The sequence below is a fragment of the Cyrtonyx montezumae genome, unplaced genomic scaffold (genome assembly GCF_038088225.1).
Source record: "Cyrtonyx montezumae isolate F1298 unplaced genomic scaffold, pur_monq_1.0 scaffold_2, whole genome shotgun sequence".
Lineage (NCBI taxonomy): Eukaryota > Metazoa > Chordata > Aves > Galliformes > Odontophoridae > Cyrtonyx > Cyrtonyx montezumae.
The window spans coordinates 6,611,140-6,683,228 of NW_027071936.1; the positions used below are offsets into that span (position 1 = coordinate 6,611,140).

The 72,089-nt window shown below is 36.8% G+C and overlaps 1 long non-coding RNA gene across 1 annotated transcript; it reads right to left on the reverse strand.

The window, feature by feature from the left end:
• Positions 1-24,990: 24,990 nt before the first annotated feature.
• Positions 24,991-31,543, reverse strand: LOC136048555 (uncharacterized). Its single transcript, XR_010622189.1, has 3 exons — positions 31,488-31,543; positions 28,508-28,609; positions 24,991-25,037 (listed from the first exon to the last, which is right to left on the reverse strand). It is a non-coding gene; the product is annotated as an uncharacterized LOC136048555 (long non-coding RNA).
• Positions 31,544-72,089: the final 40,546 nt, after the last annotated feature.

Here is a 72,089-nt window from a genome sequence, read left to right on the forward strand (position 1 = left end):
ATTATTCTGAAGGATCAAAGTTTTTGTTTGGTTCCCAAATTGCAATAACTTCTTCACACAGCTAGAATATTCTGTTTCCAAACAGCAAGCATTTTCCAACGGAAATCCTTTATTCTCTGAATACATATTTTTATTCAAATCAATAAAAACTTTGCATTCTGAGATTTCTTTGGCTCTATTTGCATAGCGTTCACATTGCTGTCTCTTTTGCAATCAGACACAATCTTCATTTTCATGCTAATTGCATCAAGTAATAATTTTGAATGACATCTCCTGTTTTTGTTGTTGCTGTTGTGACAAAATTTCCCTCTAAAATGCCTCTGCTCAGAGACCTGGTTTCAGCTGCATGTGAACTCAGGAAAGGCAGTTCTTCCTTATTGTGACCTCCTTGATTGCATATCGTAGGAGATAGTGATGAGTCAATAACCATCTATCAATTATTCTGTTCAACTTTTAAGGTCTGATTTCACGGTGGACAAGACACTAGTTCAAAGAGTTCACTTTTACTTCCAGATCAATGACGCTTAAGCATATTAAATATTTTTAGAAGCACACAGCAGTCTGACATCCCATCAAACTGGCCATGAAAAATATTATTTTGTTACCCTTTGTATGTAATACGTCTGTAGAACAACTGACAGAATACATTTGGCTTGATATATGACCCTCAGCAAGCCCAGCTCATTAATAAAAGAAGATCAATAATGTTCTTACTGTTTGGGGGTCACATTTGGATAAAGTTTCTGATAACATAAGAAAAAGAAAATAGATGAGCTGCAGGTTGTTCCACGGGATACATGGCTCTATGTCAACTAGCATTTTGACCAAAATCCAAGCACTGGCAGAACATATTTCATCTGTTCCTACTCTCCTAACAGTTATTACAATCTATTTTCTTGCATATTTATTAGGCTGAGTTTTCTCAAGAACAGTCTGTAGTAAAGCAGAATATTCACCAAGTATACTTCGTTTTAAAATGCCTCCTACATGGAGACTCACACACCAGAAGACAGAAAACTGTTGAAAATGACCTTACACAAATCAGTAGCAGCTATAGCTAAGTGTTCTGGAGCAGCAATGCCTTTCCATTATCCTCCTTAAATTCAATCTGGCTCAGTTTTCATATTTTCTAAAGCCAATAGTAACTTATCTTGTTCTATGAGTAAGTACATTCAAAGTATGCATGTAAAAAGCCAACTCAGTGAGACTTTCTTTTCATGTATGAGGGCTGCTCCAAAAGCAATGCCTCCTGTTTTATGATGCCGGCCCATGACATCAAGGGAGATGCTGGTGGTATGACAATAGAGGTTGAACTTTCTGTTATTATGCTCTTTATATTTATTGTAGTTTCCTTGGAAATAAAGAGGAGGAATGTATTTCAGAGCAACCTATGCATTTTCAACAAGATTCTAAACCTTCACATTTCCTTGATCTGACAGGTTGGGAACATGAAGAATATTTTGGTCTATACTGCCTTCTTTATTAGTAAAAGTAGAAGAAACAAATATTCTAACCTTTTCATTAGCTTTTATTTAAATTTCTTTACTTTTTCTACTCCTTTCTGGGCAAGGCACTATTAATTAAATGATACAGATATGTGTTAGCATTAAGCAAATGTCCAAAGTCAGAATTTATGCTTGATATTTTCCAATGGATAATACCAAGAATTATTTAATGCCTACCACAGACTGTAGCATAAGCTGACAACTATGACAGCAGTAGCCCAACTCTGATTGTGTAGCTTCGACACGCACAAGCTGCACTGAAGGTTCAATGAATGCAATGAAATCCAAAACACTGAAAATTTTGTGAAAGTTCCCTGTACAAGTTACATTCAAAGTCACCTTAAGGCCATGATTATTTCAGCATCCATTTTGAAGCATAAAAACTCATCAATTTTGCCAGAACTTCAGGCCTGATATCCCATTTGTTATTAGTGAAGGTTGGCTTAAGTGTTTCCAAAAAGACACGTACCATAAGACAGCATGTCAGATTTTAATGATTTCACTGCAGCTTGTGCACAATAAATTCACAAATTTAATGGTAAAGAAATAATTACTTGAAAAGCTAAATTAATGACTAAGGTAGACCTGAGCTCTCTGATAACTCTAGTTCTTTGAAATAGTGTGCTTACTTTCTGGGGTAAGGGTTTGCCCATAAAAGGAGATTTTGTCTGTTTAGATAAATTTCATTCACACATGAGGTCTTTATTACTATGTATGTTTTTAAGGTACACCTTTTCAATGATATCAACATTATAAGCTGTTCAAATTAAGAAAAAAACAGAGTAATGAAATGCTGCAAATCCTGAATTACTAGTTTCTTTGTTTTTTTTAAATAGCATTCCTTTCCAGCAAAATCTTAGCATTTAAAGGACTCTCACTTGCTCTTACTGCTTTTGATGGTTCAGAGGTACAAAGAGAAATTTTAATGCAAAAAAAAAAAAAAGTAGAAAAATACAATATGAAGCTTTTCCTACTAACTTTCTTCATGTTAGCCTTGGTTTTTTTTTTTTTTTCAAGACTAGAGTTATTATTTAATCCTAAATCTGTCAGTAGATTTCAACATATCAAATAGTATCACTTCAGAAATTCTTTTAGATGAACAATGTAAATAACAGCTTAATAACATCAGAGTAAAAAAAACATAGATGATGCATAACCATATCAAGTCCAAGCCTATGTGAGAAGATGATCAAAATGTACCAGCTGTGATGAGATTCAAAACAGAGAAATGAGCTGTGTACTTCTCATAAGCAAAACTCAAAAAATAATTCTAACCTTGCAGAGCCAATATTAATTTGTCAAATACGGGGTTGGATAACTCCAGATTAATAAGCTGTAATTCTTTACCTTATATACCTTCATGTATAACTATGAATAATATCCAATTTTTTGATACTTTTAAAGGAAAATATATATGTATATTGGTAGTAATAAGAAAAGGGCTTTCTTCTGGGATGTAACCTTTGTCCATCTTGCTGATTCTACCTGGATATTTCATTTCAATTGCTTCATTTGGGAAACCAGAAAAATAAATGTACTTTTGATCTCCGATTAGCAGAAGTTAGCTCAACGCATATGGGTTTATTTATATTTTATATGATACCTTTTCAGTCTTTCAAGGAAATAAGTCCAATAATTTCCAGTCTTTCTATAAAAATACGACACTGAAAATACCCAGACAGTTTTTATTGATTTATATCTAACATACAATTATAGATAGCAACAGGGGTTGTATATAAAGAAGATATGAAGATACAGCACTGTGTAGAAAAAGGAAAAAAAATCTTGTGTCTACATAGGCACTGGAGTGGAGACTCCTTTATGAGCACCTCTGGTCAAGCACTATTGTACAGGAAACCTCCATCAGTGGCACTATTAGTGTCTTATTGCACTAAAGAGGAGAAGGTAATGGCAGGTGTTGATAGCTTCTATTGTATATCTGCCTATTGTACATAGTAATTATGGTTTGCTTTGGTTGGACTTCAAAACAGACTTCCTTATATATTGCTTTATTACAGTGTATTAATACAGTGTATTACTACAAAGGTGCTACTTCAGTGGTATGACTCAGAGTGCCTAAGTGAATGATAATTTCTTTGTGACAGAACCTCATCTCCCACAGTCTAGAGGTCAGCTTTGCAAACCATAGCATGCAAAATGCTGTCATTAGCTCTAATAAGTACAAGCTGCAGATCACGCTGCACTCTGAAAGGAACTGCAAACACATTTATAGTCAGTTCTGTTTCAGTCAGAGGAATAGAAATGGTAACTATGTGATGAAAACACATGCAAGAGCCATGTCACTCTGCATGTCACAAGGTTCAAATCATGCGGAATGTTAAATTAGAATTGCTAAATAGCTTAAAATTCTGCCCGGTGCAAAATGATTTGCAGCAGGCTTATCTGCATAAGAAGTGGATGCTCCTTGAGTTGCGTGGACCCAGAAACCACCTTCAAACATTCAACTTCGGCATATGTATAGAGGTTTGTATCTCAGGCCCAAAATAGAAATGCTGACAAGCCTTAACATAATAATAGCAATAATAATAATAATGTAATGTTTACCTTTCCTTATAAAGTCTGTTAAGGCACGTATTTATTCTTTTTGAATAATTTAGGAGACTGAATCACCAGGAGGAAGAAACACTTTTACAGCCAGAAAAAATCTCCTTGGGACAAGAACAGATGGGGACTATTGACCATAAGAGGAATGCCTCTAGCTTTTACTGCAGTGAAATTCCTAGACAGGACTGAATAATGTTCAGAGGATCTTTGATCTGTTTATTAAGAGAACAAGGTAATATTGTTGTCTGAGATAGTATAATAGAGAGCATGATGACCCACTGCTGTTCTGTACAGCTGCGTTAAAATAAACCAAAGATATTATACAGATTACTCTTTTAGAAGTACCACAAACAGAATATCATGGAAAGTAAATTTTTAATCAGTTTACACAATAAAATATTGTGCAGAGGTGTAGTTTAAGTACCACATAAATCAAGATAAGCTGGCACTTTCATTATTGAAGCCTCTGCACTCAGCTGTACAATGAAAGCCAGCAGCACATTTTGTATCAGATATATAAAATTCTTCTTTTACTCCACTCTGAAGCACTGGGCCTAGCTCTTTCTGGGATATTCAGGTATAGTACATTCTGCAGTTTGGTACGGTTTAGTTTATATAACTTTGCCAGTGTTTATGCTGTTCATGAAAACGTACCTGTGTGTGATAGGAAAGCCTGAATTCGAAGGCCCAACAGCTAGTGAGAGTGATTGATGTGGCTGCTTTGTAGATGCTTCTATTTATACTGGTTAAACAGTTTCACTGGTAAGCAATAGTTGCAAGTAGCAGGTTCCTTGGAAACTAGTTGGAACTGAAAGAAATGTTAATGTATTTAGCTGGGTCTTTTCACAGTACATTACTCACAAGTGTTGCAGAGGATGTGATGCTTAAAACATAAGTATCTGTATATCAAGTGCTGACTAATCTGTAACACTTTTTCAGCCCAAGGTATATAACAACAGTTAACTGGAATTGCAGTGATGTGCCCAAACACATCTTCGTAAGTACATTTGTCAGCAGACCCCAAGGAACCAATATAGTAGCTAAAAGCATTCAGATTCCCTTTCATTGGAAATGCTGTCTTCCATCGAAGACAAGTGCTATGCACTTCCTTCTTTTCATTCCCAAATTCCAGAAGAAAAATAATAAAAAATAAAAAGGCAAATCCTAGACTTTTGGGCTGTGTACATCTTTCACACTCCTGTACTTGTATGGAGCCACTTCAGTTCTCAAGTGGATGCTAAATATCTACCTGCATACAGAAAGATATCTTCACGTTAAATGAAAGGTTTCTTAAGATCAGCAATAACAGAAATTCAGAATATTTAACTAAGACTTTTCTGGACAGCTAAAAATGGTGAGCAGTGTCACAGCACTAGTCACCAATGCCTGAAAACTGCTTTTCCTATTTCAGACAACTCACAGCTTCTTGTGAATGAAAATCTCTGGCTTGCTGAAAAGTGGTCTTATTTTTAGACTTTTTTTTTTTTTTTAATTTTACTCACAATATTTGCATTCTTCTTTGGAAAAAAGAAATGAAATCCTCTTGATTGAGTTTTCTCATATTTCTGCCCCCCAGCTTCCATTTTCTCATGTTTTGAAACAAACACATAGTGAAGAAAAGGTTCACTAAACCATTTCCTTGGTAACATAAGTCCTAATGAATCCTTTCATATAATCATGCTTATCTCTATAAATATATTCTGAGCAATAAACTATGATTGAAATTAAGTAGAATACACTCTTAAGGTTGATTTAATCTCTTTTTACCGAATAACTATTAAAATGAAAATTCCCTCACAGGATGCTCAAGTCAAAATGAGGAACCTGATAATAAACATTGGGTAATAAAAATAAATTAAAAATCAAATCTTTATGATATATTTTCCTATGAAAATGAAAGTAGCAAATTGAAAACAATGATGACACTCATCCACAGTTACAGTTCCAACAAAGCATCTCAGAATTTGATTTATAATTTGTGGCATCTTGAAAATGAGCCATCATTTTGCATTTAAAACTGCTACCTCTCAATCCATCAAGTATTAAAATCTTGATGCTGATTAATGACTTTCTGTCATGCTGTTCCTATCAATGATGCTTCATAGCTACCAAAGCTGTGTTACTCAGTATGCAACTAGCACATTATTAGGTTGTATGTACTACTACATGCATGACTAGTTCAGATGTTAACACTGCGTTCGTATGCAGAGGGTATGTTGTGGACTGACAGAGCTAGATCCTATTTGAGGATAGGATATACACATCACTGGCTTCCAGTGCTTTATCAGCCAGGTTCCAAGCACCTGGAGAATGTGTGCTGAATGCAAAATCCAACTGTAAGGAGCAGTTTTCCGGGGGGGGGGGGGGGGGGGGGAGGCTTCAGTGACTGAGATGTACTGTTATAATAAATAAATAAATAAATAAAGCTCGGGAATTATTAAAATCCACTGAGAAACAGGAGGGCAGAAGGCTCAGTAGTATGCAGGCTGGCCTAAGCAACTTCCCTATGAGCATTTCAGTTTTATTTTTGCTGCTAAGAATTTGTGTCAGGTTCTGAGCTATGAGGTTCCCCTATTCTAATTCTGATGGCAAAATATTTCTTAATTTGCACTGATGTTCATTCTCACCTGCTGTTAGCATCCCATTTCACGGACAAAGGAATGGAAGAAGGAAATCTACTTGTGCTTCAGTTTTCACTTTATCTTTTGCAGAGTCTTTATCTGGATTTGGAGAACAGACAGAAAAAAAAAAGAAAAAACAGAGTGGAGAGACTATGGAAGAACACGGAAACTGTTTTTGTTAAACGAGAAAATATGTGATAGTAAAGACATTTTATTACTGTTATTTATTTAAAATTTGAAAGTCTAAGAACATTTTCAAGTTCTCCATTTCAAAGAAAATCCATTATATATAATAAACTTCTGATTTGCATGATGACTGGGGTGAAAAACTTCCTTCTGTTGAAATCTTCAGGAATCTTTACTTCATCTGAGCAACTAGGTACTGACAGTCCAATTTAAATACTAAAACAAAAATAACGAAGAAAGAATTTATAGATGCCATAGTTGCAGACTAGTTCATACATTTACACCTTGATGCACAACAGCCAGTGTAAGTCTCTCCTTAGAAATATGCATAGTTATTTAAATTGGATAAAATGGAGTTTTAGGCAATGTTACCTACAAAAATATTGAAATTGAATGTTTAATATATTTTAATACAATAATGATGTAGTATTTTAACGTATCCTTACATGTGAATATTTGATGTGACTTTCCTAGACCATGAAAAAATAGTTAAAGTGTAAAATCAAATGAGGAAATCTTATCCAATGTCTTACATAATCTGTAGCAAAACAATTTTGTATGGATCAATTAATACAACATTTTACAAAAAAGAAGGGTCAATTAATGGCTAATTTTACTTATTTATTTGAATCTACTCCTAATCCTCAAAGAATTTGGATATTGACTTCAAGTGACGGGGAATGAGATATTTACTGCTTTGAAAGTGGCTCTTGTAAAAACATTTTCACAAGAATGATCCAGTTTTTAAAAGAGCTATGACTAAACAAGCAAAACAAATAAAAATCTTCAGAGTTTAAATCAGCTACACCCTATTGTTTGAAGTGACAAGGCCTATCATTAAGCAGAAGAAATGTGCTTCTCCAGCATAAGACACACCAACAATGCATTCTTACATTTTCTTACTGTTATTACTTTTTCACACATAATTGGTTTCACATATATTTGAGGAGCCTAAGCTGAAAGCCATTTGTTTTCTCCTTAACACACCCAGCCCTGCACCACTGCAAAAACTATTAGGAAAGTTCCTTATCTTATGAATATATTCTACATTCCCAGCTACTGCCATGTGACTGGAGGATGTCCAGAGCATGGTAACAAAGCTGGTGAGGGGTCTGGAGCACAAGTCTTATGAGGAGCATTAGAGGGAAATGAGATTGCATAGCCTGGAGAAAGTTCAGGGTCATCACTCTCAATATTAACCTGAAAAGAGGTTGTGGGGAAGTGAGGGTCCATCTCTTCTCCTGTGTAACTAGAGATAGGACAAGGCCTCAAGTTGTGCCAGAGGAAGTTCAGATTGGATATTATGAAACATTTATTTTCCAAAAGAGTGGTGAGGCATTGGAAAAGGCTGCCCAGGGTGGTAGTCGAGTCACTACACCTGGTGTTTAAGGAAAGGGTGGATGTTGTACTTAGGGATACGGTTTAGTGGGCAGTACTGATGATTGGACTGGATGATTGTAGAGGTTTCTTCCAGACTTAATTAGGTTGCTCCGAAAGTAATGCCTCCTATATTTCCATGAAAGCTACAGCAGCTACAAAGAGTACAATAACACTATTTAATAGAGTAAATTCTCAGATACAAAACACTATTCTTCAGTATAGTCACACCATAAACTACGCTTTTCTGCCAGCAATGAACAAGAACTAGCATGCCATGCTTGTCAATATCTGCACCAGCAAAAGTGACTCACTGCCACCACTGCTGAAACACACCATCCACCCCTTCACTGTGTTCACATCAACTGGTTGCTCTCCATAAATGTTCAGCAAGCATGAGTGAATGTCAATGCATGGCATCTTTTTCCACACAGAGGAATTCACTGACAAATCTTTACTGCATACACACTTTGATGTCAGATGCTATCTGTCACACAGCAACAGAATGTAATAGAGTATTGCTGGAAAAGTTAGGCTCTACTGACACACCACCAACATCCACTTCTGGCATCATGAAACAATAAAGTAAAATAGGAGCACTACTTTCATGGCAGCCCTCATAGATAAGATTTTAGAGAAAACAAAGGAAACTAAAGTCTGCCAAACAGAACAAATATGTAATTAGAGCTGCACATTAGAAGAGATTGTTCTTCCTGATGAACACCTGAAAGACCACAGCAGTGTTTTTGAGGATGGTATGTAGCACTAAGATGGAACCAAGAGGAAACACTAGCATTCAGATCCCACTATAACAACAGATAAGATCTAGTCAATCTTAACAATTTTGCTTCCTAATACCTTAATAATATTCAATAAGAAATAACTAAGATGTCTTGAATTTTTAGACTTTGATAATAAACCCATACCACACATAGCTAATTACATTATGTATCACTCGATTTGCATTTTAGTGTCTGATTTTAAGCAAAAATAACTTTTTGGACCATATGGGGAAGATTTCGTGGGCATCCTCTGTATGAAAATAGGCAAATAAATATAAAAGCGAACTCAGCTGAAGTGTGGGGGAAGCAGCTGTGGTCCTCTCCTGGAATGCAATTTCCCAAGAAACCACCCTTGCACAGCGTTGGAAAATTCTCTGGCAGTAGGAAGCAGATGTGTCACCTCAGATGTGTCCCCCATCTTCCAGACAGCACTGGAGTCTGAGGGAGAAGATGCACTGAAGAACTCCTCAGTTAACCCTGAACAATGGACCTTTGAAATGTGGAAGGAAAATAAAAAAAGAGAACACTTTCTATGTCCCTTATGCCAACATTTGAAAGGACAAACATTGTTGGACAGTCTCACTAAATGACAAAAATCAGGACACAAGGAAGAAGGGGAGGTAGGTTTGAATTCCCTGCATGTAAAAGATGTAAATCTTGTGATTTCCACTTGCCAATGAATATTCCATTATATAAAAATACTTATAAGTATCCCAGAAGTCCAAATAGATAACACAAATGATTCTTTCAGGAACAGCATCCTATTCCTGTACTACTGTTGTTCTGAAAATCCCAAAGAAAGGTACACTTGTCTGTAATCATTTCTGTAGAGATGATCTGACATTATATGGCAAACAGAGCAATTGTCTTCACAGATCACTATTAAAAAAATACAAAAAAAAAAAAACAAAACAACCCAAGCAAAAAAAACCCATACAGACAATAAAGCTTATGAAAAAAATAATAACATTGATGTGAAACATGACATTTTAACTTTAAAACTAGCACTCCTTCCTCCACCAACACATCTCTACTAGTCAAAAACATATTCTCTAAATTGTATATTAAAGACATCAGGAACCAAAGTCACCTAATTAACCTTATGTTTTCCTATATTCATATAGGAAAAGTTCCTATGTGGTTTATATAGGCATAAACTTAGGATATCCATTAAAAGCCTTATTAAAATAAAAAAATAAAAAATAAATTAAATGCCATTCTGTAATCAAGAAATTCACATTTTTTTTAACCCATTTGTCAATGTGCACTTTCATTTCAGTAACTTTTTCTTTTCCTGTGTAGCATTTGTTTTGTTTTCCTCTTGCTAGCTGTTTAATTTCGCTGAAAATAATTATTCCCTTCTAAAATAAAAATAAAAATAAAAATAAAAATAAAACGGCAAACAACTATTCCCCACTCATTACATTACCTTAAACCTCATCATTCTTTTCCTTGTGTCAATCATTTGGCATCTGAATTACTTCCTCTTATACTCTTCCTTTAGAAGTAGTATTCCAAATCTGATGATCTTTCGGAAAACATTACCTCTCATAATGGCATGTATGAATTCATTACTTTTCCTCTCCCAGCTATATTATCCCATCACAAGAAATACAGTGACTTTTGAACTTAAAAACTTTTTAAACTCTGTAGGAGATGATGAGTGGAGGATTTTTGCTTCGTCTTTCTCTGTACTGAATCAGAACAGATTTAGTATCAGCTTGACCTGAAGACTGAATTGAATCATTAGGTAGAATTGAACACTTGTAGAAAATATGTAAAATGGTGTAGTGATATATAATGTAATGGACTCCTTCAATAGCTCTTCTGCACAACTCTGAAGTTGCTAAGGAGGTTATTTATTTTGCCTCAGACTTTCATTCTGTTTGTTCCTTATGAAAGCTTCCAGACAAAAATAAATGTATTCTAGGGAGACCTTTTTTAAATAGAATTCTTTGTAGCACTGTCAATAGTAGTTTTGCATATTTAGGAAACAAAAAGGCTCATTTTAATTCTTTCTGGAATCCTTTGATTTCCAAGTGTTATTCTTTACCTCAATTAATATTTATAAAAGTATGCCATCACCACAAATATATGTGCTTTCATAGGTTTCTGAAATAGAGCTTTAAAATATTACTACAAAAAATGAATATGTTGCACTCCTTAGGAAACCAATTTACCTATCTGACCTTTGATTAATCATTTTAGCTTAAGGAGTTAAAAAAGAAAGTTGAAACATTTCCTAATGACCCGGCTTTGTGACAAATCTTCCACAAGTCACCTGACAGAAAATGCAGTTCTTTGATTATTCAGTGATGGGATGTGAGTTATTTACTACAGATTTGTTGTTTTGTTTTACTGTGTTTTTTTTTTTTAATATTGTTAATTTGTGCTTGCAATCATGTTGCAAAGTGATATATTTTTCACAGATTTCCAATGAATATGAGTTTGGAGAAGGAGGGAAAAGGGATACCTTATGCAACTGCTTTTTTCACCAAAGTCACAAGCTCCAGTTTTGAATGACTTCAATGATTCAGTAGCTCTGAGAGAGAGGGAACTACAACACATTTTGCACTGTGTTCTATCTTTCCTCATTTTTTTCCTTCAAGGGAACATTTGGAATTCTTCAGGCAGTATTTTCTTCAGTCTAGGCTCTAAACCATAACCATGCAAAATGTCTCGGCGTATTTTAAGACTGCATTAAATCTGTTCAATGCTTTTGCCACAGATTTGAGCTTATTTTTAAGAACGTTCTTTTCAATCAGAAAATTTCATTCTTATTTCTTTATTACAGCACCTTCTACTGTCCTGAGTTGGGTTTCTGATGCCTTCTTCGGAAAGAAGCTTTTTTGACAAAAGTTTTATTTCTAGAAATATTTCCCTTCTTTTCCTTTGCCATATTACCTTTCTGAGCGCTGCTTTGATGGAGAGTCAGCCTACTTACAACAAGTTATGTACAGCTTTTTACAAGAGTGTGCCATTTTCTGCCTGTTGCAACATCTGTCTTTTACTCTGGGAAGGCTAACCTCCAAATTTAGGCAAAGCATGGTAGTCTGAAGTAACAGAGGATGAAGAGAGACCATAATATTAACTTCCAAACTCCAAAGAACACACTTCGTAGGAAGATAGTTTACTAAGATGTCAGCAGTTGTTCTAAATATTATTTTTACCCATGATTTTCTTTCCTTCTTCAGTGCAGGTTGGGAAGGCGGGCACTAAGATGTTCTTCTACTGAAGTGGCTCATAGGTTGCTAAAGTATGAGACAGTTACATTAGTTAGTAAAAGAGGTCATTATCTTTCCATCCCCTGATATCACTCAGAACAAACTGTGTAATTAATTCATTTTTTCAAGCTTTTGAGAAGTTAACTAGGAAGACGACTGAATGTTGTCTTAATGTGGTTGCATCCTGTTTCTCGTCTCCTCCCCTCAGTGAGGAGATGGACTTTTCACCTTCAGTATAAATAAGGTTCTCTTTTCCAAGACAATTTCTTTTTCTCCATATCTCACATGAAAAGTTATACATATATACCAATACAAGCAAAAACTATCTGAAAGAAACTTCAAAAAGAATGCAAGACATAAATTTGGTATAACAAAGCAAGCCATACAAATACTTAACAGATGCTAAGTAACTGGAATTACCTTCAAAAGAGGCATTTTACAAGTCACGCTTTTATGTACCCTCTAAGAAGTTTCTTAATGGATGTTGTAATTTTTTTACAGTTTTCTGGGTCATATTTTTGTTAGCAAACACTTTTTTATTCCATGATTATTTGCATGTTCTAAATCAAACCAACAGCTGAAGTTTGTTCAAGAGGCCTTTTTCCAACTATTTGCTATTGATTTCCAGTCTTGATTTCCAGTCTTGATTTCCAGCTGAGCTAAAATCTATGCTATATCAACAACCTGCTTTTTAAAAGTTATTTTAAAATATAATTTGAGCTGTTAACTTCAGATTGCCCTTATATCCTTTCTCCGTGCCCTCTTCTTTCTTTAAGTCTGCCACATACACCATCTTAAAAACTGAAAATTAGTGAGACCTTGTTGCTTATGCATTGACAATAATGGTGTTTAGATCTAGACATATTACCTTTCATGGTCAAACAGGATTGGCATTCCTTCCTTGCAAATGCTTGCTCTCTCTTTGAAAAATTGTACTTCCAACTGTGAAATAACAAATAACCAATCTTCACGCTTTTTCTGTCTCCTGAATTACCACAGCTTTCCAAAATGGGAATTAAATACCTTAAGCACATCTGCAAGGTCTCATTTGAAGAAGTTACATATATCTATCCCCACAAAGTGAGTTACAGAACCAAAAAATGCATCAGTTGAATATACACTTTTCATCCACTTTGCAATTTCAGTTTCTACATACACTCTTTAATAAGACCACACAAGCACTTAACATGAAAAATCACTTCATTCTGATGTGAAAATCAGAGTGAGAGACTTTATCTAAAGCCGAAGTCATACACCTATCTACTTCAGAAAGTATATCTTCTAGTACCATCTTAGAAATGTGATAGGTTCATAGGTTCATAAGGTTGGAAAGGACCTACAAGATCATCTAGTCCAACCATCCTCCTATCACCATCCCTACCCAACTACTAAATCAAATCCCTTAGCACCTCAGCTAAACGTTTCTTGAACAGATAGGAATTGCTATACTTTAGTTTTAAAATACCCAGTTACTTTTTTTTCTGTTTTTCAGGAGTAATGACAGCTAACTAGTACACTAATTACTTGAGAAAACTGCCTTCATAAGATACTCAAATAATGAAAATCTTTAGCTAAAGGCTTGTCCTCACCATGCATTTATGAAAGATGCCTACATATTATTTTTTAGGATTTTGCCACTACACATTTCTTCAGCAAGTAAAACTGCCTACAATGAAAGATTCCTGTACATTTCCTTTTGCCTAATTTTAACTGTTCCTTCAAGAGGAACCAGTCGATTGCAAAAACAAGCTTCAATTTTACTTCCATGGTTTGAAAAGGAGAACAAAACCTATTTCTTTCAAATGAGTGATCTTTTTTCTGTGCTAGAGATGTGACCTCTGGCTGAGTCATCACAATGTGTCCTGTGATTTCCAAAAAGGAGTTAATCAGCTTTCGGCAGTGCTAAGAGCATCATGTTGCAGCACTGACACTATCAGCCAGTGACAGCGTGGTCTGATGACGTAATCCTTCTGACTTTGTCTTACAGCGCTGCTCCCAAGCATCTCACCTGTATGGGTACTGTAGAAGTGAACCAAATGTATTTCCAACTCTGTCATCACTTGCTGGTACGTAAATGCCTGGCAGCCACCGTAGCTCCAATGCAACGTAGTTTTGTAACTTTAATTATAAGTTAAATTAAAATAATAATTTAAGTATACTGGGAGGAAAAGAATTGAATTCATTAGGTATTAGCATAAGTTAATTTCCACCTGAAATCAGTATACTTTCATATTTATGAACATTAAGCTATGTTATTTGATCATATTTTTAATGATGGTTTGGAGAAAACTGTGTCATTTCTCCTTATCATTTTATTTATTTTGCATCTTTTTCACTCACAAAATTAGATTTTCAATAAAGTCTCAAGAAACATTTTTGCTTCCTGACTAATAAGAGAAGAACAAGCATGCAAAAGAAAAAAAGAAAAAGGTTATGGGGTTATGGAAAATCAAAACTATGGAATTGTGATTTAAGCAGCTCTTGGAAGGGAAGATGCTGTTATTTTGATAACGACAGGATGCCCATAATACTCTTAACAAGAATAATAAGGATTACAACAGTTCTCACTTTTTCTTCACACCACTTCAAAAATCTACAAATAAAAATGAGGATGTTTGTTCTTAGGAAGCTGAAATTCAAGTAGACCAGAGGAAGCATTGGTGAAATGTTATTTTCATCGTTACTTGTACAGCAGCTACAATCTTGTTTTTTTGTTTTGTTTTGTTTTTCAACATGAGAGATGCCTCCAGGCAGATATTACAAAGAATTCTGAAACCAAAAGTACAATTAGGCCCAAGGCCAACAGCCTGAAGCGTGACTCAGTCAAGGGACATCAGATCACAGATCAATATCTCTAGTAAAGAGAACAAAAGCAGAACTAAGCAGGCTGCATTCAGGCAAAAAAGTAATGAGTAGCAATATCTTCCTAGCTGGAGTCTGAAGAGCACAGTAAATTGAAAAGCATGATTTGACAGTCATATGTTGATGTTATTGCCATATTCTTCCGGGAAAAAAATCCTTTTAAAAAAATGCTACAGCCATACTGTTTAATGCCTCTATTAACTGCAAACCTTAGTGATTTAATATCATTTTATCTTCAGACCCTGTAACTACAGAACCATATTCGTAACTTTCCCCATGTGAATCATCTCAAAGATTTAAACAGGATTATATACAGAATGAATGCATGGCCAAAATTGATCTGAAAAGAAGATATAAACTAACATGAATAAATAATGCATAATGAAATGCTGCTTTTGAGGCAACTATTTTTTCTAAAGTTACAGAAACCAGGTAAGACAACCATGTTCAAATGCTTGCAGCCACGGCCAGCTGGGATCTTTCCTTTTGCCACCACTACCCTAAGTGCCACCTCTGCAGGCAGGAGCTGGCTGTCCCCTGTTGGTCAAAGCCATTGTGCACCGAGAGCTGCCAGCTGTACTGACATCATGCCTCACCTTGTGCACATCCCTTCATCAGCTCAGTAACTGCAAGGGACGTGAGCATGACAAGGAGACAAACTTCACACAGAATATTGTGCTTAGAAATCTCCTTTGTTTCTGAATTTCCCTTCAACAGCATTTAGAGTCTCTCTCTATATGTATATATATATATTTTTTGACAATTTTCTGTACTCCTCTTCACATGGTTGAAATCAAATTCCCTTCTCAGGATTCACTCTAATCCTGATGGGAAAGCAAATATCTTTGCACAATGTTTTTTCCTTGTGTGTTCCCCCAGTTGCTTTTGCAACACAAGCAGCTTTACTCAGCAGCAAAGCCTATTCAAGCTGTTCTTGTGATTGCCTGCACTAACACGAGACACCCATTTAAGAAGATTACAAAATAATGATGAAATTGCAGTATTACAGCATTGTAAATCTCATTCGTGAGTACAGAGAGGAGCTCTCAGGGTAGCAGATCGGTATTGCAAGTTTCTCTCTTTTCATAATTTGACTTCTCTGAATACAAAGAAACTTAAAAATGTAGTATTTTAAACTTAATTAAATATTTCACGAGGTAGCTGTATGTAATGCTTATATGGTAGTTTAGAAGTTTAATTTTACTGCAGAGTTATCAAATGAATAGCAAGTGATTAAAATGCTATTTATTGTACCAGTAACTTCTTTTATAATCATATATAGAGCACAATTAAATTACCTTGAGAAAGTTTGGTTGCACAAGCTAGGGTATTGGTCATTTTTGTTCTGCACCAGGTGCTTGGATTGGAAGTAATTAAAATTATTAAGTGTCGTGACCTGTTGAAAGGCCCAGCAAGACAGCTAGTACTTTAAAAACATATATTGTTATCAAATACTCAAAAAAAAAAAAACCCAAAAAAGTTGTGAGCTTGGATCAACTACTATAATCAGACTGTGTAAGCTCTACAACCATGGGATTTACATGTGGGATTCCTCTTGCTTTAAACTGCTCAGCTGGGAGGCTCAGGTCTGCAGCCAAGAACGTGCTTCTCATAACACCTGAAGTTCATTGGGGCTGCAGCTTTCCTTCTTCCTTCAAACACAAAAATAAAGACTGCTGAAGTTACCTCAAATTCCAACCTTATCAGAAGAGCAAACCTGCTGTTCTTACTGCAGGACACCTTGCTCCCTGCAGTTATTCCCAGCAGAAGATGTCCCTTTTCTTCCCCACTCTTCCATACACCTTAGGGGTTTGTGCCTCACTCCAAAAGAAAACCGTTGTGCACTCTGCTCCGAGAATGTGCAAGCTTGCTGCCCACATTATAGTGTAGTAGATGAATAAAAAGAAGAGTTCTCAGCTCAGATGTACTATTTATGTTTCATCTTAATCACACTGTGAGTTACTGAGAAGATTCAGTCCTTTCACTTGCCCCAGACACCTTTTCTGAAGCAGTTTATATCACCAGATGAGCAATTTATGCCCATATTCACAAATGGTGCATCCATCCAGGCTCTCACTCAAAGTATTACAGAACACATTACCATATATATACGGTTTTATGTACAGATATTATGTATGCTTTCATACATAGAGATGTTTTAGTTGAACATAATCTCTGAAAAGAACAAATCTGAGCAGGTGAAATCCTTCTCTTACTGAACTTAACAGTATATAGGCTGGGATGGGCTGAGAAAGATTTGTGAACCTTAACAACTAAGTGAAGGTGAGAAGCTCTTGGAGCTGATGTTTCTCCCAAAACTAATGGAAAGAAAATGACCGTAAGTGAGAGAAGGCAATACTCTGCTTACCCTACCTCTGTGTTGCCCTAGAAGCAAGGAATGTACCTAAGGAGACAGATGTCTTCTGCAGTAAAATTGTATATATGATATACAGCAAGGGGAAAAAAATAAAGGAAAAACATAGCTATCCTTTCTCATTTAACAAGAATACTTTAGCCATAGATAAAGCTCCATCTGAGTTATCCATTTAGATAAATTATCATGGAAGGATCTTTATGCTGCATAATTAGCTGAGAGCTAGCTTGCATCCCTCTTGTGAGCACAGCCAGCAGCAGTGCACTATCTCTGCACTGCTGGGAGAATGCTGCCCCAAAGCCCTCTGCTATGGGCCTGCCAAATATGCAGTCATTATTAACAGAGCATTGACTCACTTTGTCAAACATTTCAGGAGGGTATAGCAGAGTGAGAATAGCTGTGAAGCTCATTTAGAAGTTTACCTTATTTCCATCAAAAAGGTGAGTGGCTTTCGACATGTCTAGGTCCTTGCAGGGATCAGTTGGAGAAGAAATTAACATAATCACTTATTTTTACTGTAAGGCACAAATACTACTATAATTCTTGGTCTGTTGCTCCTATTCTACTCAGTTGCTTTCGAGTAATTTGAGAAAACACATCCTTATAGTGTAAAAATAGGCCTTTATAGCCAAATTTAAAAACAGCTGAACTTCTTTGGAGAAGCTTTATGATCTGCAGTTCAGTATACTTTAGTTACACGGAACATTTCATCCTCAGTGTAAGTGTTTTACATCTGAAAATCAAAGTTAAGCAAAACATAATTCTGCCTTCAGATTTCAAATGAGCTTTGTCAGACAACATATGTTCTTCAGAAGCACACTTTGGGGACTCAGGCCCTGACAGACGGGAAGCACTAACAGGATGAACAACCAAGTGATGTGTTCCACCTCTGTTTTCAGTCGTGCTATTATCTGCAACATTTGTAACAGCAACAACAAAAAATGATTACTCACAAAGCAACGGCAGTCCTTCTTCTAACTGCTGTTAAACCTTTCCTCTGTCATGATGTTTACAATACATTTCACACAGGTTAGGTAGATGATACTCTGAAATCACCACTTATTCCAAAGATGAGCACCATTTCATTCCAGACTTGTATTTCTTTTTACTGAATTTGCCTTTGTGAGCTGGGATTATGTTTTGCTATACGTTCTGAATAATTAGGTAATAATGATAGAGATTCTAGGTATTAGAAATATCATTAAAATGTGTGAAATATGTTTAGTGTTAGACTGAAGGGCAAGTTCTCAGTTATGAAGACCTGAGCAAATGATTCTAGCATTTCTACTAGGTGATAATTTACACCTATAAATTAGAAAATTCCATCTAATTGTCTCTCTTAGGTAACTGTACTATGCTGAATAATAGGGTGTGTAAGACCAGCTTTAAGTGTCAAGTTGAAAGAATTCCAATGAACAGATCTGTCTAAGTATCCTAGGAATGCATGCTAACTTTCGGCTGCAGCTGAATTAAGAAAATCAAGCATTTCCACCATAACCCTAGCAGCCATTTTTAGGATAGATCGCAAAACAATTTTGAGCAAATAAAAAATTCTTTAGGTACTTTACTCAGTTCAACAGTATCAAAGAAGCTAGGCGTCACCAGCCACCTTAAAACTCCTTAGCTATTGCTATTTCTACCACCAGCCATATAAAAAACCCACTTGATTTCGAGAGTAGTATGTTCACACCTTCAGGCACAGAGGCAGCAAGATTCATCACCTTGTCTCCACCTAGTAGGTCTATCTGATAGGTGTTCTGAAAATTTCTTATCATGCCAGATTTCTTAACACAAACTGTGAGGAAATGCCAGGGGTGAAAAAAAGCTGTCCTAAGATGCCAGGGGTTCAAAAACTTTTCTGAGTACTGGAGAATCAGGTTTGAAGCTTTGTTGAAATTTGAAACTTCTCTCTCTCTGGGAAGGGGATTGTTAACTCTGAAGAGAAATAGCCCAATTCTTAGGCCAGGGGCATTCTCCAGTGGAACTCAGTTTCTCTAATTCTGAATGTTAGGGGGACAAGGAAGGAGAAAAAATGCAAATATGTCCTCCATCCATCTAAATACAACACAATGATCAGGTTTTTTATTCATATCAGTGAAATGCTAAAAAGCTACATGGAATATTCTAAAGATAAAAATCTCTGAATACGTATATAAGAGTTTGAATGACTTTTTTAAAATTCTACAATTTCAGTAGTAACCCATGAAATGCTGAACTGAAGTTGTTCAAATGGGAACTAATATTCAAATAACCCATCAAAACAGGATCTGCAACAGTGAGCATCATGAAAAGAATTTGGATAAAGGGGAACAGATGAAGAGAAACCATAAAGAGAACTCAGAGGAGCTGTCAAGGTCCCCCAGGACAGTTTTAGACAGAACTAGGACACCATTCACAGGGAAAGTTGTTGTTTATGGACACTGAATGCTCAGCCCCAGCTCCCTTCGAAGGAAGAAGCCAGAGAGGAACACGTCTGTTCAGCTGTGATTGGAATTGAATTTACATTTAATTTTCTTATAATCTGATGTTTCTCTGTTTAAAAGTAAAGGTCCAGATTCAGCCCATCCTTGACTCTTGGATACAAACCCAGGAGGAAGTGAATAATCTTGGGTAGTATTTTCATAAGTTCATAAGTTCATAAGGTTGGAAAGGACCTATAAGATCATCTAGTCCAACCATCCTCCTATCACTATCTCTACCCAACTACTAAATTAAGTCCTTTAGCACCTCATCTAAACGCTTCTTGAACAGCGCTAGGGATGGTGCCTCAACCACCTCCCTAGGCAGGCCATTCCAGTGCCTGACCACTCTTTCAGAAAAGAAATGCTTCCTGAGGTCTAATCTAAATCTTCCCTGGCGCAACTTGTGGCCATTCCCTCTCGTCCTGTCATTACTTATCAGGGAGAAGAGGCCTACCCCCTCCTCACCACAACCCCCCTTCAGGAAGTGGTAGAGTGCAATAAGGTCTCCTCTGAGCCTCCTCTTCCCCAGACTAAACAATCCCAGCTCCCTCAGCCGCTCCTCATAAGACTTGTGCTCCAGGCCCCTCACCAGTTTTGTTGCCCTTCTCTGAACACGCTCCAGGGCCTCAATGTCCTTCTTGTAGTGAGGGGCCCAAAACTGAACACAGTACTCAAGGTGCGGCCGTACCAGAGCTGAGTACAGGGGGATGATCACCTCCCTGCTCCTGCTGGCTACACTATTTCTAATACAGGCCAGGATGCTGTTGGCCTTCTTAGCCACCTGGGCACACTGCCGGCTCATGTTGAGCCGAGCATCAACCAACACCCCCAGGTCCTTTTCCTCTCTACATTCTTCAAGCCATTCTGCCCCAAGCCTATAGCATTGCATGGGGTTATTGTGGCCAAAGTGCAGGACCCGGCACTTGGTCTTATTGAACCTCATCCCATTTTGCTCAGCCCAGCTGTTCAGCCTATCCAAATCCCTCTGAAGGGCCTCCCTACCCTCAGGCAGTTTGACACATCCTCCCAGCTTTGTGTCATCTGCAAACTTACTGAGGGTACACTCAATTCCCTCGTCTAGGTCATCAATAAAGATATTAAACAAGATGGGCCCCAAAACTGACCCTTGGGGGACACCACTCGTAACAGGACGCCAGCTGGACTTAACTCCATTAACCACTACCCTCTGGGCACGGCCCTCCAGCCAGTTCTCCACCCAGAGAAGAGTGAACCTGTCCACACCACGGGCTGCCAGTTTCCTTAGGAGAATACTGTGGGAGACCGTGTCAAAGGCCTTGCTGAAGTCCAGGTAGACTACATCAACAGCCTTTCCCTCATCTACCTGTCTGGTCACCCAAAAAATCTACTTTTCTCAAGTAGATCCCAACAAGAGGGAGAGGGAGGCATTTACAGGACATCCCAATATATAGTTCAGAGACAAAAGCATTTAAGAATTACACTCTAAAGATAAATATGGACAAACAATAAGGAGTAAATGCCATGATAAGTAGAAAGATGCCATCTGTGAGATGCTTTGGTACAGTACATTCTTTCTGTGAAGAAACAAAGGCATACAGCAGCTTCTCAGAGTATTGTGTTTCAGAACTTTTCTCAGATGCCTGCTGCTGAACCTCAACCATAAATTGCAGCACTGACCCGATTCACTTGTGTCTTGGGTGACAGCTCTCTTTCCCTCTTCTATCCTCTATAGCTTTCAAAGCCCAAAGATTGGTTTAAGTAATTTCATCCTAGCTTAGAAAGTGACTTTAGAAGAAGTAATCAAGATTGTAATGATGGAATGGGGTTGTTCTATCTAGAGAAGGGAGGACTGTGAGGAGACCTTATAGTACCTTCCAGCATCTCATGAAGGCTGACAAAGCTGGAGATGGACTCCTTATTGGGCAGTGATGTGACAGGACAAGGAGTCGTGGCTTTAAACTAAAAGAGAGGAGATTTAGATTAGACATTAATAAGAAATTTTTCAGTGAGGGAGGAGTGAGGCACTGGCACATGTTGCCTAGAGAAACTATACAAGCCCCACCACTGGAGATATTCAAGGTCAGATAGGATGGGGGTTTTCAGCAACGTGGTCTAGATGAATGAGTCCCTGGCCCATGGCAGGTGGGTTGGAACTAGATGGTCTTTCAGGTCCCTTATAACCCAAATCATTCTATGATTCTGTCTTTCTATGATAATACAGTGAAGCAAAAAACTTTCAAATTCTGCAACAAATAAGACTGAACTTTTAATAAATTCCAGTGATACATTAGACCATGACTGCATGTGATTCTTTCAGTGTCTGAAAGGAAAATAATCTAGCATGAAGTCCAAAAGACAATTTAATGTTGATAAACTCCAGTGGAGGTGGGTGCAGAGAAGCTGGACTATGAGTTCTTACATCAGATTTTCTTAATGGTTCTCATGTCTTTAGACAGCTTCCCACCTAGCCTGTCAGCACCTCTGTGTCACACTCTTAGGCACCTTCCAGTGCATGATGTGAGGTTATGTAGCAACTTGGGTGTCCAAATTTCAAAAAGTAATACAGCATCCCAGAGTTATGGGATGTAGCAGCCACTGTAGCTCTAGCTCTTTGCCAGTATTTAGTTACAGGTCTCTCCTATAGTGACAAAAATTTTGAACCATCTACAGAGAGAGCACTATTGCCTAAACAGTCAGTTTATCAAATGAAACTACACATTTCAGCTCTGTGTAGTCAATATACTGTGGCTTTCTGACAGAGAGTGGGAGTACGAGGAGGAAATATTCCCCTCAATACTTACTAAGACTGTGGAGACCTCATTATAAATACACATGGAAATATGGAACACCAGAACCAGCAACCAATTAAAGCCCTTATATCTCTCTGTTTCTTATCTCTGTCTCAAGTCTTATCTTATAAAACCTTTTTAGAAAGGAAAGAGCATTTTAAAGGCAGTAAGTGGAGTTCAAGTTAGATAGCTGATTATCAAGTCTCCAAAGGCACCTGAGGCTCTCAGAAGTAAGGATATAATTTAGAAGTTGATAATCTACCTGTGAGTGCTTCAGCCACAAAACTCCCCATGCTGCTCTAGGTGATCTAGTGATATGGGAAGCAAGATAGTCACCTCAGTTCAGATCATCACAAAATTACCTTTTTCCTTCCGGAGAAGGAAATCTGGCAGTATCAACATACTGCATAATATAGAGCTGTGCATATTTTGCATTTCACTAGTAGCCAAGAAGCAATGCAGGTCAGTCTAGAGTTTTCAAGTGAATTTGATAAAAGGAAGTGATAGTGCAATTCCTACTTTCACCAAAAGAAAAGAAATGCAGTGATTTACACTTTGCTTAGCATACTAACGTTTAACAGGCTCACTGGCTATCAGCCAGGTAGATACTTATAGCAATCACAGGCACAAAACATATCTGCATCTTATTTTAACATGTCTCTAAAATCACAGTGCAATAAAACAAGGCAGGATAATACGTGATAGTATGTCAATAATTTCCATAAAACCAGAGCCAACAACATACTGTACATTACTAGCTTGCATAAACAACTCTTTTCAGGTGATTTAATGCCCTGCTCAACAAGTTCATTTCAGGCCATTATGGATTTGTGTGCATTTCAGTCAGTGGCTGTTAGGAAGCCCTACAGGTATACATGTAAATCACACAGCTGCAGCGTTCCTGGGAGAAACTACACAAGTCACTCCTTGTATTAAAAGAAAGGAAAGATAAAGAAAGGCTAGGAACAACACTTTGGTAAAATAATCTTGTAGACTTAGTGCATTATCTTTAAGTAAAGTTAGAAGATCAGTTTCATTTAAAGAAAATGACTGGGAAAAGTGGTGCTTCCATTTATTCTTTTTTCAATATGTGGCCTCAGGACAGGGTAAAGCTGCTTTAATCTAAACTATACTTTAATTAAGATCTTACAAAATGGAAGAGTTTTATGCATAAATATCAACGTTAAAAATAGCAACGCACCTGTCTGGTACAAATTCCAATTAGAATGGGCTAAGTTTGAATATGAGAGCAGAATTTGGGTTAAAGCACAAGGGTTTAAAAAAATCCTTCAAACTAATGCAAATTTAGTCACTTCAAGAAACAAATTTTACCTGTTCTCACAAGCCTTCTGGCTTTCTGGATGAGAATTCAAACTTCACCACTCTGAAAAGAAATGTGTTATGGAATCACGATGAAAATGTTAATGCTAAGTCCAGACATTAAAAAGCTTAAAAACGGAAATGTTATTTGAAACTGGGCACAAAATTCTGGCAGCTTTAGACTAGCTGTTAAGTCACAGGAATAAAAAATACATATACAAGGTTCCCAAAATCTATTAAGAAAGCAAAAGAGCCACCATGCTCTTTTAAAAGTAGGGCTTGTGTTTTAGGGAATTTATGTATGAAAAAAATCTTCTGAACTGGCATTTATAAACCTCAAAAGGATTTTCCTGAAACAAATTTTCATAAAGTAATGAAAAATCTCTACTGTACTGTTACCCCTCTCCCTGTAATACTACTTTGTTCTGAGCCCAACACCTAGAACTCGTCTTAGTTCAGTTTTAACAAGCATTAAAATAAACCAGTCCTTCTGTGTAGAGCCAAAACAAAGTTTCACATATTGAAAGTGGCTCTCACTGAAACTGCTGAATTCAGCTGCATTCATCTGTCTTTAATTAAGATTGCTGCAAGCACAGGTATTCTCAAACTATCAAAATACGATCTGCTGAGGAAATCAAGTAAACACGGTTGGAGACTCTAATTGGAAATTAGGTTGTGCGTTAGGAAGGTAGTCAAGAATGCACACATGGACAAGAGGTCAGATGAAAGGCCAAAGCAGACAGATGGAAAAAAGCAGTACTCAAGTGGGGGCAGCGACAGTGCCTTAATTTCCTCTGGTGCACATGGAGATGCTGCTTTTCTCACTTTTGAGAATGAATAGGAGAGGGTCCAAAAGTAACTTGCTGTCATGACACAAGACACAGTGCCTTGCCTGGTGTCCACTCCTGTGGCTCAGGGTGCTAACTGGGTACAGGCTGTCTGAAGTCTGGGCACTTAAGGCATTCATATCCACCTTAAGCATTTAAGAGTACTGAAAAAAATGCAAACACAATTTTAGTCATCTTCACACAGTATATAAAAATATATGTGCACAGCACAACATCTCTTTGGAAGCCATAAAATTATATAAAGCATTAACTCCACTCCAGAGCTTTCTACAGCAGCATACAAAATTATACATGTGCACTCAGAGAGAATCACGGACCAAAAGAGAGGGTGCTGGCATGACGACGATCAATTTACAGCACAAAGCCAGTCCTGCCAGGGGCAGGAGGGCAAAAAAATAAAGTGTTTGCTCTATTTAACCAAAATACAGGATTGAAAGAGGCCGAGGAAACTGAAGCCTCACAAGTACTGAAGGAAAGGAAACAGGTGTTGTCTCCCACAACTTCTAATCTATAAAATGGAAACTTTTGATTGACATCAGACTGTGCATCTCTGGAATGAAATACAGATCTATAGCTTTTATGTAAGTAAAGTATTTCAAAGAGGGCATGGAGGGGAAAAGAAAAGACATTTTAAATATAATCTCTCTTTCTGGAGGAATTTCTCAGTGTCATTTCGTGACATTGCTGCAGCCTTTGATGCTACTTTGACAAATATTTTCTCTAAGGTGAACTACAAGTTGATTTCATTTAACTACTTTTTTTCCACTTTTAGTTTATGTAGGAACTGCACCCTCCCTCTAATCATTCAAGGATCAGATAATATAGGCAGCTTAATTTTATTAAACTGATACCTCTTCTTACTAAGGTTATCTAGATCATTAACTCATGACAGAGTACTTGTTCAAAGTAATTTTAATTTTGACATGCAACGAAGAGCAGAATTGAATAAAATGTGCCACAAAGGTTAATTCATGTTGTATACATTTCCTTAAAAAAATAAAGCAATTATTTGTTATTTTGACAAAATAATCAAAAATACCCAGATTCTCCTTCTCTCTTCCAAATTTGGAGTGGTGTATAATTTTCAAGATGTTGTTTTAAAATTTTGCCTCAGTATCTTGGCTTACAATTGAATGTGAAAAGCAAGCCATTTATCCCTTCCTCATTGCTGTGCATTCTTGAAATAGTCATCTAATGTGAAAATAATCAGAGCTGTAATAAGAAAAGCTGCCAAGATAACTGCAAGAATACCCACCCTTTAGTTTTACTTCAGTATTAGGATGTATAGAACACCATTTTTAAATGTTTTGTTTTACACCAGATACTTAAAAGTCTGGATAGAGAAAAGTATAAAACAGGTGATAGGAGCTATGCTGCCTGAAAAGCCTCATGGCCCTCAGCCACAGTTACTTCTTTTTTGTCATTTAATGGATTAGTTTAAGAGGATAAATTATTTCCCTGTTCAGCCAACTCAGTCACTCAGTTTTCACTTCATGCACAATTTTTATGGTCTGCCATCTCTATCTCCCCCAGTTTTCTCCTTCCATTCAACTCCTGTCATTTCTTGAAGCATAATGTAATGTGTAATGGCAACGTACACAGTGGTATCAGAGAACACAGAATATTTCTTGTATTTTTCTAGGCCTAACTTGGGACTTTATTGTAAAAGGATTGCAACTGTTCAAGGTTCCATTTGTGATATAAAATTTTCTCTAAAAATTGCCCGAAAAACCTCGTACTTTTCAAGACATGGAAACATATGCTTTCAGTTTAATGGAAAACTTAAGCTTTTTTTTTTTCCTAATGATATAAAACTAAAATTTCTGGTTCTTGCATTGCAAGATTTCATAGTGATGTTCTATCTTCAGGAAAAGCTGCCAGTAGTCAAGGCCAAAATTTACTCATTTAGACCTCAAGTATTTTTTGATGTGTAAATTTACAGCCATAGTACACTGGAGGGCACCAGTGGAAATACCTCCCAGTTCCAGGTTCAATACATTTTTTGCATTCTTAGATAATAGGTGCAAGCGAAGCAGAAAAAAAAAAATATATATATATATTTTTCAAAAGACATTTCTCAAAACGTACCTATCAAACATATATTGATTTATCACAATCTGGTATGAGTGAAGATAATTATCTTTTCTCTTTATGTCCAGTAAGGAAGGTAAAAGTATATAAGCTAAGGAAAAAAGGTCAAAAAGTAAAAGCAAACTATGCAAGAAAGTATTTGAGCCAGAAAAGCACCACTTCACAGGAAATCTTTTCTAACTAATTTGTGCCAAATCTCTGTTCTTAGCACACAGCACTGCAGGGAGATATTTTCAGTTCTAGACTTGCTTTCTCAGACTTGCATCTTTCATATTCAAGGTATGGGCCAAGAATTCAGCACCCACCAATTCTCCAGCGCTGCAAAGAAAAGTAAAATGTAATGATATTAACAGAAAAGGCTAAGGCAAACTTTTCTTCTGTTCTGCCCATTATAACATCCCAAAAGAAGAGCTATTAAAGATACAAAACCAGTTTCTCAAAGTTATTTTTTTCAGTAGTGATGTTTCAACCCGTTCATCAAAGACCATTGTCTTGCTTTGCATTTCACACACAGGCAGAAAATTCGATTGCACAGATGTCAGTGTGTATCAGACAAGGTGTTATTAACAAGACAGTAACTGATGATAACCAATGTTAGGATACTTAAATAACAAGAATCAATTAAGCAGCCATAATGATTAAGGATGATGAGGATGAAATTGGTATTCCAGATCACTTGCATTTATCAGTGATAGAGCTTAATATGAGTGGTCATATTCTAGTTTTAGACTTCTTACACAGTTACAAATATCAGACTTTCTTAAGTAGTCTTTAGAGTAATGAGTATTTTGATGCAATTATCAAATTGTCTTCTCTGTATAAAAGCTCATTACCTACTTCTCTTGGGTAAAGAAATGGAGAGGTATAAGGATCAACAGTGAAATTGGTAAATCTCAGATTTCTTTGGCAAAACACCTATTCATCAAAAAACTCCTCAAATGAGAGAATAATAAACTGAATTCAGTGCTATTAGCAGTGGAAGAGTGGCAGGGAAGAGAAAGGAAGCTTACAAGTTATGAAGAGTATTTACAAAATAAAACCCTTGTATATGTTTCATATAAGAAAGGACTTCTTAACTAGCGTTAAGATGAAAGATGGGCAAAATTACACAGGAGTAGGTCTGTGGGTCACCAATTGGAACACATTTTTTTCTTATCTCTCTTCCCTAAAATCAAGAAATATACTGTGCTTGGAAAGTAATGGTTATTCTTCATGTGTCTGTTGAAGAGAACAGCATTGTATTCATACAATAAGAGTCTTTTCCCTCAACAGTTCAGCTAGGAGATGCATTTCCTAGCAGAACTTGTTTGGACTGTGTTTCCACAAACTTAAACAAGAGGTTCCTGGTGGTACATTTAAATATCCAAGTATATTTAAAGGAAGGAAGAAGCAGCACTTACCAGAAGAGGTTATGTTACAGTATTAAATTATACCATAATTCCAATATCTGGAAATGCTCAGGGACCCCTTGATTATTTGCCATACACACTGTTAAGCATAGACTGGAATTTAAATAGCACACCTGAGATGAGTGCTGCTGTCATAACAGTATTGAGCATATCCAAGGCTTTACAAGTTCCATTGGGTGAATGCAGGGTATATAATTGCCACCAAGGTACAAAATCTAAACAAAATGCGTAAGGTCTGTATAAGAATCCCAGAAGGACTGGTATAACACTGTGATTAATGGAGCAGGGTCAAACTAGAAAGGACTAACTCAGTGCCAAGTGCAAGGAAATACCTTCAGAAAAACATAGGTCAGTGCCCAGCTTCCAACAGCAAACAACCAGCTGTAATTTTCAGATTCCAGGAAAATCCTGCTGTGGTGGCAGCTCCAGTTCTATACCCTCCTCACACATCTCAGTTTAATAAATAGTGTTGTATAGCATGCTATAGATTTTCATTTCTATTAGCATAGAGTAAGTTGTATGAAGATGACTGGTGATTCAGATTTTAGGAGGTATCTAGAGATGTTAGATGGCTAGAGTTCCTCTTTTATAGTTCTGTAAAATACTGACTGACTTTAGTGAATATTAAAATGGTCATTTTTGTTTATTGCTAAATTTATTACTTCTTATTCACAATATTTAATACCTTTCTTATTCTCTGTCCCCATTTTACACTGAAGACTTGGCTTTAAAAAGAAATCTCTAGGCTTTTCTCGCTGCTATTGGACTCAGACTTCTGGTTTGGGCCAGCAAAAGCCATCTATGCACTAGTTCTGTTTGCTATACAAGTACAATAAAAAAATAAATGTAAAAATAAAAAGTTAAATTTTAAGTGTACAGAGGCTGCTATATGAGCATCATTTATGCCAAAAAGAACTTTTATCATATGTTACTGAATTAAATAAGTCTCTCTTTTGAGAACTCTTACTCATCCCTTCTCTAATTACTCATCCTTTTTCTAATTCTGAATGCCTTTTGAAAATTCCTGACCTCAAGTTACTGTCTGTGTTCATCTTGTTTCATAAACTTTAAGAATTACATTCCCCAAACCTTGCCCTTTCTTGCCCTTTCTGAGAAATTTTTTGTCACTGTATTTCTTTAAAGTCAAATCCACAACACTTAACGAAATAAGAAAGGTATTGAAAATATATTGAAATGAGTATTTTTGAACTAAACAATGACAGTTTTCAGTACTTTGACTCGAGGGTACATGCTTACTCCATATGCTGCTTAAAAGTAATTTTTCTGGGGGCATAAGCATGCACGTCAAACTGTTTACCCACAGTCTTGATACAGCCCATCACAAATTAATATATACTTTGTTTTTTTCGTTTTTGTTTTGTTTGTTTGTTTTTAATGAGTAGGATTTGAAAGGCAGAACCTTAAATCTGTTTTGAAAAAATTATACTGATGTTAATGCTGTCATAACTGGTAATCAAAACACATCACAGAACACTGAAGAAGTATTTTTCCATTGTAATGGATTGCTAGAGAATTTTTCTTTAAAAAACTCAAAGCCTTAGATGAAAGGTCATGAAGTTTTCACCTCAAGATTAGTTAATGGCACATCAAGCCTCTATATACTGTGGAAGATAATAATTGCTACCAGAGAACAACTGCTGTTACCCATTAGTATAAAAAGAAATGCTTGCCTGTCATCCTTGGAAACTGAAACTATCAGCTTATCCACCAGAAACTCAGAAGAGGGACAGGAGCAATGTAAAAATTCATATCTCCTCACAATCATTATGACTAATTCTGAAGAAGAAGGATTATCATGTGCTTGCATTCTAGAAGTCTGTGATATGCAGATTTTCACAGAAATATAAAATACAAAATATTTCACTCCCAGCTGTTCATGTTAAATATGTCTAACAATCAATTTGTTTCAGAATACGAACACCATATAGATATGCCCAGCTCCATGCACATAACAACACATAGTGACTAATGCCAGCTTCATTTGTCCTTTGAACAAACCATTGAACCTTTATGCATGAATTTCTTCATTTAGAATTGCATGTTTTTGCAGTTATTGGCATACAGAAAATTCTTTTCCTCTTTCAAGTGCATGAGCTCTTAAAGAATTTGACAGCATACAATATAGCCATTTGGGAGGTGTTGGTTAGAAGAAAAGTAAAGAGTGTTATGATGGCCCTCTTCCCTGAGGACTTTTCTAATTTTAATTTTTTATTATGCATTTTTTTTTTCTGTGCAACTTGAAGTTTTTAGCAATTTTATTTTAATTTAAACCATATTAAATTTAATAAGAATTCACTAATGTTATAATTTAAATTTTAAATGACATTTTTGATAAGAAGGGCAAGACAGTAAAAAGGGGCACTTTAACGTCAGTATGCAGCTTCCTCTCTCCTCCTAGACTCAAGATTGAAAGTAGCTATACTTTAATGAGAGGAGGAATACACTCAGAGTTACCCAGGAAGACTCTGGAAATAAACAGTTGATCAAGAGCCTTCTGTCAAGGTACCAGCCCAGTCAGAGCCAAGTCCTCATCTTTCCAGTCATGTACAAATGGCCTCTGGGCAGCAGCCCGGGGAGCTACAAAGGAGATGCCCATATCACTGCTTGAAATATTTGTCTGAACATCAGTACTTTGATAGCCATTGCTGATGAAACAGGAAACCACTAGCAGCTGGCTCTGTTGCTGAAGCAGGCCCAGCATTGCAGCCAAACAGCCAATACTCTCCAGATTCAAAATGAGCACATTAACTTGGTTCATTAGCTTAGCTTCTTGAGCTGCTTTCCCTAGCCTGAATAAAGTCTGGTTTGGGTACAGTAGATCACCTCTGAAAAATCTCTTTTTGGATGAATTGTAAGGAGCCTAAGCTATTAAAAACACCCTTTTAAAGGTTGCAGTGACCCTTTAATACTGAAGTTTCACTGCATACAAATGTATGCTTTTCCTATCCTCTTCTACCTGCCATCTTATTTCACCCCTTTCTCTAATGAAATCTCTTTTTTATCTCTTCTCAGTTCATAGGGAGTTGACATCATAAAAGATAGATGTAGAAACAGGCAGATGAACACACTAACCTTTCATGCTGCTATAGGAGACCTTCTTCAAGGTTTTTTTGCAGCCTATAGTCTCCACCATCATAGATAGCACAAATCTGTAAAGACAGAAAATGAATTCCAAGCATCCAAACATGTACAGTGAACAAATCTTGTTTTGTGCCTGAAAGTGACACTAAGGGACTTCCTCTAACTCCCCTGTACAGATCCTCCACCTGAAGAAGTGACAAGATAATGTAGAAACCAAGCTGTATTGCAGAGACAAGCTTTTTAATTTTATTGGGGCAGTGTCAAAGGCAAACTGGAAGTTCTTTAAAACGCAGACTCCCCTTCTGACACTCCAAGTATTTTCAAAGAAAATCCTGTCTCAAACATGATTTAATGCATTTTGCTTTACTTTCAATGTCTTAGTGTCAAGTACTTGGGTCATTAAACTACTTCTGATTTCTTTTCTGTTCTTCACTTTGTAGCATTTCCTCAGCCATGCAAACTTGTGTGGCTTTTAACTCAAACATTTTTTAAGCTGGTCAGTAGGACTTCATTTCAAAATCAGCAAAGATGCAGCAGGGTTTATTGTCTTTGTTTTACTCCTCTGTGTATGCATATCTTCATCATGTGCCACTGGATCAGATTTCATTGTGGTCCTAAGCGCTACCCTCCAAAAAAGTTAATATGATAGTTTATGAAAGCAGTAAATGGTACAGTTTCATAAGTCTCAGATCTCAATTGGGGAGAAAATCATATAGAATTACAACTTGCAAGGTAACTGATGTGTTTCAGTTCCATTTCTGCAAAACCCAAAAAGGAGCAAAACCCAATTGTGAAGTTCAAAGGACTGGCAATGGAGACAGAAACTGTTGAAAAGTTCACCACAATTGCTTTCAAATCTACAAGGAGAGAGAATTTCTTTAGGAAAAAAAAAATATATATATAATATATATATATATGTGTGTGCACAGTTGAAGGGGAAAAATTTTAGAAATCTACATCTGTCATTAAGAGAACTCTGCATTTCCTGTGGTTCATATGGCAGAAGAAAAACAAAGACAGAAGCATCCCTGTCATCCAGTGTTATAAAACTCCATTTGTGCATGAAAGATAACAGCTTAGATAGGTTTCATAAGTAGGGTCCCTTGTTTTTATACTAAGTATTTTTGTGCTATTAATTTTGCATAGGAATATAATAATTTCTCCCCATTCCTCCCTAACTTTAAAAGTCTTTGCTTATAGCTATGAGTTTACCATGTTTTTAATGAAATCATCTAGGCTGGATTTGATATTGTGAAGAACTTTCAGGCTTATTTCAAACAGAAGCCAATCAGGCAAAGAAGCGAACATTTATGAAACCAAGGCTGTGCCAGAGAAATGTATTCCATTAAATGAGATTGTTCACTATTTTTTATCATAGTTTTGCTTAATATAAGATGTGAACCATAAAGCTGAGCTTCACCTCTGTGCTGAAACTCCCTCAGACTGAGGTGAGAAACAGAAGTAGCAGCACATACAAACATGCAAATATGCAAACATACATCTTTGAACCTCTGCTTCCTTCCTTCAGTTCAGCTACCCAGGTTATAGTAGAATATTTTTGTACAAATAGTGCACTATTGAAAAGTTTCACTCTATTATTTAAACTTTTTGGCCATACATTTTCTTTTCCCCCTGTTTCTTTTTCTTTCTTTTTTTCTTTTTTTTTTTTTTTTCATTATCATATAGTCCTGGGCTTCTCAACAGTAAGTAAACCAACCAACCAACCAAACAAAAACCTAATATTATCTCTGCTGGGAGACCAAGGATATAGAAGGAACAGATGCAGCACCAAAATGTAGAATAGTTGCTTTAGGGTAATATCTTTCTGTCTTTGCTATGAAAAGAGCTCATACAAATAAAGTGATTAGCTCACACTACACATCTTTCAAAAGAAACAAACGACAAAACAGAGCTCCTCTCGCAGAAGCTCACTTGAGAAGGGACTGCTTTTAGAGGCTCATTCATGCATCAATCTTCTCTAAGTAGGAAAAGCAAAAAGCAACTGCTTTTTGTCCTTTCTCAGATTCACACAAAAAAACTGAACCAACTGGTTGCATTAAGATCTAAGCAAGTCAGCTACAGAACACCCACAGCTGCAGCAACAACACAGAAATGTGTTGCAAGTTGGTAACAACTGTGGGAAAATCCGTCTGGTAGAGGCTGAAATTTCAATCTCACATAGCAAAGCACGAAAAAATCTAGTCAAATGTCACTTTGAAGTAAATCTACAAGAAACTATATTCCCTTACAAAATGCACATTTGGAACAGATGTTGTTCAATCCAAAGCTCATATATCAGCATGGTAACAGGTCATTTTTATACTTAATTTTAAAGCATTTAGGATTTACTTCAGTGTAGTAGTGGTGAGAGATGCAGTACCATCAGCTATAGAGAAGAAAAAGTCAAAATACTTCTTTTAAAAATGACAAAAATGTGGAAAATGTCTAAATTTTGTTTGGTCTCCTTTCCCACAACAGAACTATATGTTATTTGCAGGACTAATCACTATGTGAAAACAAATGTTCTTTTTTGGCTTTGGTATTCTTTAGGACTTGAAACTCATAACCCGTTTCAACATAGCTAAATAGTTACCTCCTCAAATTACAGTTTGCACGTTCTGAAAATCAAGTGTTTGGATGCTCCACTATTTTTTATTTTTTCATAAAAGAAGTTCTACACTGCTTTTTAATATAGAAAGGGCCAGTATTGTGCCAGATCTCTCTAGGACTATCATCAGTGCATTTATTGGAAGGATCGATCTGTTAAAGGTATTCTCTGACACTGGATTAATGTAGGGTTATATTTCCTATGAATATCACTTGCATCAGAGGGAAGTGACAACATTACATCCAAGACTCCTATATTCCACTGTGCATAAAGTACACAAAGCCTGAAAAAAAACATGTATGTCAACATATAGTTGCAGTGCAAAATCTAATGTAATCTAAATTAAATATGGTTAAATAAATTAAATAACTTTCAGAGCTGGTTTGTCAAGAGCTTCTCCTTTGTGTGATGGCTCAGGAGCTCTGAAACATAAGTGAACTCTGTGAATCCATGAGAAACAATTTTCCAACCCCACCGCCAGCTCTCAGCAGAAGAGCAGGAACAAAAGAGACACAGCCAACTGGAGGAAACCTCTAAGTAGAGCCACTTCCTTTGCTGTGGCTTAGTGGTCATTTTCTATGCTTAAGAGACACATGAAGGTATCTAACAGAACACAAGGTGCTTAAGAAGTAAATTTGCCATACTTTGCACTAACTACAGTCCTCATACTGTGACTAGTACTCTATAACCACGCTGTAATGAAATATTTTAAAGGATATGTTGCAAAACCTTAGAATGCATTTTAATATGGGTTTTGACAATTTACAGAAATGTAAACTACTCTGAATACATAGAATGAGTTAAAGAAACTTGTTTTCATTTTAAATTCTGTTTCCTGATACAACAATATGTATCCTCATAATAGAAGCACTTAATGGCACTATTAATTCAACCACCTAAAACCAGAATCTATATTAATTACATTCATTATACTTAATTGAACATAATCATCTAACCTAACAATTAATTGTACAATAATTAATAAAACAGCATGTCTTCTGGATCAGAAATGCATTAACTTATTTCTTTTGAAGGTAAGATATTTAGGGGACAAATAAAATACTTGGAGAGATCCAATGTCTTTTAATCACAATGACTTTTCATGCCAATGGATCTCTTTCTTAAGTGAAGTTGAAATCTCATGCAAATTTTGCATATCTGCTGTATTGTTTTTTTCTCCCTTGTGACATTTGAAGAAAAAGATATGAATCAGAAATAACATTAAAAAAAAATACAAAAAAATCACAAAAGAAGTAAAAAAAAAAAAACAAACCTGCCATCTGCATGATGAACAATTTTCAGTAATTCTACATTATATGCTTGAAAGCCACTATGTAAAATGTCATCTCCCTAAGCACGTGAAGAATAAAGCACTTATATGGCAGGTCAGCAGCTGGGAGAGATTCAATGTAGATAGATAGATAAATAGATATATATATATAGATATATATATTCAATAGATATATATATATTCAATAGATAGATAGATAAATAGATTAATAGATAGACAAAATTAAAAATAAAAGCATAAACTACTTTTTCCTCTAGCAGTGAACCTACGATATTTTATGAACTGATTACTTGGGCTGAATCTCCAGAGTAGTCACTAATTCCCAGTCACAAAATGTCCACAAGAAAGCTAAAAACTCCTATAATGCTTAAATTTATGTGTACACTGAATAAAGCAATCAATTATTGCTTTGCACCTGAAAATCCCCACTTGACTACTGCTTACTTTGAAAGAAGTCCTAGCTATCAGTCCTTGATAGCAAATTATCTTAGGTACCTGTAGGGTTTCCACTGGTAATTTTCTAGGGGGGTTGTTTTCTTTTTTGTTGTTGTTTGCTTGGCTTTGTTTTTTGTTTGCTTTTGTTTTTACTTTTTACATATGCTTCCTCCTTACAGATCTGTGCTGTCATCTGTTGCTCTCCTTGGCATGAACCAAGCCTAATTTCTCTACTTCATTCTTGAGAAACATAATTTGATAGATATTTCGCCCACGGTTTTCTTTGAGCAAGGACACAGCTGAACACACCTGAGAACTGCTTTCCTCCTGACACTGCAGAACCATGATTATCCTCTGGTAGAGGAGGCTGAAATAAAGATGACCCTCAGACTTGGAAGCCAACCTGAAAACTGACCAATGGATTTGACCTCTTATTAAAACTATTACCATGTCTAATAATTATTGACGAAGCAATGGGCTAGAGGCAGAAAGCTGTAGTCACTTTGTCATTTAGTAGCTATGCAGGTTTGCATTTAAATAAAACATTCCATTTCATATTGAATAATTTCAATAATACTAATAAGCAATCTTTGAAGGAGGAAATGGAGGGTACTATACTTAATAAATAGAACACTTCCCTGGGAAGGGAGAGTAATATGCATTTGGCCCAATTAATCTTTGATGCTGTTCCACTGTTCAGAACAAAATTATATTTGAAAATACCACACACTACCTCAGCAAAATAGTTTAGAGCACTCCTCTTAAGACAGCAAGAACAAAAACAAAAAAGTAAACGCCCCTAGTGAAGAAATTTGCAACCTGACTTCACTCCTTACATAAGTGTACTCACCAGTGAGATGTCTGGTGAGCTATGCAGGGGGAAGGGTGAGTGAATCTCTCAATCCCGTGAAGAAATAGAAACAAGTCTGGTTTGTTTTGCACAACGTGAAAGTGCATCCTCCATAAGGACATAAGGAAAGTGCATCTAAATTTTAATTTTACCCACGTTTCAAGATTCATTCCCACCCTCAGCATCTCTCTTGGGGAAGTTCAGCGGTATGCTGCCTGTACAATGCACACCAACACAGTATTGCAACCAGATCCATCCAACTTCTCACATATAGCAGGTAAGAAATCTAGATGCTCAACAGTTTCAAATCTTACCTTGGAAACTGACTGCCTAAACTGGTAGCTGTACAAAGCATATCAGAAAACCTTTCCAGGACTACTACTGCTCTGTGAAATTATTCAACATACTTGCTGAAATAAAACTGGTTTAAGAGACTATTTCTGCCTGTGATGATCAAGTGCACCTTTCTTTGTGTAAGTATGCTCAGTATGACTCAAGTTCTCTTGATGCAAAGTTAAGCAAGCTACCCATGAAACAGTATAAAAACTGTATTAGTGCAAAGTGGGTCTGGTCATGATAGAAGCAAGAACAAATTCCAGTGTTTCTGCTTCCCAGCTGTGAATTAATTTAGCCAAATGATGCATCCTTTGAAGATTTTTTTTTTCTTTCTTTGGTAATATTACTGAGCAAAAGTTCTGTTTTATTCACATCCGGGTAATTAAAATATTTGATATTTGCATAATTAGAAAGAAAATATTCAAGTGTTCCAGCTTCCTTTATGCTTCAATATCTCGTTTTAACTGAACAAATAATGGACTTTTTAGTTCATCCAATAGATTAATAGGCCACATCCTTCTTGAAAAATAATGTTCTCTTGAGGCTTCCTCCATCCTTCTGCCCCCTTTTCTCCCCCAAGCTGTTTCTTTAGCAGATTTCTCCACCCTTTTATTGTCCTCTTCAAACAAATAATTGGTGGGAATCACTTCACCCAACTTCATCCACACTGTCCATGAGTCTTTGAATTGTGTACTATATGCCTGCTCTTACATACAGTAGAAATGGATAAAGCAAGCCCTGATTCCTTTACCTACATGTACAGAGAGCAAGTGCCTGAACGGATAAACAGCAAAATTTACCACTTGTGAATGAAATCTACATAAACAAGATTTCAATGCAAGCACATGATACTCTTTTCCCTCCCACTCTTTCTCAACACAGTCTGAGTTTCTGACCAAGATAAAACTCAAATGTCTTACTGCTTGAGCCAAAAAAATGCAGAGACTACATGTCAATTTTCAGCGTATATATAATCCAAATTATAGCCTATTCTGAACTGATCCTTATTCTAGATCTTAATATCATTTTCTTAGCATGTAATTAGCAGTATTATTTCTAATATAGTATTAACATCTAATTCTACAAACTAAGCTGCTGTAGTTTCAATTAAATTATCTTACTGACCCAGTAAATCAAGCAGTGTAGAACACAAACATTTCCTAGCTACAGAAAAGTATGCCATTGAATGCAATTGTTAATTTCACAGCCAAACGGATCAAGTTTGACCACTTGGTTATTAAATAAGTGATTAAAGTTATTAATGCATTATTTTTTTTTTAAAGGAAAACAAGCATGCATAAGTAACAAACATGAATCACTGATTCAGGAGCTCCTACTCTTTCCCAGGATGCTTTCCAAGTCCCACCCCGTGCTGTGTCTGTTCTGTCTTGCCTCTGCAGCACAAGTCTCTGTGGGCAGACTCCTATCTTTTTAACATTAGTGACTGTATAATATTGCATGATCTTCAGCCTTTCACAATGAATGTTAAGAATCTCTTCCTGCAAGTAGTTTTGATGTTATTAAAAACATTAAGGCCTGTTAACAAACTTCACTCGAGACTCCAGCTGTCAGTAATGCAACAGAATTTCTTTAGAAGGACTGGGTAGGAATTCAAAGCTGGAGATACAGTCCTGTCCTAAGAAGAAACAAAAAAGTATATTTATGTGTTTGCCACATGTCACCAGGCATCGTTACCCAACTCTGGTTTTGTCATTAGCTTATTTTCTAACAAGATGTTGTCTCCCTTAGAGTTGTTAAAGGAGAGAAATATAGATATATTTATAGCTACTTATAATTTTTAGTTTTAGTTCTTTAGAAACGTTTGTGAAAATCAAAGTTACCAGGTAGGCTTGTGGATTGCATGGGCTGTATCTGCTGTGGAGAGGAAAAAAAACATGGGATCTGCTGAAACTTGTTTAGCTAGTTATTAATGCAAATAATAAGACATGGCTGTAGTATGTACTCAGAGACCAAGGGAAAAGTTTAATTTGGAGCTGAGTGGAAAAACTAGTTTCCCAGCATTGCTTCTCAGAGGAAAATTTAGAAGTATAACCCAAAACTATTTTGCTTCCTGCCTCTTTTAAACAAACAAAATACTCTCAAGGCCAACTCGTCTCTTAAAGAATGTTTTCAAATTAGGCATTTGCTATTAGTGTGTGGCATCATTAATTTTTCTGTAGTGCGTTGTCAGCATGTGAGCAAGTATAAATGTGGAACTCGTGCTCGTGTGTAACATGGAATTGAGTTTGCCTTTAGCATTTCTCATTTCTGACAAGCAGAAAAGTAATTATCAAACCAGTTGATGTAGATGCTTGAGGCTATAGTAACTAGTTAACCCAATTTAAATTTTGCTATTTTTTCACCGGTATGTAGTTGGTTTATTTTTTATGATTAAACTGCTTGCATTCAAAGCTGACTGTCAGCCTGGAACTGAATTCTTTTTGTGCAACATAATGTCACCAAACAGAAAAAATCATTAGGAGTTCCCATTTTTCTTCTCTGGAAGAATCACTACAAGCAGAGAAAGTATTCTCCAATGGAGTTCAATTATGAAAAATAACTGGATAAAAAACACTTGCCCTGAAAACATCATTATCAATTGTATTCTTTAGCTCTTCATATTTCACATAGGGAGAAGAGTCAGGATATGCAAACAGACAGCAAAAGAAAAAGGAGTTCCTACCCCAGCAGGTGCTTTTTTCCTCTAAGTCACCCCCTTTTCCCTGCTGTTTTACAGTCTTCCCTCTCTTTATTTGGAAGGCTTGTATCACATTACCCCACCTGTCATCTCTATTGAGCTGGGGAACTCTGCTGTAGTTTTACAGCTTGTTGTCCTCCTCTGAGCCTATTTCAGGGGTGCTACTGTTTCCTGAAAGGACAGAAACTAGCATTGCATACGAGATTCAACAAGATGCAGGCAAAGCATGGATGAATGCATGATGTCCCATTTTGGTCACTGTTCCTTTCCTAACAATCCTTAACAGTTCACCTTCTATTGGGATTACTACTGAGCTCTGATTTTCACGGAAAAAAAATATCATAAATTCTGAAATTTACTTTTTGTTATAATGATACTTCAACATCCAAAATGAAATAAGCATGCACAGCAAGGAGTGCAGCAGGGCAGCAGAAGAGAAATCTTTAAAGACTTATTTTGTGAGCTATACCCCAGGGCTGGCTTCTCAGTTTATGAAACTATACATTAAGAATTTGAAATTTATTTTCATTCTCTGAGCCGAAGCAGGACTTAAACTGTCAGCAAAAAGGAAGAGTAATGAAGCAAGTCAAGAAAGAAAAATGAGAATACAACATCAAGAGTGACTAATGCAGTGCAGAATAGTTCAGAAACCGCTGAAACCTACAGGTTCCTATGTCAGCCACATCCCAGGTGAGAGCCGCTCCCTCAGCCCTGCAAATTGCATCCGCTACAGAAAGTACCACACCTCTGTATTGCCTTGTGGGCTAACCCACCCTCTTCTCTGCCCATGTGCTGGGCTGGGTTCGAGCTAGCAGGGCTCCCAAAATTTGGCTAGCAATACTGAATTACTTCACTTGAGCTTTCAAGGCTTCCTCTCAGCAGCATTTATGATGTCAGCACAACACCACGCTAACTGCAGTGACATGGATGCCTATTCATAGCTCCCCAGAGGGCAAGAAACATGCTGAGGTCTGCTGGCTGCAAAGAAAGACCACGAGGACACAGGTCTTTTTTAAATGAGAACAACTGTTGGTGGACAGAACAACTCCAGATGCTAGCCCCTGCTTGCTCCCTGCCTACGGGCAAGCCAGATAGCATCTTTCCCATATGAAATTGACTGCAAGCCAAAGGAGGAAATAAAAAGGAGCAACACCTCTAAATGCAGGTTAGCTACCAAAACACGGTCAGTGCTACAGCCTTACTGATGCTAGAAGCACACTAGAGTAGCAGTACACAGACCAGACCAAGATACTATTTGTAAGATATTTCTGGGATCTTCTGCCCTTGAAAATCACAGAAAAAATGTACACCTAGCTTAAAGAAATTGTTTACATTTCACAGAGCCACTCATCTTGAAGTCACTGTTGAACTGACAAATAAAATCAGAGTGAACACCACAGGTTCCACATTTGACATGCTTTCTGTCCAAAAGGCAAATAATTTTCCACCAGTCCTTTCTGGGGGCACTGAGTGAATAAACAGGATTACTTCCAAAGTCATGTACCTCAGAGTGTAAGGGGTGACACCACTCATTCATTTGCTGTCCGAGCAAAATGCCATAGAATGTGGAAGTGAGACTTTTCAGAGCTATGCTCCTTCTGGAGCAGTAGACACTGCCAAGTCTGGGGGATATATAAAGAAAGACTTACTAAATCTTCTGAGCAACAAAAGGAATAAATAAAACTACAGGGGGGATGGCACATTGGAAGACTATTAGAACTTTTACTACAAATAGGGGCAGGATATGATTTATGATCAGATTGACTACATGTGTCTAAATCTTATGGATTCTCAGCTGACCAGAGTGAAAAAATGCCCTCTTCCAGTCTTATCTTATCATTAGTTTTGTCACCTTGTAAAGTTCTGTAGCAATTGAAGTTGGTTTGTAAATGCTTGCCAATTAATAAAGAACATTCTTTAACTTCTAGGTTTGCTTCAGCTGCGGGTTTCTTCCAAACCACTAAAGCACTTCAACATTTCAAGTGTGCATCAATACAGGACTTCCCAAATTACCAGCTTAATTTAATTCACAATATGAGATAAGATAGTCATCAGGTATTTAGAAGAAAAGCTAACAGCAACAAATGGGGGTGGGGTCAAGAAGATTTTAACATGTTCAACCAATGAATCCTTCCTCAGCTGAATATTCAATCAAAAACCTGCCTGTGCCAGAAAATAGCATGGGTGTTTCCAGACTCTGACAAAAACAATCATGTAAGACATAAGCATTATCTAGTGCATTCATTTTTCTTGTATTTTCAATAGAAGATGACAGACAAGATTGTTTCCTTTCCAGGTTGTCAGACTTCAAGATGAACAATGCAGAAAGCTAAAAGCCACTAAAACTCATATTGATAACAGAATACACTACTGGAACACACTTGGTCTTCACAAGCACTTAGCAAGGCAAAAATCTATACCCAATTAATGGAACTACCAAGATCTACTTGTTAGGAAAGTGCAAAACATGAGGCAGTAGCGTGCTTCCCCACAAAAGGTAATTTAGCCCACATACTTTGTTATTGCATTGTCACCAAACAGGCACCAAAACTTGTTATCTCCACTGTGACAAATGATTGAGCATAGATACTAATTCAGTTCCACATCACACTTGATAGGGCTGACAGTATCAGGAGGAGCAAATCTGTAACTGCTTATTTGGCCAGATTGTTATGAAATGATTTGGGCATTTGCTGCGCAGTAGGGGATAGCTTTTATCGGAAGGGAGCTCAGCAGACAGGAAAACTCTGTTTTGAAACTGCAGATCTTGAGTTTCAATTCTGTTTTCTACTACAGGTCATATTGAGACAGACCTCTCTTTGTAACTTGTTCCACACGGTTGGAACTGCTACTGCAAGTGTATTTGCTCACATACATTATTAATATCAGCCTCATGTGTCATCCCCTTTCTAACCTTCAGTCCAGATATTTGAATTTCATTAGGCTATAGCTAGAGTCAGTTGAAACTCAGACCTGCAGACAGATAAATTGCAAGAACTCTCCTACCCCGTTATTAAAGATTTATTTTACAGTGTAAGTCATAAAGTTTACAAACTTTGGGTTTTTAAATGGGGGAAAGCAAATAAGGGTACAACAAAATGTTCCTCAAATACTATTTTCTTCTTATATCCCAAAAGAACGCCTTTTAAAAAGATAGTCCTTCAGAAAATTGCAGTTACAGAGAAATGTTTTCCCTAAAGCAGAGGTATTCCTTTGGGAAACACTCCAGCAGTCACAACAGCAAGAATTTGCAATGAAAGGGTTTTCACTCTTGTGAAACAAAGGGAACAAGGGGCATATAAAATGTGCAGCCTGAGTGATAGCCTCTTGCACTTTCCCTCTTCTAAGAAACTTTGAGAGACACAAGATGAGTGATTCAACCATGTACAATAGCACATTTTTTTTAATGTAGAATAATGACTCAGCCACAGCTACTAAAAAAAAAAAAAAAGAAAGAAAGTCTCCTAAAATTAGGTTCAGCTTAAGGTTAGCATTCCAGGAATATATTCCCTCCTCCCCGCCCCCCAGCAAACAAGAGCTCATCTCAGTCTTTTGAGTACAGGCACAGGTGAATACCATACTCACAGCCAAATCCATATTCATGCAAGATCTTTATTTCATTTGTAAACGTGTTCTGTTGTTTTTATACTTTCACCCTTTAAAAGGTCCTTATTTGACAGTAGTAAATCACATCAGTTTTCATAAACATCCCTGGATATTAGGAAAAAAAGCAAGTGGTTAGTCCTTCTGTTTATCATAAGCCCTCTTTATACTTGATTTTAATGACACAGTAATTCTCCTTTACTTTTCTTAGTGACTGTTTGCTTTCTCTTTTATCATTCACATTCATACACTGTCTGGTGCACTAGCTGTCCTTGACATTCCCTTATTAGGTTTACAAATAATCATTAATTTGTTTTCTCTTCAGCCTCCTGTTTCAGTGATATATAGGCATGCCATTATCTTTCCAAAGCATATTCATTTTTCTTCTTCAAAAATGCTCATTACTTTTCATGGTGGGTTCAAGGCAATTTGCTTGGTACACAGTGTATATTGTTTAGTGCATCTTCACCAAACTTATGCTATCTATTCTTTAGTTTTCATCATAAATGGACTTCTGATCTGAAGTCTCTTTCGCTGTTTGCTCTCTCTTGGTCTGTGTGAAGTACCACACTCCTCATGTAATGAACAGAATATTAAACTTGGACTCAGTTTTGATTGCTATTCCTCTTTCTTTTTTCCAGACACTCTCATAATTTTATATCTCTATCTTTTTCCCACCTAGGATGTAAAGTACTTACAAAATATGCCTTTCTGTTTATTTTGTATTTTATTTTTTTATTTGTAAGGGACAATCTTACTCTGGTGTTATATGGCATCTGGGACATGGTTAGAGAATAAGTGGAGGTCTATAGGCACCTTTAAGGTCTACTTCTTCCTGTTTCTGCTTTTCCCCCCCAGCCTATTTCTATTAGTTTAGCCAATTTTTGAGGCAAAATTCTTTGAAATGAAGAGGCTGCACCAAATCATGATTTGAGCTCAGCAGTCACACCAGCAAATGCTCTATTAGTTACACGTCAGTTTTATGAAAGCTTTGCAAGATACTAAAAAGTGTTAATACTAACACATCAGATGTCCTTAAAAACCTCATTTACATCTTACAGTCACGCTCAGACATGCATTTCTTCTATCCATGCTCAGATGTATGGAAGCAGACAGCTTATAGAGTAACTCCTCGCTCCACTTCAGCTGACTATCAAGGAGCAGTACCAGTCAAGTGACCTAATATTTAAATCCCTAAATGAAAAACATGTTTTTCTTTGTATGTTTTTTCCTTGTTTTTCCAGTGGTCTTCGTAACCTAGTTTGTATACCCTTGTTCTTCACTGCTTTAAAATGCCCAGACTTGCTAGATGTATTAAAAATATAATTTCTGAGAAGTTTATATATAATTCACCATCAAATCAGTTAAAAAAATCACTTCTAATACTATGCTTTGCTTCCAAGATTAACAAAAGTTTAATAGCCAAATAAGATAGATATGACAAGATCCTCAAACTGACAAGATTTTCTTGAAGTAACATAGGAAGAAGGACAAAGAGCCTGTAGCCATTCCAAGCAGTTTGAAAATTTAAGTACCTTTGGTATAAAAGACTTATTTGTTTGCATCAGTTGTATTTGCAATTATAAGAGAAATGAAAAGTCACTAATTTCTTTTATACAGGTGGAGCTCATTTCTTCTGTAAGAATACCATGTGCTTTCTGTGGCTGATAAAATCTTATTTTGTTGTAATAGATTAGTTAAAAGATTTAAAAAATAATAATTAAATAAAGGATTCGTGAAAAAAGCATAAATTTTTTAAGAGAAAGTGATGTAGGGGACAGCTTGCCCAAAGTTGTGTCCCACAAAAGCCTGTAAATGTCAGCCTCATGAAATAATCCTACTGAAGTCTGCGCAGTATGAGAGGCCACATTTCCACAGATATTAGAAAAACAATCCCAGAGAACAAAGGACACTGACTAGAACTAAATAATTTAGGCTGAGCTCTAAGAAGTGACAGTCCAGTAAGTTATTTAATACATGGCTGTGGTGGGTAAACCTCTCCTGGCTTGGTGAAACAGGCTGCTCTTTCACTCCCTCTCCACGGCAAGATGGGGAGAAAATACGATAAGAAAAGCTTACGGGTTGAGATAATGACACAGAGATCACTCACCAAATATTATCGAAAGCAAAATAAACCTGACCAGAAAGATCAATTTATTGCCAATTAGAGCGCGTTGTGAGAAATGAAAACTGAAATAAAGACGCCTGCACACACTCCTTTCTTCCTAGGCTCACCTTCACTCCAAGCGTCCTCTTTTCCAAGAGGGAAGATGGTGAACAGGGTTTGAGGTCAGTTTTTAGTACTTCATCTCTGTTGCTCCTTCCTCACAATTCTCCCCTGCTTCAGCGCTGGGTCACTCCCACAGGCCTCAGCCCTCCATGACAGGTACTTCCCATAAGCTGCAGTTCTCCAAGTACTGCTTCAGCGTGGGTGCCCCAATGGCTGAGGGTTGTTCTCATCACTGCAGCTGGGTTTTCTCACAGCAGCCCTGCCACTAACAAAACCTTCCACATTAGCTCAATGCCATTGTACGGTATCATTCAATTCCACTGAAATGGAACGATAAATACTCAGTTCATCTTTTAGGATAGGTATGCTCACAACAGGTGCTGTCACTACCCTGGTAACATCAATTGTTATATCATAAGACCAGCACTAAAACTTACTTTTTGAAGTTGTTCCTTTAATAAAGACACAGATCAGGATCCATGGCAGATTGCAGTCTCGCTTAGAGATTTAAAACAATAGCAATCAGAGGCCTTCAAGACATATATATATTAAAGAAAAAGTAACTGCAGCAAGATTAATCTGAGTTATACTGGAGAATCATGTTCTACCTAACATGAGTAATAAAAATTCATTACATCAAGTGTTGCATAATATACAGTGGTAAAAGACAGAGGTGCCTTCTTCCTTAAGTAGAACTATATCATCAGATATTTATTCAGGCAAAGAAATCATTAGACTTCACTTACGTGAAAATAAAAAAAATTATCAGTCCCATGCTGTTAATGTCCTGGATGTTTACCTGATCTTGGTTCAACACCTTTTTTCCCTTTATATTACATTGTGAGGAGTCAGTCTTAATTTTGCTCAGAACACTTGTGCATAAGTGGGTATAAAACATAATCACGTCAAAAAATGATAGCATTTCCCACCCACTCTGCAAGAAGGATTATATTCTGCCTAAATCAGCCAGGGAATTTGGTCCAAGGTGTCTTGTGGCAGCTTTTTCCAGCATAATCCAATTAAAGTGAACCTTGTGCTGTCTTCCATGCAATGTTCTAAAATGTAAAGTCAAATTGAGGGATCTCAGAGCTGAACAAAATTTATTTTTAACATGTGCTTTAATTGCTAACACAGTGGAGCTGAATAAACTAACAGCAATTTCCACATTTTCCTAGAAATAAATTGTTGAAAAATGTTAGTTATTGCAGTTCCTTGGAAGTCATGTCTTACAGTGACAGATTTCTTCTCCCTCCTGTATACTGTATTTGTACAAATGACAAGAACAAGTTGAATCATGTAGGATATTCATAACATTTTACTAGGGAATTACATTTGCATGTATTTTCCATGATTTTCATAACGGACGTCCATATTTAGAGTTTATAACTCCAGGATAAATTCCATTATTGACTGGAATCTGGAAAAAAGATTTTCCACTCCAGATATACTTTTCTTTTTTTTTTTTTTTTTAAGAAAAAGTAAAGCTGTAATATTAGGAATACATATGCATAGCTTATTACATAAAACACATCAAAAGAGAAGAAAGATGAAACTCTTTGTCTCAATATATACCAATGGGAATCCTTTGAGCTTTAAAACATTATTTCTTTACGACTTTATTTCTTATGGAATATACAGAAAGAATACTTCATCCTTTCTGAAAGAGGAAGTTAACATACACTGTAAGAGAAGAATGGAAGGCTTTCATAATGGAAGGCTTTCCTCCTTTCCTTGAGTTAGCTGGTCATAACTAGCTCTACATGTGCTAATAATAAGGAATTAAGTCTGAAATGCAAATGGAAATCAATAGTTATATATTTGATATAAATTTGAAATGAGGTCTAAAAGATAGAATCAGTACATAGAAGATTCATAAGTAGAAAGAAGTCTCATTAAATAGTTGTCTGCTTTTTTTTTCCCTGCAAATAACAGAAAAATGATTTACAGAACAATTGTGCTATGTGTTAACACAATTAACACTTGTTAAGTAGGACTAATACAAAAAGGAACAATACAAGTCAACATGCAACTTTTAGCTACTTTGAAATTTTATTTCAGTTTATCTGGTAAGATTCACTGTCAGAATACAGTGAGTATAAAAAAAATAACTGACTAAGTTACCCCCAGTGTTGCAATGAAATAAAAATCTGTTAACAGTCTGCACATCAGTATTCTTTTACAATGACCATTTTCAATCTCAAGGCTAAAGACACTCTCAAATGAAGTACATCAACTACCAAATAATTTAAAAGGTCATGAAGAAAGTTATGCTCGAGTAATGTTATAACAAATAAGCAAACCAAACAAGCAATAGCTCACCCATTTCCCCTTTCTGCCTCACTTAGCACCATCCCTCCTTCCACGCAGTGGGGTTTGATGCCTCAGATAATAAAAGCTGTCATGTGTTTATTAAGGTCACAAACATCCAACACCTGAATGATCTCAATATCCTTGGTACAACTCCTGAAATGTAAGTTGGCCACATTTGTCTTTTTTAACAGCAGCAGTACTTACACATTTTATAACTCATGTACGACTTGGACAGGGGCAATATTTACACACTTCCTAAATGTTTTGGATAAAAGGTGGAAATCAAACCTTTTCCATATTCATCTACCTGCACCACCATCTTACTGAAGACCTCAAGCATTGTACCCTATATTATTTATGCGTCAAGTCACTAAGTATAACCTATACACTTAGAAGCCTCTAAGCATAACCTGTCAGCTTCCTGAATCTAATTTAGATAGGCTTTTATACATGACAAATATTAAACAGCTTATAAATGAGGACATAGAAGTTTATCTTAAGAAAAACATAGTAATTTAACCCATGTTGTACACTGCAGTTATATTTTGTTCATCACTACCCATAATACTGTATCATTAAGCATGTTTAATTTGACTTAAAGCAGTTCAGGCAGTGAACACCAAAGCCTTTCTCAGACATCATTTAACCCAGCAAGCCTTAGGCACCCCTGGATAAAGCATGCTGTCTGAGAATAGGGATAAATCCAAAGATAGCACAACTTTTCTAAGAGTTCATGTCTGTTCATGTCTCAATGACCAACCAACAAACATATATTAACGAGTTTGCCACAGATAATACTTGTAATTCATTGCAAGGCATGCTTCAAAAAAGGACATTGTATCTTGTGAAGTATATATTACTGCTTGATAAATCCAAATGTGTAATACAAATACAGGCTCATTTACTCCTCCATTTAATTTCCAGTGCAATCACTATAGCAAAACATGGATGCAAGTCTGAATGACTTCACCCCAACCCAGGAAAGTCTCTCTCCTCCACAGCAATCAAACAGGCGTCCTTCAGTCTCAGTAGAAGGTATGAGCAATGTTTAGTGCTCTGACCCTCATAGGTCACTTAATCTCATCTGTCCTCAACCAAAAACCATGCACTAGGAAGGTCAAAAAAACTATATATCCCACACATTCTTAATCTGTAGGTTTTTATTTGAGATTTCCATAGATCCTGTGGGCTCATTTTTCAGATCATGAAATGAGAACTACACGGTTCTCATACATCCTATGTAGTAACAGAATTACTGAGGAAACTCTTATTTTCTTATTACAACAGCAGTTTCATACCATCATTCTCACATAGCAACATAAAACCATTGAAGTAGAACTCTCCATTCCCTGGCAGTAATAAAGAAAAGCACAGTTCACCTCTGATTCAAAGTACAAATAGTCACTGGGCAGCAACAGCATAGAGATAGCTTTCCTGCAGAGTCCTGAGTCATCGGACTCAAATTCTGCCACACTCTTACATTAAGCATTTGCCTGCTGAGCGCTTATTTGCCAACACAGTAAGAGATAAACATGTTAGCCACAGGGAGAAAAACAATAAAACAAACACAAGAACATGGAGAAATAGTACAAAACTGTGTAAATCTCAAAGACAAGAACTAGAAATAGCCTTCACCCCAGCATAACACACACAAGAGGTTCTGTAATGTGCTCTTTCTAGGGACTCCTCTGAGGATTCAGAAGTGCTTGCTTACAGCCATTATTTCAGGGTTTATCTCTGTTTTCACACACTGATTGACCTTGCAATTTTTGTTTACTTGTTTGCTGTTTTCTTACAACTAATTATCAAGTGATAAAACCCTGAATGTATGAGTTGGCTATTCTGATCACCAGCTAAACTGAAACATTGGATATCAGCTGAACTCAATTATTCCCTTTTAATCTACTACAAAAGATCTAACCGTTCAGAAATTAAGATTTCTCTTTCATCTTGCTAGCAAGTCACAGAGTATAAACATCAATTGGTTCCAAAATGCCAATTAAAAACGAAGCTTTCCAGATGTTTCATTATTTCAATATGTATAGGTACCTATAAGAATAACCAGTGTTCCTATAAGAAACACACCTCCCCATTCCATTGCTAATGCAGCAGTCAAGATGGACCATGACAAGATCGGCTCTTCCTAAGTCTGTTAATCAAGTAATATGAAAGCAGCAGTGTTGTCAACTGAAAATTAAAAGACTGCATGAGAGGAGAAGACAAGGGATGAGCATTAGTAGATAAATTTAACTCAGGAAAAGTTTAACAAGAAAGGTACTGCAAAAACCTCTGTATGGGTTTGTCAACCCGTTTTTCTTGATTTGAAGCCATTGTCTACACCTCTTCAAGCACTCTCAGGTGTGCCTACATGGTCTATGCAGTCACTTCAGAGCTTAGCTAGCAGAGGCAGTGGGCATGCTGGCATTATCTGACAGCCTACGCATTTTAGAGTAAATTATATGTGCAATTATGTAATGGTCTGTTTTATAGCCCATTATGGAATTTACAATATAGTCCCACAGTGAATCTACAGATGGTAAGAATAACGCACTTTCTTTTGTGAGTGAAATTAATTATACTATCAAATCTCCAAACTTCTGAACAGTGATTTAAAAGACAAGAAGGTGAATCAGAAAGAAGATAAAGAGAATTAACCAATTGCAAAAGTATGGCTTGGCAGTGACTTACTTAAATCATACACATTCAAAACAACTGTCTTCACAGAAGAACATTTTCCTTGTTCACTCGCAAATAATAGACCAGTTAACTATGCCAATATCTACTATTCCTTAAATGGAAGCTTACAAAATATTCTGACAGCCTACAACTTAATTGAAACTTGTACAGTCAATGAAAAGTAGAGGGAGGAGATAGACACAATACTGAGTATGTAATTTTATTTGGTTTAATAAAATCAATACGAGCCATCATTCAAAACTCAGAAAAAGTCTCCATAAGAGATAACTGAAGAACTCCCTCTCACCCTCTGTTTTTTAAATTAGTACTATTCACAAAATCATGTTCTTATCAGACAATAAAGTGTGTTCAAATTCATTCTCCTCTGAAAAAGAAAAAAAAAGAGAAAAGAAAAGAGAAAAGAAAGAAAAAAGATTACTATCTGCCATCTTTATGGAAAAAGAATAGAATATCAGTTTTATTCCCAGGAGGAGCTCATCTTTATTTAGTGGTTAAATTTATTTGAAAAAGAAATGAACAAGCATACCATGGCAAACCACTGGAGGACACAGATCTAAGCTCTAAATCCACTGTCAAAGACAGAACCCTTTCAAATGCATGTGCCCTACATTGTGATATTTACAGAGATTTGCACTCTGTCATTGTGGCCTTTGTGTCAACCTCAGCTTTCATAAGCTCTGTGTATTAATTCTGAATGATTATTAAAACAACTCCTCCACAATTTAGAGCTTAGCAAGTCTGTTAAATACTTTTCAAATATGCATAACTAATCTATAATTTTATATTCCCTATCTGTGGCCTTGTCGTGAGGACACGTAACTGCACTGCAGAGAAATCACGACTCAGATGATCACATCTCCTCCCACATTTCTCCCATTATGTGAAGAATAGAAAACTGTTTCACCTGCAAAGTTGTCTTGTAACCTGCAAACTAGCTTTGTAAAATTTGTTACTTTTAAAAGCTCAGCTTTTCAAGGCACTTTACCTGTTAAATAAAGGTGGCTTTGTTTTTAAAACCTTAAGTGAGTTTTCAGACTACTCTGTATGGAAATATGCTTGATAACAGCAAATGTGGATTGAAAATAAGACAAATTAGTCTTCACTTTTTTCCCAAAGACCATTTCCAAAGGTTCTTTACCATTTCTCATATAGCAGTTTCAACTCATTACATGCCTAATAAGGAAGGACTAGTCACATCTTTATTCAACTCCTGCACAACCTTTGATGTTTTTAAGAGATGTTCAGAGTCACCTCAAGGTCTTCTGTTAAAATAAAAATAAAAATGTCCATGTTGTGACTCCCTGGTGAGCAAGCAGGGAGAGGAAGATTTAGACCCAAAGAACAGAATAACAGATCCACCAATTTCCATGGACTGCACTTATCACTAATTAATTTAGAACACTTAATAGCTCTGAAGGACTAAAATTAGAGAAAATAATTTGAATGTTACTCATGGAAAAAGACTATTGCTACTTCTACATTATGTCAACAGAAAACATTAGTTACACATCTAATTGTCACTGTGAAGCTATGAAATTCGAATTTTGAACATTAAGATCTGTTTTGAAGGATTGTTGTTTGTTTTTTTGTTTGGAGGGACGAAGACATTTAACCCATTGCTTTCATTAAGCACACTACTGGCTTTGAGCATAGTACACAGAACTGCAGGTACCTAAAAAAAAAAAATTGAAGTTTTCAGTAGAAAGAGCTTTGCTAAGAGTTTTCTAAGTGTTACAGTATACAATTTACTCGGTATAAACTGATATCTCTCCAAATAACATGACTAAGGTTTCCTTATGATACATTTGCAACACTTCTTCTGGCATACTTGACCCAGTATATTTTTGCACTAGAAGTTAGATTAGATGCTCTAGATCACTTCAGACCTCTAGATCTGAGGGATTGGGGGCTGTTAATTTGGAGAAGAGGCAGCTGAGAGACCTCGTCGCTCTATACAGCTACCTGTAGGAGGTACATACATACAAAGGAGGTGGTACAAGGAAGATGTCAGTAGCTTTTCTCAGGTGAGACAAGGAAATCATCTGAAGTTGTTCCAGGGAGGGTTTGGTTGGATATTGAGAAGAATTTTTTCACATAGAGTATAAGTTCATAAGTTCATAAGTTCATAAGTTCATAAGGTTGGAAAGGACCTATAAGATCATCTAGTCCAACCAAACTCCTATCACTATCTCTACCCAACTACTAAATTAAGTCCTTTAGCACCTCATCTAAACGCTTCTTGAACAGCGCTAGGGATGGTGCCTCAACCACCTCCTTAGGCAGGCCAAACACTGCAGCAGACTACTCATGGAAGTGGCGGAGTCCCCATCCCTGGAGGTATTTAAGCCTTGTGTGGATTTGGCATTAAGGGACACAGTTTAGTTATTGGAACTTAATAGGTCAGGTTGATTGTAGCACTTCATGATCTTGAAGGTTTTTTCCAACCTAGATGATTCCATAAGATTACAAACTGCCCTCTTGACAGAATCAAGAGAGACATACTAGGCCATCTCATCCTTTTATCACCCTTCGCCCAGGCATGCTGGTATGCTATGCTTATGCTGTAGATACTGTACTGTGTACAGGCAGCTGTCAAGTCACATGTGGAGTCTGTTACAGGGCAGTGTATGTTTTACAGAGAAAGCTCAGGCAAGGCTTTTGTTTAATCTTCCTCTACAACTTCTAAGCAGCATCAGCCTGTCTACTTTATCAGTAATAACCCCTTTTCCTTAGCCTCAGAGCTATTTCTCTTAAAAAGCTGTATCTCCATGTTACGTTTTGGCTGAATTAAGGCAGTGACTATAATGTATCAACATATCTTACCAAGTTTGGGCATGTTTTTCAGTTAATATGCTGGAAACACATTAAGGTAGAATTCATTATCACATTATTTTTGTGCTTCCGTTCTTTTAGGCCTCTAGTACAGTATGCCAATGAATCACATACTCAGTACCTAGGCCTTAGTGTCATTCTAGGTCATTCTTTCAAATTAAAAATTGCTCAAAGAAGTTATAAAAAGAACACAATTCATACTGCTTTTTTAAAATGTGTTTGCCAACAACTACGCTACTTCAGGCTTTCATTACTGCCTGACAGGCAAAAAAAAAAAAAAAAAGCAGATATTTTTGTCTTATCAACCTAGACTCTATCTAGACTCCCTCTCTAAAGAGAGATGATAACGTTTTAACAAAACCCACCAGCATGATGTATCTGTCCAGAAATAACCTTCTTGTATTTTCAGTTGGGTATGTCCAAGATTTTGCCTCTGACATGAAGGAGACCTAGGCACTTTACTGAGGGTGAAGAAATGCCTCTATCCTCTAAAGATGAAGACTACAGAATAACCTTTTCAGGACAGATAAAGAATACTTCCTTTTTAAAAGCCAATCAAAAGTTTTTCTTTTAAGAATCACATGTAAGGCTAATCTTTGACCTGGGGACTCAAACCCTCAAATCTCTAGTGCGTACCTTTAAAACTGAGGACTTCAAATATTGTGCCATCAGTTAGTGAAAGGAAAAAAGCAAATTCAGTTGCACAAAGATGCCCAATAAGGACAGCCAGATCAGAAAGAAAAGGCAAATGGATATAGCTATTACTTAGCAGTAGGAAAACTCAGACAGTGTGTTGATACTGAGTGTCTTTACCATATTAAACCGAATACGGACAGGCTGCTTATTTGGATGACAAATACAGACCTGTGAAATTCCTTAAAGTGTTCTTTCCTGTTTCCTGCATCACTGAAGTCATTTCCATGTTGTAGTAAAATGTGCGAGGTGGTTAAGTGTTCTGCTAGTTAGGCCATGGAAGCTTAAGGTACATGGAAGCTGAGTGAACTTCAAAGCACTCAAGTCAGAAAAAGCAATCAACAAGGTTGAACACATTAGGCTTAGGGCATGTAAGCGGAGTGTTTTTAAACTGCAATAATTTTCCAATCAAAACCACCTTCATTTACACCTATTTTAGAAAAAGAGAAATGTTTTTTGACTAGTTTGTTTTCACTCCACCTATAACCCTAAGCAATACCTTTGATTAGTTCTTGAGAGGGCAGCTATTTACACGATGGCAAGGGAGGAGGGTTTTCTTTTATGAAATACATTCAGTTTGTTTCTGATCATTCAGAACAGCTTTTTACACTCACTTGAAAAAGTATTAATTGCTTCAAAATTTTTATGCACTTATGTACAAAAACAAGCCTTAAAACAGAATTATTTCTCTAAAGAGAACTGTAGTAAAAGGCCAATCAGTTAAAAACAAAAATTATAAGTTGAATATTCATCTACTCCTTTCTGATGGCATTAATAATAAAGTACGGGTAAAGAGAAAGCTTAAATAAAGCACATAAACAGCTTTACAATACTTAAAACACATTTCTTCAATGAAAATTGAGTATTGTTTCAGATACATGCATATTCCACTAATGCTGTAGAGATTCTTTTCATAGACTGTATAATATATCCTAGAAGGAGGTGAATGATTTCAAAAACTGGAAAGCAACTATAACAGTGAAACTTGCCAGAAACTATAAAATTGTCAGCCAGATAATTCTACTTCTAAAGTAACGACATGACATATTACAGAAGTAAGGTTCATCATTTCAATCCCTAATATGAAATCAGTAAGTACCTAGATGGGGAACAAAAAAAAAAAACCAAAAAACATGCAGCAATTAATGTACTATAGTATGTGAGCATTGATTTTTACAAGGGATATATTTTAGAGGTAATAATGTCTGGCACCTGACTACAAATCAATAGGAGACACTATTCTGCTATTTTAAAAAGAAAATGAGGGAAGAAATCTTTTGTTTAACTGGTACCATTAGAGTTCCACATCCCAGTTTTGTTATTGTTTTGTTTGCTGTTATTTTAAATAAGAATCTCAATCCAAACTGATTTTCCCAAGTGAACACGCAGTCTCTATATTATTGTTCTTTTCAGAAGTGCACTGTCAAATTTAGAGAAGAAAACACCAACATCAGGGAAATGGAATCAAGTCATGACCATGCAAGTAAACTTAAAGACTAATATTTGCCATCACAGTTCAAGGACCACAATGTTATGCTTTGCTTTCCTTCATTGTTTTCTCTTATAATTGTTAAACAATACATTAGTTTAGATAGTTTCAAACCAATAGCAGGTCAAGGGAAATGATTTTGTCCCTCTACTCCTCTCTTGAGACACCCCACCTGGAGTATTGTGTCCAGTTTTGGGTCCTCCAACAAAAGAAGGACATGGAGCAGTTGGAGAAGGTCCAGAGAAGGGCTATGAACATAATCAGATGGCTGGAGCACCTCCCTTGCAAGGACAGGCTGAGAGAGCTGGGGCTATTTAGCCTGGAGAAGAGAAGGCTCAGGGAGCACCTGATAGCAGCTTTCCATACCTGAAGGGGGCCGACAGGAAAGCTGTGAAGGGATTTTTCATGAGAGTATGTAGCAACAGGACAAGGGGAAATGGCTTTAAACTGGAATAGGGTAGATTTAGACCAGATATCAGGAAGAAATTCTTTACTGTGAGGGTGGTGGACACTGGAATAGGTTGCTAGAACGCTGGAAGCATTCAAGGCCAGGCTGGACAGGGCTTTGAGCAACCTGGTCAAGTGAGAGGTATGATTCTATGATAATAGCTGATTGGAAGATTAGCAAAAGACTGGTTACATTTCCTGAAAAGATGTTATTGAATATTTGTCGTTTGAACCTGGCAGGCACCAAGCATCATACAGTCATTTACTCACTCTCTTGGCTCCGGTGGGATAGGAAAATAGGAATAAAACAGTAAATAGAAAAGGGGGGAAAGCGATAAAAACACAAACAAGTTATGTACAATGCAGTGGTACACAAGAGAACCAACACCCAGCCAGTCTCCAATCAGCAGTCTTGCCAGTCAACTCCTCCATTTTTATTGTTGTGTGCAATGCCATATAGAATGCAATATCCCTTTGGCCAGTTGGGGTCAGCTGTCCTGGTTCTGCCCCTTCCCACCTTATTGTTCCCCCTCAGCTCACTGTTGGCAGAGCAGCACAAAAAACTGAAAAGTCCTTGGCTCTGCATAGACATTGCTCAGCAACACCTAAAATGTCCAGTACTCAGAGAGTTTATAAACAGGAGGAAGACCAGCTTCTTGTAAAAAAGCTTGAAAGTGATAGGAACTAAAAGAGAGGAGATTTAGATTAGATGTTAGGGGAAATTTTTTCACTCAGAGGATGGTGAGGAACTGGAACAGTTTGCCCAGAAAAGTGGTGGATGCCCCATCTCTGGAAGTATTCAAGGCCTGGCTGAATGGGGATCTGGTGACTGATTTAGTGAATGGTAAGCCTGCCTACGGCAGGGGGTTGGAACTAGAGGATCACTGTGGTCCTTTCCAACTCAAGCCATGCTACAATTTTATGAAATCACCTGCAGACCATTTTCTATGGCAACACTAGGCCTTCTGCCAGCCTTTTTTTGTTTGTAGTATGCAGCCAGATAAATGTGGCATAGGTGACTTTAAATCCATTGTCATTACTAAGCAACATATACAATTGTTCAGAATGAAGCTGATGAAAGTAATACATTTTCCATGAATTATTGTGCATTTTTAGAATAAAGAAAAATTATATAATTTAGTAGTTTAAAAAAAATCTAAAAATTAACAGAAAAGCACTTAAAAGAAAATACATATGCATATAAACACTACTGTTAATACACTAAATAAAAGCATTGTGCTAGAATTTCTTTAGACCAGCAGACTGGTTTTCTAGCACACCAAACAACTTGTGCTGAAGGCTAATGGGATTACAGGTCCCATTTCTCACAGGATGTACTATAAACAGTTCCAGGTGGAAAAAAAATAGATTTCCTGCAACCCAACTTTACAATTTTTTCCATAACATTGCCAATTTCAGCAATGTTGAACACTGTTTCCGTGGAAAAGAGCAATGTAGCTGTTTTACTATATAACAACACAATTAAGTATAGGAAGACACACTTAAATCAGAGATCTAACCGTAGGAAATACTCAACGTAAAATCTGAATTTAACAGTGAAGATTGAAAGCTTTCAGCATTTGACTTGCTATTTTTAAGAAGAAATATATGTGACGGAGTACAGCACCATTTGCTTTTTTAAAAATTGATTGCTCTGTCTTTTTCCTGGTAATAAATATACTATCCTAACTCATTTACATAAAAATCTGGAACCAAGACAGCATATAAAACTCAGATGCAGAACAGCAAATCTGTGTTTGAGTGACCTTTATGTCTAATGTGCCCACAAAAACCTACTAACAAATGAAAGCTTTTTCAGGGCTGTCAGGTTTCACTGACAAGTTTAGAAAGGATAAATCAAGACACAGCAGAAAGAAGTAGTATACTAATAGGAAAATACGAAACAAAAAGAGCACGCGTCAGAAGACAGGTTAGAGAGAATGTTCAATGCCAGCTCTGATCTGCTTGGTTTTATTCAAGTAGCTGAGACAGTAGTCATTTACATTTCAAAGAAAAATTGAAACTTGCTGATGGTCTTCCACAGAGTGTGGGTGAGACCACTTAATTCTGCATGACCTGTGTGTATGGAAGTGAAGGATACATCCTCAGAGCCCAGCCACCACTGCAGCCTTGTGTACAAGGCTTTCTTTCTCACTGGAAACAATCACATTTATCAACATAAAATCAACTGAAACATAGCAGAACACTGTTTCAATACCACAAGGTCATTGTGCACCACTTTCTAGCAATATCAGTACATCTAAGGGACCTGAGTCTTGTTAGAGTTGTACAATGGAAGATTTCATCTGCATACAAAGAAACATAGTGAAAAAGTGAAGTGATTCAGATGGCATGTATCTTTAATTGACTGATTTTCTGCAAGGAGTATTAATGGAACCAAACCAACATACTAACTGTTGAGGTTTGCCTGTTCTTTTCAATTCGGATACATCTACAGAAGCCAATATCAACCTCCTTGTGTACGGCATAAAAGCGGATCATATGAAATTGGACCCCAGACACTTTCTAGGAGCATGTATGTCTGAGCCATACTCCCCAGAAGCATGGTTGTTGCTCAGACAATATACCATGCTACATCTGTATGGTGATAAAGGAGGACACTCTCATTTTCTTTTGCTCTAAATGTATCAATTTAAAATTCTTATCTTAAAATTTAAAGTTCTTAGCCAGAGAACTTCTTTTCTTACACACTTAGAAATTACATATCAATTGGTATAAACAGAAGAATACAACCCATATTTTGTCTTTGGCAATAATAGTTAATAGTTTCCAAAGAGTGGCTGTGAGGTTTTTCCTGCCACTGACAGCAGACTTCTGAAGACTTCAGAGTCCTATTAAAGTAAATTGGGCACAACAGATGTACCTCTCCACTGCAGTGTTTTCTCCACTGCAATTTTAAGTTAGAGTCCTAAAATAGAGAGAACTGGGGTGGCTTTTCTTCTCCAGTTCAAGAAGTCCCTGAGTCAAAAATAGTCTTAGTGGATTCCATGACCACTTGATAGATTAAACAAGTACTTGCCTTGTTCCTGTCTGCCTTTCTCCAAATTCAGTCTTTACAAGCTCTGCCTGTCTGAAGAATCTTTTCTTTTTTTTTAATTTAAACAGATAAGCTTTTTATTTATTTTATTTATTTTATTTTACTTTCTGTTGCCATTTTTTATTTTTTATTTTTAAAGGGGAATTTATAAACACTGTTTTGACCCTGTGGAAGCGAAAGATAAAACATCTCTTTCCTTCACAACTCCTTTCCTTCACAATAGTATCCCTTTTGGTTCCCAAAGTACCATTCATATTCTGTAAATGACCTCCTCTTTAAACAGGTCCATGGGCTCCACTGCTTTCAGAAACCAACACTTTCTCCCTGGCTCAATAGGGACTATTTTAATATTCTCTTCAGACTCTTCATTGCCATCCTAATAAACACATTCAGGTTTACAGTGAAGAGAGATCTTACCAGACAAATGGCAGCAAGGTTACAAGCTCAAGCCTATGACCTTCCGAAAGCTTGCTTTTCAGAGCTGCCTGATGGGGTGAACAGTGCACTGATGTTATTCATTGAAACAGGAACTCCAAATATTATCCTCTTCTAAACAATGTCATTTTACCTTGACAACATATCATCATTGGCTTTCTTCTGCTCATCTCCTAGGTCAGGAAGGGAAGGTGAACAATTTATCACTCACGAATCCCCAATTTTAATGCAGATACTAACTGATATTCAATTTCCATTGAATATATATTTTGAATATTATATACACACACATATGCAGCAGTGTTAAGGCACAAAGGCTAAATATATCCATCAGATATCTGAACTGAGATGCAGATGTAGCATTTTCAACTACAGTATGAAGCATTTGTGAATTACACTTAGCAAATTCTTTTCTTTTTTTTTTTTAATCTGAAGCCTTTAAGCCATTTAACCATTAGAAAGTAAACACTTTAACAGGATTTTCAGTTTTATGATTCATTTGACTTCAGCTTCTAAGAGTTCAAAAAAGAAGGTTAGGTCATAAAGGTTCAGTTCTTCAGAATACTGCAACTGTATAAAGATTTGCACACTTTTTCAAGAAGATTATATCCCAGTTATACAAAAAGGTGTCATCCTATGTGCTAGTCTCACAGATTACACTTCCAAGATACTTCCTATGTGGCAGGAAGGGCCTGCTGTCATTTTGTCAAACATTTAGAAAGCTGATGTCATCACTTCAGATGCATATTTGCTCCTTATTTGGGTACAGCTGCCATCCAAACATAAAAGTTGCCTAGTAAAACTTCAGGTATTACTGTTTTCTGCCTGAAAAGCAGACACATTCAGCCCTTGCAACTTACATCCTGTAAGGGCACCTTTGATTTGCCAGGAAAGATTCAGAAATCTAGCTTGCTTTAGCAAAGGGAATTACAGGGTACATTCCCAAGCAAATTAATAACACACCAAGACTAGGAAAATAAGGTCAGTGTCTTTGGATCTGAATAGGATGCACACAGTGGCCTAGATTCTTTTGTTAATACTTTATTTGAAGGCACACTTTTAATTAACTATGGTAGGAAAAAGTGGACATGCCAGATTTGGGAAGCAAGAGTTGTGTTCCCTTACCCACTGCACGTTAGAGAAGTGAATCAAGTATGGCTTTAAACGTTCTTCTTAGAGAACTCCAGAGAATGACCCAGTTCTCCACCAAATATCAATAAGTTGCCAAGTTTATCCTACAACAAAGGGACCACAGAATAACAGCATTTATCTACTTTGTCTTTCTTTAGAAAAAAGTGAAGAATTTACAATATAGCTCCATGTGATTTAGGTCTGCATTTGTGTAGCTCCTACTAGACGGGCGTATGTTTTCTATTATTCACGTGACTACAAACATTCTAAAAAAAAAACGTTCTACAATTATGCTACTAGCATATTTCTCAAAAAGAGGATGTTTTTACCCTTACAACGTTAGTAAACTTTTGCTGTAGTCTTATTAAAATAACTAGCTGTTTCCTAACAGTGTCTAGTTCATACTTTTTAAAGGGGTACCAGTTGAGTTTAAAGCAATAAAACTCAGTGGAGTTCTGTCTGTTGACACATTCTTTTAAAACTACTTCTACCACTTTGCATATGTATTGTCTTAGACTGATGTAGTTAGGCAGTATCTCTCCTAGAGATACACTCTCTAGCAGGGCACTTATACTCTGATGTTCCTCAAGCACACAGGGCTGAGCAGCTCCACTTCAGATCTGGACTTTTCCCATCCAAAGAGCACGTTCTTTAAGTTAGTCACCTAAAGAAAATCTGCTAATAAGACACTTTTCTTTCTCTATCAAAGAATTATATTCAGTGATCCAAAATGGCACTATTTAGAGCCTAAATGCTAAGAACAACACTTCATAAAACAATCTTTTAACTTTAAAATGAAATTAAAAGTATTTAGTATCATTCTAAGCAAGCAACTCATGCCAGCAGGCTTTCAGATCAGAATGCTGTGCAGTACACTTGACAGAAAAGCTTGTGTAGCAACAAGAAGCCAATCCAAGAGTTAGCACTGAAAGCAATTCAAAAACTGCCAAAAAAGAACTGCAAAATAAGTGCACATTTTCACAGAGCTTTTAGGATTCCCATTCATGCATACCTAGAATCTCACAATTAAGGTTAGGCACTCAACTGCTTCACAAGCTCCTCAAATGTAGCTTTGAGATGTACTTAGGTCATCTTTAACGAAAAAAGAAATAAGTATTTTTTTTTTAAGTGGAAAGATAACTAACAGTAAAGGAAGAAATCACACCCAAAAGTTTGGGTGATTCAAGTAAAATTCCAATTAATTTTTAAGTTTATAATTCAAGGGCTAGCTACAATACACTTACTCCACTTTTCCCTTTCCCACTAGGCTCTCTTCACCCCCAGATGTGAAGTAAAAATACAGGCTAATCATATTGTTTTGAAAGCAGTTGGATTACCACAACTTGTCATTCAGATACATATTGTTTTGCAGTGTCTTTATTAGGTGAATGCATCAATCCTACATTGAAGTACTCACATGAATGCAAATGTCTTAGCCAAAACATGCTATAAATTGAAAAGGGAAATATAAAGCATTTCAGTGATTACAACAACACAACACATAAAGGTGAGGTATTAAACATGAGCAACAGAGCCAGAACCCAAATTAACTAAAAGGGTTAACTACACACCTGAAATGAAATTGTTTTCATTGTTGCAAACACAAAGCAGACTCTGACAAGTCTAATTAATGAATAGAATTCTTGTGTCTTCTACGATAGACCTTTAAACTGCTCCTGCTCAGCAGGCTCAAAATGATTTCACTGGGGGGTACAGGGGCTATTGAGCTGGAATAGCAGCTGTTTCACTCAGCTTGATTCGCATCATACCAGAATCCTAGTGAATTTTGTACTGCATCACAGTACTCGCATGCTAGCATCCCTCTCACCTTCGGAAGGGAACTTAATCATAATATTCAAATGAAAATCACATCTCTATGCATGTCATGTAACAAATTTGCAGGTACTAACAATGGGTTTCAGGGTCTACTTTCCACTCCCTGATCTTGCCCAGGCACATATCAGTGAAGTAAAGCATTTGCATATTCACAAGTTCCCATAATCATAACTAGAAAAATTGAGGTCTATAAGGAAGAGATTCGTACTTAAGTTTCCATATGCCTATCAGACATTTTCTGAACCCTGCAAAGACTGCTAAAGTGAGACAGGCTCAAGTTTATTAAAGCATCTGTGTATTCCAGCGTGGAGTTCAGGAATCTTGAATGAAATATTATTCAGCCAATTTAACAAGATTAGCCAGCCTGCATTTTCCACTTTCAGTCATTTCTTCTTTTATAACAAGCTAGCTTGTAGCTAAGGAAAGCCAAGCTCTTTTCAAACTTCATTCTTTCACGGCCAGTGAAGTACAGCATTTACAAGTGGGAGCTATCATGTCAGAAGCACAATAGTTTCTCACAGGTCATTCAAAGTGTGCTACACAAACCAAAAACAAGAAAATAAAAAGGAGACCAGAAAGAAAGGAGACTAATTAATAGTTTGAAATTTTAGTTAAACTCTGTTCAACCTTCTGCTTCTCAGATCCAGCTAGACAGCTAATAAGCCTTGAAGAATTCTGGCTCTTAATTAACACACAATTATTTCTCCAGAAGGATTAGAAGTTTCACCAAATGTTCAAGAAGTCAGCTTCCGCAGCTCAAATTAGATTACTGCCTACATTTGGGAGCAAAGGTTACTGCTCCATATTCTATTTGTAACAGACTTCTTAATAAAAAATGTAATCACATCTTTAAAGCAGATAAAGGATACCCACATTTTCACTCCACAAAACTTCTCTGCGTAAGCACATAAATTCCCAGGCAGTATTTCAGTCATTTGACAAGAAGAGCAAAAAACACATGCCTGGAATCCTTACATTAACTGTTGTAATGCAGGAGAACACTGTGAGCAGCCACCTTTCTTAAGGCTAATCCAACATCTTTACATGCCGAGGGTTGAGACTCTGCTCCCTAGCAAGAAGCTCATCACAAACATAAAGCTAAGCAAAATAACACCAGCTGAACCAACAGCTTACATCACTGACTTCATGTGAACAGTGTATTGCAATCCTTATTATGAACTCTATAAATGGTATCTCTCTCATGATAGTTGTGAAGGACAGAAACTGATTTCCTTTCTTTTGTCTCAAAGCTTGCTTCCTAAGGCCTTTTCTGGTGACAAGACTCTGACTGATTCATAGATTCATAGATACATTAGGTTGGAAAGGACCTACAAGATCATCTAGTCCAACCATCCTCCTATCACTATCCCTACCCACTGAACTACTAAATCAAATCCCTTAGCACCTCATCTAAACGCTTCTTGAACAGCGCTAGGGATGGTGCCTCACCCACCTCCCTAGGCAGGCCATTCCAGTGCCTGACCACTCTTTCAGAGAAAAAATGTTTCCTCAAATCTCATCTAAATCTTCCCTGGCGCAACTTGTGGCCATTCCCTCTCATCCGGTCATTGGATATAATGCTGGAGCATTAACTCTTTAACTCTCCATGTACTACATGATGTTATGATATGGAATACTGATAACAAAAAAATCATGCTATAAATGCTAAAAAATACTCGTATGTAGATTTTAGTTATACAGTTTTATCACAGCCATCTCTGTTCAAGGCAATGTAACATTAATTATATCCTGATTATCACACTTAATTCACAGGTGTCAGGGCTTCGCTTTAGCTACACTATACACACAGCTCCTACAATGAATTCTTCAATCTGTGACAGCACTAAATAGAGTTCACCCTCATATTAGTGGAAAATGTTTCATGTCCAGCTGCAAAGACCATTAAGGAAAAGATCAACAAAACTCTGAGCCCAACATACTGGGCCCAGACTGAGGGAGGATCTATATCTCACAGGGGCTCATAACCCTCAACATGACATAAATCCCAGGCTACTGCTAGCAGGATGGGCACTTGTAAGCAGCTGGCTGCTAGGGACAGGCACTGCCACCTGCACTGCGTCTTGCTGCATCAAGCTTGAGTAGTGTTATACAATATCTCCCCAAGGTGCCCTGCCTCTCTACCAACCATCCATAGCAACCTCACTAACATGAAATGGTACCAAAATCTTCTCAGCTGATACAAAGCCTTCTCAGCTGCCTTACCAAGAATGGCTCCCAGAAGCTCCTTAAATCCTAACCATATTCCACGTGTGTTAACCAACACATAATCACTTGATACTTTCCAGTTGTGTATATCCCATTTCCACAGTGTCGTATCTGGCTATGGGCACCCAAATAAGCATAGGGGTACATATTATAACAGAATTTGGCACATCAGGTGTTAAGAAATATCGGCATCATAGCTTTTGCTGCCATGTAGAACAAGAATAACTACTGAGAACTGATACAGATTTTATATATATATATAAATTTTATATATTTTTTCTGATATAGATTATATATATATAAATTTTATATATATATAATATAATATAGATTATATATATATAGGCAAATTAAGTCCAACTTCCAGTTCTTCTTTATTTTCTAGCATTGATCATTACCTTAATTTAATTATATATGCTGTTAATAAAAACTTATTAAGAGTCTACAGTACCTTATAGGTGCCTTCCTATTAACATTCCTTAGACATTCCATAGGTGTGATTTTCAGCCTTATTCTGCAACTACCCATCTGAGGGATTTTGAATTCACTAGGACAATCTGCATTAGTAAATGTTACTCATGCACATTAGTGGTTTCCAAGTCAGGCAATTAGCTTACAAATGTTTGTAGGCTTTCCTTATTTTTTCATAGCATGGTCAAACACATTATTAATATCCAGTACTGAGTCTAATAAGAATTTCATTACCTTCTGGGGTTAATAATGAACACAGCAGGGACAAAATCAGTATCACTGTATTAGCTATCATTAAATAGGGTATCTAAGCTCTAAGCATCAGCATCATAGTGAGCAAAAAGCTAAGTGTATACAAAAAAAATAACTGCCTACTAATCTCATTCAAATTGTAATTTTAACATTAAGCCTCAGATTTTAAAATTAGTAACACATAATCATACTGTGCATGGTGAATTAAAGCGAACACTGGTTTCATGTAAGTGTAAAAATTTATTGCAAATAGTAAAAACCAGAAGTAAACTTAATTGCATCCAGAGTTTCAATCAGTTATTTTGCATTTTTTTTCCTTTATTAATGCAAAAAGGGTCTAAATAAACTGATTTTAAATAAGAAATCTCTGACAAAATGGACCATTTCAAAATAAAAACAGAATCCATACTACATTAACAAAATTAAATCTTACTGCATTCCTTTATTAGCAACATGCATCCATGTCCACATAACTAAAATATTTACCAAACTCAATACACGTATTACATTTAGTCTAGCACAAGTTGGTGGTAGAGAGTTCAGAGCACATTTCCAACCAGGTAACCTTGGGTTAACAAGCAGGCTTGCTAAAACCTGCTAAGCTAGCAGAGACAAACTTGAACAGCTAAATCCGTAAATGATAAAATAGTGGAAGAATCACATTCTTGGAGAAAGAAGGAAAAATCAGAAAATGCCTCTGCCATTAGAACAGAGTCACATATAAAGAAATAAAAAGGGAAAGAGAACACACCAGCAACTGACAATGACAGAGATGAAAGAAGAATGGTTTCTGTACTCCTATCCCAGTGTGGACTACTCAGGATGAGAACACAAGGCCTCAGACTGTACACAGTGGACAACCTAAACACAGACAATACCTAGGCCTCTACTCTATGAAAACTCAGTGGTAGAAAGACAGGCACCTCACAAGCTCAGATTAACCTCAGAAAGCACATTTCTAGTCTGGTAAAACTCAAGTACAGCTGACCCTCGACTTAAGAAGGCCAATTACTGCTGTGACAGGTTCTGGTCCCAGTAACCCACAGCTGCTCCAGTTTTAAAAACAGCCCTGCTCTTCTTAATGTGAGCCATACACCAATGTCACAATTAGTTACAGCTGGCATTTATTTGAGCTGTTTGAGATACTTGGCCAGCACAGTCTTCCAGGGTAGGCCTCTTCAAAAGAAACTGAGGTGAGTGAGGTACTATATTGAGATGTTGCTTGCTGGTTTGTAATCTACTTTTTGGGAGTTGGCTCAACAGGTAAAATAGAGTAATAAGGCAACCTTTTTAGGAGCAGATCCAGGCTATCCTTGAATACTAATTTATTTTTATTTTTTAAATGTACAAGTAAAATGAAATAGTTTTTTAAGTAGCATAATTCATCTTCCCACGCAAATGAGAACAAAATTACTTTTAAACAGCTTGCAAGCAAATTTTTTTCTCTTTTAGAAGCAAATGGGGCTGAGGGCTTTTTGACCTACTAAAAGGATTGATAGTGAACACCTGCAAGCATCTGTAGCCACATGCATTTCTCATTTATGTTTTCACTTTATCCTTCCAAATAAAATCTCCTTTTTGCTCAAAGGCCTGAAGAGAATTATCATGGTGGTATTCAGAGGGACGGTGGGTCCTGAAGTGAACCAGCATCCTCCAGGTCCTCCACCAACATCACCCTCTGCTTGCAGTGCAACCCTGCTAGCTAACCTCTCTTTGCCCGTTTCCAACTCTCACCTGACTGACCCAGCACAATTCCCTCTCTAGTTTCAAGCTGTACTTCGGATAAGTGTAGCTAAATCTAGGAGATCATTGCTTTATTTCTGCACATCCCCTCAATTAACCTGTTCCTAGACTGTCAGCAATAATAATTCTCTAGGAATTACTGATTAAGACATACACTTAAAATTATTTTCTTAAAACCTCCTATTTTCATCAGAGAACTTTGACAGTGAAACTGTCGTTACAGATCATTTATCCTTCAGCACCATTACATCCAGAATAAGGATTATGATTTTTCTTGGTCATTCACAGGTCTCTAAATGTCATGATGGGATTACAACTTCATATTCTGCTTATCTGCTAAAACTGTCCTTTCAAATTTTCTCTCTGTGATTTCTGTGAATATGTATTTCCTTATTTTCTAATGATATTTTCTGTAATTGCTCCTTCTCTCCATTATTACCACTGAAACTATTTACTGTTCCTCTTTCCTTTTCACAAAAAAACTTAAAATGTATCTTCACCCCAAACTGTTTAAGGGCTTTCACTTATGGCTTTTATCAGATAGGCTAAAAGACACATTTTCTTTTTTGCTTTTTCCGTGTCAATCTTCTGGTCTACACACAAATATGCTCTATTACCTCTGTGGCGGCCAGTGCTTTTGTCTTTAAAGATGAACAACTTTGTTCTTCCAGCACTTAATCAGTGAATACCACACAGAGATGTAATGTACTTTCATACAGCCTTTAGTATATCAACCAAGGTTTGTACAACCTATGAACCAGAAGACTATTAAAGATCATTTCACCACAAAGGACATATTTGTTTTGTGATCTGAATACTTAAGTAAATTGAAAAAATTGAAAGAAAAATGGCAGAAAGTAATCTTGATGTCTAGTTAAATCATATATTCGCTATACAACCACCATTAGGCAGGCCCTACATTTTTCCAGATGTTTATTACAGGACGTGCCTGGATAGATTTTCTTTCATAAAATCTCTTTGACACAAAGAAATTGAATTTTAAGTACCTTAATACAAAAGCAGACCATTTAAAGGGGATTTACTTAAACTTTTAATATAAAAAAATAAAAATAAATAATAAAAAAACATCTGGAAAGGGAATAAAATGAAAATGAAGTAAAATAATACTTACTGAAAATCTGCTACTAAATTTTTGTCTTTTTCTCCACTAGACACAAACACAAACTCCAAACTCCATATGCAGTCAGCACCACATACACAATAGTCCTTTTAAGTCCAGCATTTTCTAGAAGATTAAGTGCCTGATCAAAAGAATACTGAAATTGCTGGAAATTTTGCTATTTGCTTGAACAACTCTGGATCTGGTCCATACTTATTTTGTTAAGAATAAGTGCTCATGGCAATTCAGTTTAAAGCTATAAGAAAACAACTATGGTTATAACCTCCATAAAAAGATAATAAAAAGCAATGCATGCCTTCTTTTCATTTACTTTACTTCCATAATTATTAAAATGGAAACTTCCAGCACTTTGTTCCAATATCTAATCAAATTCATTTGGTCTGAGGGAGAGAAATGAAAATAGAAGTCTGGTTCCCTGTTCTGAGATGTATCATTACTTCTAGTGAAACTAATTATTATTTTACCCCTAAGTTTGATTTCAACCCAAAATTTATTTGTCAAAAAATAAAGAAGACAGCATGACATACTTTTTCTTTTCAGAAAAGGCTCTCCATGTTGCTGGTTCTAGGATTCCTTTGTGTCCTAATTGCCTATGGGCTTTTCCTCAGAATTTCACATGTTCATTAAAGGCAAAGTCAGACGTCTGTAAATGACAGTTTTATTTCCTCTTGTATGTATTTGTGAGTGCATATATAGACTTTAGAGAGCTAAGTTAAAAAATGAATATAGTATCAAATGATAAACACAAAGAGTATAATTCCAAAACAATTTAACTAAAACATATGCTAGTTGGATACAGAACATTCCTAATTTCAGGCAAAACTTCTACTGTTTGCAGTGAGTGCCAGAGAAAATAAGTTTATATTGTTCCTGTTAGAGAAAAACAAATATAAACAACACCACTAGTAAAGAATTGTTGTCCACTGTCTGACAAACACAGATTTGAGGGAGAAACAAAGCAAGATCTTCTCTTACTCCAAATAAAATCAGTGCAAAAAGCTCCAGCTATTTAAACAGCAACAGAACAGATGCATAAGTTATGATGCTCTTATTGCTGGAAAGGTTAAACCATTTTGTAAATCTTTTTCTACCGCTCTCACAAACTGAGAGCTGTTATTGCCTAACATCACATTTGGTGACCAGATGGTACCAAGGGAACCTCTACTCTAATTCAAAGGGATTTTAATACTTCTGCTAGGATTATTAGATCATTAATATGTGATTAATGTCATCTATACATGAGTAGATAGATCATATATGTGATATCTGATGATCCAGCAAGAACGAGCTGGATCAAATTCAGGTTAATTGTATAATCACAATTCTAGCATATTACACAAATCAAGCAATATGGAACATTAGCTGACTTCTTCCAAGTTAAGACAGATATTATAAATTATCCAGCAAAGAGTGGACAACCAGTAAGCCTAGCCACTGCAAAATTAGCCTATCTAAATGTTTTGAAGACATTTGAATGAGCCAAACAAGTTTATATGAGGCTGCATTATGGCCACAACCAAAGCACTTTCGATGCAGCACTGGAAGCTCTAACACTGCCCTTTTTGAACTGCCAGACCACACGTTCCTACAGAAGGTTCTCAGACTTCTGCTTTTAGAACATCCAAAGCAGGCATTTCTACCCGTGCCTCACTTCAGTAGGCAGACTTCTGGAAAACCCTTCTCAGATTAGGCTCACACATGATAGTGAAGTGCAGTTCCTGGATGGAACAGTTTTACTCACTGATCTAATGAAGTGCTTCACAGAGGATAAATAATCTTATGCCCATCGTGACATTCATATACATAGAAAATTCAGACAGACACAGATAGATATAAAAAGACTGAGGCACAGAGTAGTAAAGCAGTTCTTACAAATCACAACCGCTACCAAAGCAAAAGTACCAGCTGCAATCTTTGGTACTACATCAAATGTCTGCATTTGCCTTTCCCTAAAAAACATATAAGATCTGAAACCTGCTTTATTAGAGCAATCGATTCTAGAAATTTTCAGAACCAAATTATTACACAAAAAGGTCATTTTGGCAGGAGCAAAAAATTGTGGTTACATATTTATTTTCCTAGCCAAATGTTTTCTGATATTTCAGATTAGAATACCAGTCAGATATTATCCTCCATCTTCTTCCACAGACCACGACACAAAGTGGTTAAGAGTACGTATTATCTGTTGAAATTTCTAAAAGGGAGCATTCAAATTTAGAGAATTATGTACACAATTCTGTAGATAAAGGGCTTTTGATAATGTGAAAATCTTCTGAATTCTGTCTTTTAAGCCTATAGTTACACTGCAAAATCAATGTATACAACTATTATTTAGCTTTTCTATCTCCAACTGCAGTAAGAGCAGCATTTTTGAAGATATTTATTGGCACTTTGGTAATATCATAAAGGTTACTTCTTCCGTGCTAATTATGCTTATGTTCCTTTCTGTGCTAAGCAAAATATGGCAAAGGGTCAAAAGTGTGTTTTTTGGGTTTTTTTTTTTGCCCCCCAGGAAGCTGAGCATTACAAACTTTTTCTGATCACCTTCAGATTCTTCTTAGAAACTATGGCCAGACTAAAATTGTAGGACTGTGCTCCCTGGGTCCCTGCTGCCAGGCACTACAGCTCCAGGGGAGAGCTGCAGACAACCCTCTAAGACTTTATTACAGACGAGACTTTCACAATTAAAGCCTCACAACTGGAAACAGTGGTAAATAATTAAAAAATATTCCCACTCTGCTCTTGTCACCACTGTTAGCAGGAAACAATTCCTTTCACTGTGTCCTGCAGTAGCAAGAATCTGTGATAATCAGTGAAAGCCATCAAACTCCTGAATGCTCTTTAAAGCTAAGAAAACCCAGGCTCTCCTACATTTCCAAGAGCTTCCCACTCTACACTAAATCGCATTTACACAATTCATTCTTCCATTTTATTCTCCCCACAATTTGAGCCTTTCCTGTCTCAGCCCTTTTTCCCTCCTTTCTCTGCAGATCCCTTTGCTTTCATGCCCAGCTCATGCAGAGCTATCGCAGAGCCCAAGTTACGTTTTCCTCCACCAAACTGACTCCTGCTCTGCTTTTGAGGGACAAACACTCCTGTCACGACCATACAGCAGTACAGATTACGATGCAACAGCACACTGCATCGCTGCTTTTAGAGGCAGAGCCCTTTGCAGGGCATTCTGCTGTTTGCTTGCAATCCAGCTGCTGCCTCCCCCAGCTGCAAGATGTGCCGAACCATCCCTTAGAAGCAGCAGCTGCTGGGAGGGATGTTCTTGCTCCTGCAGCAGTGGGGCCATACACTGGTGTTTGGTAGCGTGGAGAGCCGTTTCTGAGCTCAGACAGCACAGAGCTTTGCCTGCAGAGAACTCCAAGAGGGTTGCCTCTGGCTCAAGGCAGGGTCCTCTGCTCATGCTGAACTCCATGGCAGCTGTGCTCCCCTCTCCCACGCACACACATCTTGCAACGCTGTCATTTCTTTCCAAGCTCAACATCAAGGTCTGTGTAATTACATATAAGCATATGTATGGGATTGTATATGCATGTGGTACTTCAAAAAGATTTGCATAGTAAAGCCTGCAAAAAGAGAAAACGCCAGAATTAAAGGAAGCAGGTGTGATTCAGCAGCTAGCTTGTGGGCATGTTATGAGACAGTCACATGTGGCTGCAAGCTGCTTTGGTGCTTATCGTGCCAGCCCCCCACTCCCTGTAAAGCTGCAATCACCCCCTTCTCAAACCCCAGTGCTTTGTTAGCATTTGTGTCCAAATGCACTTGGCAGTAG